The 70,679-nt window shown below is 42.5% G+C and overlaps 3 protein-coding genes across 3 annotated transcripts in view; 2 read left to right on the top strand and 1 right to left on the bottom strand.

Moving 5' to 3' along the window:
* The window catches only part of ZPR1 (ZPR1 zinc finger), a 16,810-nt gene extending 4,283 nt beyond the window's left edge, over positions 1 to 12,527 (top strand). The window contains exons 7-14 of the mRNA XM_043998501.1: positions 98 to 151; positions 333 to 399; positions 813 to 883; positions 1,396 to 1,485; positions 2,043 to 2,153; positions 10,541 to 10,627; positions 11,065 to 11,130; positions 11,886 to 12,527. Of these exons, the coding sequence (XP_043854436.1) occupies positions 98 to 151; positions 333 to 399; positions 813 to 883; positions 1,396 to 1,485; positions 2,043 to 2,153; positions 10,541 to 10,627; positions 11,065 to 11,130; positions 11,886 to 12,020 (681 nt within the window). The 3' untranslated portion in view covers positions 12,021 to 12,527. The remainder of the gene's footprint in view (positions 1 to 97; positions 152 to 332; positions 400 to 812; positions 884 to 1,395; positions 1,486 to 2,042; positions 2,154 to 10,540; positions 10,628 to 11,064; positions 11,131 to 11,885) is intronic.
* A 10,767-nt stretch (positions 12,528 to 23,294) lies between these two features.
* Positions 23,295 to 44,374, top strand: BUD13 (BUD13 homolog). The gene is made up of 10 exons (XM_043995556.1): positions 23,295 to 23,448; positions 25,768 to 25,858; positions 32,147 to 32,231; positions 33,052 to 33,732; positions 35,404 to 35,651; positions 40,365 to 40,467; positions 40,848 to 40,986; positions 41,243 to 41,427; positions 42,014 to 42,095; positions 43,971 to 44,374. The coding sequence occupies exons 1-10, from the start codon at positions 23,306 to 23,308 to the stop codon at positions 44,062 to 44,064; spliced, it is 1,851 nt and encodes a 616-aa protein (XP_043851491.1). The 5' UTR covers positions 23,295 to 23,305; the 3' UTR covers positions 44,065 to 44,374.
* A 1,693-nt stretch (positions 44,375 to 46,067) lies between these two features.
* On the bottom strand, positions 46,068 to 51,342 carry LOC122750879. The gene is made up of 7 exons (XM_043997750.1): positions 51,226 to 51,342; positions 49,332 to 49,481; positions 48,443 to 48,578; positions 47,249 to 47,393; positions 46,912 to 47,097; positions 46,362 to 46,504; positions 46,068 to 46,208 (listed from the first exon to the last, which is right to left on the bottom strand). The coding sequence occupies exons 2-7, from the start codon at positions 49,369 to 49,371 to the stop codon at positions 46,136 to 46,138; spliced, it is 723 nt and encodes a 240-aa protein (XP_043853685.1). The 5' UTR covers positions 49,372 to 49,481; positions 51,226 to 51,342; the 3' UTR covers positions 46,068 to 46,135.
* Between the last annotated feature and the right edge of the window lie 19,337 nt (positions 51,343 to 70,679).

The following is a 70,679-nucleotide window of genomic DNA, read 5'->3' as shown; positions in this document are numbered from 1 at the left end:
TATCCACTGTACCATCTAGCTGCCCTATCTTCCTTTTCTCTTAAGTGGATGAAATGTTAACTGCAGCTATTTGGTAATTGCATTTCTTTTGTTGCAGACTGAAGAGCCTGAAGAGAAGTCCACTGACCCTGTCGAAGACCTCAGGAATGAAGTGAGTCAAATTGAGCCCCATTGGGCAGGTGCATAGGAATGGGATTATGGGTAGACTGGACTGATCCTCCTTGGGTTTTCTCTGGCTCCCTTGGGATATAAGTGACAGGTCTTGTAAAGGAATGTCTTCTGAGCATCCCCTGCCTGAAGAGCTCACTTTTTGTCTTTACTCTGTATTCCAGGTGTTACAGTTTAACACAAACTGCCCTGAATGCAATGCTCCTGCCACCACCAACATGAAATTAGTGGGTATCTTTTGTGGAATGGTGAATTTGTCTGCCTGGAAGATGGAAGAAATCACTTAGAGGCCAAAAAAGATGTATTTCCAGAAAAGCACATGTTCTGGGCAAGGGGGCATGTCTTTATGGGTTAAATTGTAGATCCTGGTGTTTGCATTCAGAGAGGAAATCCTGTCATTGATTCTTCCTTTAAATGCCTGGATTTTTCCTGTGATTTTTTTCTTCTCTGACAATCTTTTGAGTCACTGTGGTTTTGAAACCTGACCTTACTTGAAATATGCTCTGGACAAATACAACTCCATGAATTAGCTTCTTTAAATAACTTGACCCAAGCACTTGACTATTGACTTTGTATTTATTGTTATCCCTTTGGAGTATGACCTTACTTTACAAAAGGCAGATTTCCTTAACCTCCCTTTCCAGAAATTCCCCACTTTAAAGAGGTTATCATCATGGCAACCAATTGTGAGAACTGCGGACACCGGACTAATGAGGTAGGCTCTGAATTGGATCCCCTGACCTTTGAAGGGAGAGATTGGATGACTTAATTTTCTGAAGGGACTACTATTATTTCTCTTTTCTAGGAGGAGGCTGGGTAGGGGGTGGTTCTTTAAGGGGACAGTTGCATACAAAGTTAGTACAAGACTGCTTGGTTATATCTGAAAGCCTGACCTCTTCTTTGGTTAATCCTGCCTGCTTGGGCAAAAGGTGATACCTTTTTCCAGGCATTGTTGAGGGTGGTCTACTCCTTAACCATTCCCTGGTTCTAGTTGGTACAGTGCACCCACTTCCACTTCTAATTTAAAATACCCTATTTCTACTATCAGCATCTGCTTGATCTCTCTCTGCTGTTCCTGTGAACCTTGAGTGGGCCAGATTGGATTTAGTTCATACCTTATCTCTAGCATAGGCTGGCTTCCTTTTGGGGTAATCTTTGATTCACAAGGACTACTCTCCTTTCTGGCTTGTGGGCCTCTTCTCTCTGTTGACTGAACTTTGTGTGTAGGTAAAGTCAGGAGGAGCAGTGGAACCCTTGGGCACCAGGATCACCCTTCATATCACGGATCCCTCAGACATGACCAGGGATATACTGAAGGTAGGCTTGATCATGACATTGACTATTCTTCTTCGTATCTGCTTGTTGGTGAAGCTGCTTTCTTCTCTTTTTCCTTGGGAGTAGGTTTGAAAAGTCAGGAATATTTTCCTTTCTGCAGAGTTGTGTGAAGAACCTTTTTACCTGATTTTGAAGGGGAAGGAGCTTTCCTTAAGCATACTATCTGTGGGGTTACAGGTAGAGAAGGAATTTTAGGGCCCTAATGAGATCGTTGTCAACAAGCTCACTCATTTAACTTTAAGCATGTCATTTGTAGGGCTTCTCATTTCTGCCCTCCCTTAGCAAGATGCCTGTTGATGTAGATACCGTGTGATTATGTATGGTTGCGTCTGTCTCTCCCTAGTCAAATAGATTGAATTTATTTAGGTCTGTAGCCTTCTCTGTGGATTGGAAGAAATTGAGATACTTGAGATTGACCTCAGACTGTCACTGTTAGGCTATTTGCCAGCAGCTGCAGGATGTTTTTATGGTCAACTCAGAAATATTCAGCTTTTCTATTCCTGATCTTGATTTAAGGTTCTGTTTCTTTTCTCCTATAGTCTGAGACATGCAGTGTAGAAATCCCAGAACTGGAGTTCGAGTTGGGCATGGGTGCCCTAGGGGGCAAGTTTACCACCTTAGAGGGACTGCTGAAAGACATCTGTGATTTGGTAAGTCCAATGGGCTATGGAGCCCAGCACTTGTGCTGGATTAGAGATTTCAAGACTACTTTCCCCTATTCAGAAATTCTTTTGCCCGGAACATAATTTGTGATGAAGCCTATAGATTTTTAAAAACACATACATACATACATACCTTTTCTCAATGGTTTTTGTCCTAATATAGTCTTAATACAGTCATTCTACACATGTGTGCGCGCGCACGCGCACACACACACACACACACTCTCTCTCTCTCTTCCCCTTTTCTTGATTACTTTCATTTTAATATCACAGTTATTCTTCTCTCTTACCCAAACAGAACCTTCCCTAGGGACAGAGAAAAACAATAAAGTTAAAATAGCTGATAAAGAAACTTTGTATGAAAATATAAACAATATTCTGTCCCAGTAGTTTCTCCCATGGATCTGCTATGTGAGCTTCCTTGCACAAGTTGATTCTCTCTTCTCTTAGAGCTTTGTTGGTTTTTCATTATTCTTTCGTTTTCATTGCTATTTGTCTCCACTGTATATATTGTTTTCAGTTCTCCTTTTTTGCTCTAAATTAATTTTTCATTTGTTAGTGCAAGAAAACATTTTATTATGTCAGAAGTTTTTCTTGGCATCTTTTTAAAACTTCCACCTTTTAAATTTTATTTTTCTAAATTATATGTAAAGTTTTATTTAAACATTAATTTTTTTTAAAATTTAAGTTCCAAATTCTCTCTTCCTCCTTCCCCTCCTACTCACATTGAGAAGGCAAGCAATTTGATATAGAGTATACATGTGAAGTCATGCAAAATATATGTCCATGTTGCAAAGAAAAACAGAACCCCTCCACCCCCAAACCCAAGAAAAATAAAGTTTAAAAAGTATTCTTTGATCTACATTCAGACTGTTAGGTCTTTCTCTGGAGGTAGATAGCATTTTTCATTGTAAGTCTTTTTGAATTATCTTGGATCATTATATTAGTGAGAATAGCTAAGTCATTCACAGTTGATCATCAAACGATATTCCTGTGTACAGTGTTCTCCTGGTTCTGCTCATTTCATTTTGCATCAGTTCATATAAGTCTTCTCAGGTTTTTCTGAAAGCATCCTGCTCACTCCTTATAATACAGTAAAATTCCATCATATATATATATATATATATATATATATATATATATATATATATATGCATATATATGATTGTGATGAAATAATGGGATTTAGCAGATACTCAAAGACCCACCTGGAGATTAATCTATACTGATTGAATCAAGTGAGAGTGATTGACTGCTGATTAAGCCTACTTCAAGTTAATTGGATTGTAATCACACCTGGCTATCCCTTAAGAAGGTATTGTTCTCAGAAACTAGACTGTGAACTCAACTTGAGAACACCTTCAAAGACAATGGATTTGGATGACGCCAACCAATCACCTTGAAGCACTGTGTAAGGACCGCCTCTGTTCCAGATCTATAAAAAAGCTTCCACAAACAGCTTGCTAAGGGAGTTCCTGATTAAAGCATGGAGGAGGACTTCAGGAAGAACCCAACCAGGCTGGAACTCTAGACTAGACTGGAGCTGAAGCGACCACAATTTAGATTTTAAACATCACAATATATATATCACATCTTGTTCAGCCATTCACCAATTAATGGACAGCCCCTCAATTTCCAATTAGTTGTCACTAGAAAAAGAGCTGCTATAAATATTTTTGTACATGAGGCTCTTTTTCCCTTTTTAATGATCTCTTTGGGATGTAGACCTAGTACTGGTATTGGTGAGACAAAGGATAGGCACAGTTTGATAGCCCTTTGGGTATAGTTTCAAATTGTTCTAAAAATTGTTGGATCAGTTCACAACTCCACCAACAGTGCTTTAGTGTCCCATTTTTCCCACATCCCCTCCAACATTTGTCATTTTGTTTTTCTGTCATGTTAGCCAATCTGATAGGTGTGTGATGGTAATCAATAGTGATTTAGAGCATTTTTTATATGACCATAGATGGCTTTGATTTCTTCAACTGAAAACTGCCTATTCATATGCTTTGACCATTTATTCCTTGGGGAATAACTTATGTTCTTATAAATTTGACTTAGCTCCCTATATATTTGAGAAACGAGGCCTTTATCAGGGATACTTGCTGTAAAATATTTTCCCCCTCAGTTCCCTGTTTTCCTTTTAATCTTGGCTGCATTTGTTTTGTTTGTGCAAAACCTTTTTAGTTAAATGTAATCAAGATTATCCATTTTATTTATTAATTTATGCTTTTTAGTGAGGCAATTGGGGTTAAGTGACTTGCCCAGGGTCACACAGCTAGTAAGTGTTAAGTGTCTGAGGCCGGATTTGAACTCAGGTACTCCTGACTCCAGGGCCGGTGCTCTATCCACTGTGCCACCTAGCTGCCCCTTAAGATTATCCATTTTACATCCTGTAATGCTCTCTATTTTTGTTTGGTCCTAAATTCTTCCCTTCTTCATAGATCTGACATGTAAAATATTCCATGCTTCCCTAATTTGCTTATGTCACCTTTTATGTCAGTCAGGTACCCATTTTGATCTTATCTTGGTATACAGTGTAAGTTGTTGGTCTCTACCTAATTTTTGCCATATTATTTTGCAGTTTTTCCCAGTAATTTTTGTCAAAAATGATTTCTTGTTCCAAAATCTTGAATCATTTGCTACTGTATGTTGTGTACTTAATCTATTTCACTGATCCACCACTGTTTCTTAGCCAGTACCAGATTGTTTTGGTGATTATCACTTTGTGATACAGTTTGAAATCAGCCACAGCTAGGCCACCTTTCTTCACATTTTTTCATTGATTCCCTTGATATTCTTAACCTTTTGCTCTTCCATATGCATTTAGTTATTTTTTTCCTAGCTCTACAAAATAATTTTTTGATAGTTTGATTTGTATAACACTGGATAAGTAAATTAATTTGGGAAGAATTGTTATTTTTATTATATTCAAATAGGCCTAGATTTGTTTTGGCAGGTAGACTCCCAGTTATTTTAAAAGAAATTTCTCTTTCTATCTCTTTTACTTATTTATATTTTTGGTAGGGGAATGAGGGTTGAATGACTTGCCCAGGGTCACACAGCTAGTAAGTCTTTCTATCTCTTTTAGCTGGACTTTTTGGTAATACATACAGAAATGCTGATGATTTCTGTGGGTCTATTTTATATCCTGCAACTTTTCTGAAGTTGTTAATTATTTCAACTAATTTTTGATGATTCTCTAGGATTCTCTAAGTATTTCATCATACTTCTTCAAAGAGTGATATTTTTGTTTTTTCATTGCTTATTCTAATTCCTTCAATTTCTTTTTCTACTCTTAATGCGATAGCTAGCATTTCTAGTACAACAGGGAAATTCCATTTAAAATAACTATAGATAATATAAAATACTTGGGAGACTACTTGCCAAGATAAACCCAGGAACTACATGGACACAATTACGAAACGCTTTCCACACAAATAATAAAGACAGACCTAAATAACTGGAAGAATATTAGTTGCTCATGGGTAGGCCAGGCCACTATAATAAAAATAATAATTCTTCCTAAATTAATTTACTTATTCAGTGCAATACAAATCACAGTCAGGGGAGTCATATCATCTTCCCATATAGGAATGTAAACAGTTTAATCTTATTGAATCTCTTGATTTCTTTTTCATATTTACCTTTCTGTGTTTCTTTTGAGTGTTATATGTGAAAGTCATATTTTCTATTCAGCTCTGGTCTTTTTATGCTTGAAAGTACTCTATTTAGAGGGAAGCTAGGTGGCACAGCGGATAAAGCACCAGCCCTGGATTCAGGAGGACCTGAGTTCTAATTTGGCCTCAGACACTTGACACTAGCTGTGTGACCCTGGGCAAGTCACATAACCCTCAATACCCCCACCAAAAAAAAAAAGTACTCTATTTAATTAAATGTTAATTTTTTTCCCCATGAAGGATTATGTCCAGTTTTGCTAGATAGGTGATTCTGGTTTGTTGTTCCACCTCCTTTGCCTTCTGGAATATCATATTATAAGCCCTCTGATCCTTGTGAGTGGAAGCTCCTAAATCTTATGTTGTCCTTAGTGTGGCTCCACGGTATTTGAATTGTTTCCTTTTGGCTGCTTACAATATTTTCTCCTTTACCTGGGAGCTCTGGAATTTGGATATAATATATTCCTGGGAGTTTTCATTTTGCGATTTCTTTCAGAAGATGATTGGTGGATTCTTTCAGTTTCTCTTTTACCCTCTGGTAGTTGCATAGTAGGGTAGTTTTCCTTGATAATTTCTTGAAATGTGATGTTTAGGCTCTTACTTTGATCATGACTTTTCAAGTAGTCTGATAATTTTTAAATTACCTGTCCTTGATCTTCCTTGATCTTGTTTTTCCAATGAGATAATTCACATTTTCTTTATTTTTCCATTCCTCCCCCCCCCTTAGGGCAATGAGGGTTAAGTGACTTGTCCAGGGTCACACAGCTAGTAAGTGTCAAGTGTCTGAGGCCAGATATGATCTCAGGTCCTCCTGAATCCAGGGCTAGTACTTTATCCACTACACCACCTAGCTGCCCCTTTTTTCCATTCTTTTGACTTTTGTTTCAGTGTTTCTTGATGTCTCATGAAGTCATTAGTATATAGTTGCCCAGTTCTAGTTCTTAAGGAATTATTTCTTCATTGAGCTTTTGTACCTCCAGCCCAAATCTAGCTTCAGACACAAGACACTCATCCACTGCACGACCCCAGGCATGTCACCCAATTCCAGCTACTACACACACACACACACACACACAAAACAGATAAAGAAAAAGTAAAAAAAAGTAAATATTTTACACATATCATCCCTTCATCATCAATTCCCACCTGTGCCCTCTATCTAAATTGATTTCTATCATCTACCCTAATACTGAGAAAGTTTTTATGAGTTAGACCTATCATCTTCCCGTGTAGGAATGTAAACAGTTTAACCTTTTAACATCCCTCTTAATTTCTTTTCCCTCTTTACCTTTACCTTTTTATGCTTCTCTAGGTCTTGTATTTGAAAGTCAAATTTTCTATTCAGTTCAGGTCTTTTCATCACTAATACTTGAAAGTTCTCTTTTTCATTAAAGTCCCATATTTTCCCCTGAACGATTATACTCGGTTTTGCTCAGTAGGTGATTCTTGGTTGTAATCCCAATTCCTTTGCCCTCTTGAATATCATATTCCATGCCCTCCGGTCCTTTAATGTAGAAGCTGCTAGATCTTGTGCTTTCCTGACTGTGGCTCCACAGTACTTGAATTGTTTCTTTTTGGCAGTTTGCAATATTTTCTTCTTGACCTGGGAGCTCTGGAATTTGGCTATAATATTCCTGGGAGTTTTCATTTTGGAATCTCTTTGAGGAGGTGATTGGTGGATTCTTTCAATTTCTATTTTACCTTTTGCTTCTGGAATATCAGGGCAATTTTCTCTGACAATTTCCTGGAAGATGATGGCTAAGCTCTTTCCTTGATCATGTTTTTCAGGTAGTCTAATAATTTTCAAATGATCTCTCCTGGATCTGTTTTCCAGGTCAGCTGTTTTTCCAAAGAGATATTTCACATTGCCCAATTTATTCATTTGGATTTGTTTTATTGTGTCCTGATTTCTCATAAAGTCATTAGCTTCTATTTGCTCGATCCTAATTTTTAAGCAATCATTTTCTTCAGAGAGCTTTTGTACCTCCTTTTCCATTTGGCCAATTTGGCTTTTCAAGCTGTTGACTTTTTTTCATGACCCTCTTGCATCACTCTCATTTCTCTTTCCGTTTTTTTCTCTACTTCTCTTACTTTATCTTCAGAGTCCTTTTTGAGCACTTCTATGACCTGAGACCAATTCATATTTTTCTTGTAAGCTTTGGATGTAGGAGCACTGATGTTGCTATCCTCTTCTGAGGGTGCACCTCGATCTTCTTTGTCACTAAAGAAACTTTCTGTGGTCCTCACCTTTCTCTGTCTGCTCATTTTGCCTGTCTTTTTCTTGACTTTTAACTCCTTAAAGTGGGCCACTGTTTCTAGGCTGCACTGTCCCAAGCTTCAGGGGGTCCCAGTTGGTTTGATTTAAGGATGGGTAGGTTCTTCAATCACTTGGCAGTGGGGGTTAAGTGACTTACCTGGGGTCACACAGCTGGTAAATGTCAAGTGTCTGAGGCCGGATTTGAACTCAGGTCCTCCTGAATCCAGGGCTGGTGCTTTATCCACTGCACCAGCTAGCTGCCCCCCATCCAGTATTTTTTGTGCCTCTTTTATCACACTTTTGATTCTTTCCATAATTTTCTTGTATCCTTTTCATTTCTGAATTTTTCCTCTACTTATTTAATTTTTAAAATTGTGTGCTATTCCAGGAATTCTTGTTGGACTCGTGACCAGTTTGCATTATTTCTTTGTGGCTTTTCTTATAGATGTTTTGACATCTTTGTCTTATCCTGCGCTTGTGTCTTGATCTTCCCAGTCACATTATTAGTTTTGTGGTCAGGTTCTTTTGTTTTTGTTTTTTTGTTTTAGCTCCTTTTCTAGCCTATTTGACAATTTAAAATTTTATGTTAAAGTTGAGCTCTGTTCCCAGGGTGGTGGGAGTACTATCCCAAGCTTCAGGTTTTTCTGGCTGCTGCTTTGAGAGCTACTTCTGGCTTTAAACATGGTGTGACCTGAGGAGAGGTGCGGTCACTGCTCTCCTGATTTTGTTCCTCTGTAGCCAAATGTGCAAGCACTTCTCTTGTCCCTGAAACTGTGACTAGTTCCCCTACTCTCCTGTAGCTGCAAGGGCTAGTGCTTCTTTCTGCCTTGGAACTGAGAGCAGTGCCCCAGCTCCATTGTGAGTGACCACAAGCACTCTTCTCTTCCCTGGAACTATGATCAGGGCCCCTGTTTCCCCATGGCTGCAAGAGCTAGTGTGCTAGTGCTCCTTTTTGTTCTGAACTATGACCCAAATTATGTTTGGGCATTGGAACTGGATCCTAAACCCAGAGCCAGCAAAGGGTTCCTTGTAATCTCTTCTGACCAGTTGTCCAGTCCTCTTACTGTCTGTGGGCTAAGAACTCTCAAAACTGTTGCTGCCACTGATTCAACTGCCTCCAAGGCCTGCTGTTGACATACTTTGATGGGTCTGTGCTGGGCCCAGGTCCAGCCATCATCCTGATGAGAGACTTTTCCTGCTGACTTCTTAATTTATCTTGGGTTGGGATTTTTTTTCTTCCCAACCTTTTGTTGGCATTGCTGCTCCAGAATGCAATTTAAGTCATTATTTTAAAGTTGTTTAGAGGGTAATTTGGGAGAGTTCAGGTGAGTTCCTGCTTCTACTCTGTCATCTTGGTTCCACCCATTATATCAGTTTTTGATGGTTTTCTTTCAGTCATTTGCCAACTGATGGGAACCCACTTTCTTTCTAGTTCTTTGCTATACAAAGAATGCTGGGTATGTATGAGTATATTGGTATATGTTAGACCTTTACTTCTGTCTCTGACTTCCTTGACAATGATTGGGATAATTTTGAGTCAGAGTCCAAAAGGGTCAGACCATTTCAGTGCCCTCTCCTAATAGTATATCAGAGTGCCTGTTTTTCTAAAGTCCCTCCAGCATTGAATGTTCCCATCTTTTCATCATCTTTGCCTATTTGAATGTAGTAAAGTTAAAATCTCAGAGTTTTAAAAATTTATGTTTCTTGTACTATTAGTTACTTGCAGCACATTTTTATTTATTGTTTGTGTGTTTTCCTTTTAAAACTGTTCATATCTTTTGACTACTCATCTGTTGGGGAATGGTCTTTGGTGTAATCTATTAGTATCCTATGTATTTTGGATATCAGACTTTTAGCAGTGGTATTTAATGAAAATAATTTTCTCATTCTACCATTGCTCTTTGAATTTGTCTTTACTGATTATATTCATACAAAATATACAGTTTTGTGTAGTTGAAATTATTATTTATGTCTTTGTTCTCCTTTGCCTCTGGTTTGGAAAGAATTCTTCTCTCTCCTCTCCCCCCCCCCCCCAATAGTAGTCTAGAACTAACAGAGACAATGAAGCAATGAAGCTGTTGAGTCCATCTCCTTATTTTATAAATAACTAAACTGAGGCAAAAAGAAGTTAAGTGACTCGCCCGCGGTCACACAGCTATTAAATGTTTCAGGTGGACTATGAACCTAGCCCTCCCTGATTTGAAGCCCATTGTCACATTTTTTCACTCCATTCTGCCTCCTCTCCCAAATTTTAATAATACTGTCTTTTATATTCAAATTCTACAGACTTATTAGGTGAACTCCCCTTTTTATCTAGTAAAAAAAAAAAGTTATAGGATGGTTAGAGAATTAGCCAAACTTCCTGAGCCCTCCTCTTAGCTATAACCACGAGATTTCCCATAGAATTTGGAAGCCTAACCTTCAAGTTTGTGCTGTTGCAGGTGTCCAGGAACCCCTTTACACTGGGCGACAGCTCCAACCCGGACCGTACAGAAAAGTTGAAGGAGTTTAGCCAGAAGCTGGACCAGGTAAGAGACTGTAATAAGACCAATGCCCTTCTGACCATGGGAAGACTTCCTCATGCCCCATGTCCTTTTCATATCTTTCTGGATGAGGAATGTCAAGAGCTACACACTGGCTTAGCTCAGCAACAACAACACCATCATCCTTATTCATTATAGCAGTGATAGTGGATGTAGTTGTCCCCACTTCCAGGAGCTAAAAGGTTAAAAATTAATGGTTATGGGGCAGCTAGGTGGCGCAGTGGATAGAGCACTGGCCCTGGATTCAGGAGGACCCCGAGTTCAAATCCAGCCTTAGACACTTAACACTTACTAGCTGTGTGACCCTGGGCAAGTCACTTAACCCCAGTTGCCTCACCAAAAAACAAACACCAAAACAAAAATTAATGCTTGAATTTCTTTTTTTGTTGCCTCTCTTTTAACCCTTTGCCTGCTGCTGTTAGATTATAGAGGGCAAAATGAATGCTCACTTCATTCTGGATGATCCAGCAGGAAACAGCTACTTGCAGGTATGTTTTACCTGAGTGTGGGGTTAGGCTCTTTCTTTTCAGTATGTGTCAAGAATGTGCCATTTCTTTTTCAAGAAATAAAAGGGCATTCTTCTAGGTTAATAGTGCAATGAAGGTTTGATTGTACTCTTAGAATTAGCTCTCAACATGAATCAGATTCACCTGGGCCATGTTGGAGGAAGGCACAAAGATTTATTTGTATGGCATTCTTTCCCCTTCTGTTTGGATTATGGAGGAAAGCCTTGTCCAATTATTGGCAGCCTTTCACAGATGGCTTGCTACATCTTACTTAGTCACTCTTCACAGGGTATGTGAGGGTTGGGAAGAGTGTGGCTTCTGCCATTCAGGGATCTGAGGAAAAGGAATAATTTAAGATTACCAATCCCTTTTTGCACAGTCTAAACTTGATCATCTCATCCCTTCATAAGTGAACAAGAAAGGAAGTTTTGCCAGTAATGAGGAGGGAAGATCTCATGAAGGGAGTTGGGAGGTTGCCATAAGTCAAGCCTTCCCTACTTTCTGATTTTACAGGGCAGTTTGGGCTGGCTGCCGCCCCCCCCCCCCCCATAATGCCATTCATTCTTCTTTTCACTGATAATCTGGTTAGCCTCAAGCTAGGAAATGGAGTCCTTGCATAGCAACCCTTGAGTTCCTGGGAATTTAGGGATAGTCACTGCTTGAGCTTTGAGGGAGAGGGAAAAGGGTCTGGGTTAGAGGAAGTATACAGTCACTGACTTTCTCTCTTTCTCTATCAGAATGTGTATGCCCCGGAGGATGACCCAGAGATGAAGGTAGAGCACTATAAACGCACATTTGACCAGAATGAGGAGCTGGGGCTCAATGACATGAAGACAGAAGGCTATGAGACTGGACTGGCTCCACAGCGGTAGCAGTGGGCAAAGGGGCAGGTCAGGCAACAGAGCTGCCCAGGGCCCCGTGGTTATTTGTTACTATTGTAATAAGTCAGAGGGACAGAGACTAGAGAACAGGGGCATTCTCTTGAATGGGGAGACCTTGTCTGAGTCCATGAAGCTGTGCACACTTTCAAAACAATTCATGATGCAAATGTACATCTGTTGTGTTACTGACCTTATTTTGGAGGTTTTTTATTGGTTTGTGAAGAAACTTGGAATTGAACTCTGGAGCAAGTTACTACTACTTTTTTTCTTGCTAAAGTCTTTCCTTCCGTATTTCTCCTTTCTATAAGGAAGGGGCTCTGAGGAGCTGCTTCCTGATAGGCTTGGAGAAATGGAGGAGTTGGGGCACAACCAGGAGTTGGCATTCTATAGATATTAATTCTAGCTCTCAAAAACAAGAGGAGCCATGTTCTAGGGCACTGGAGTCCTGGGATTGGGCAGAAAAAAAAGGTTGTCAATAAAATTACTGCTTTCAAACAACTGTGGTTTGGGTTTTCACTCTGTTCTTGTCATTTTATGTTAAGTGTATGTTTGGCCAGGCTCAGAGTTGGAGTAATTATCTCTAATTCTATAGTATCTTGGTTAATCTGCTCTGCATATAATCTAGCCACTTGCCTAGGGAGAGGAACAATGTAATAGTAACAACTCAAGTTTATAAAGTGCCTTAGGGGCAGCTAGGTGGCTCACAGGCCCTGGATTCAGGAAGACCTGAAATCAAATCTAGCCTCAGACACTTAACACTTACTAGCTGGGTGACCCTGGGCAAGTCACTTAACCCTCACTGCCCTGTTCTCACCCTCCCCCCCCCCCAAAAAAAAAGCCTTATAGTTTATAAAGTATTTTTTTGTAGGCAACTGGGGTTAAGTGACTTGCCCAGGGTCACACAGCTAGTAATATAAAGTATTTTAAACACATTTATGGAGCCTTTGTTTTTTGTCTATGTTTGGGACAAAATTACCTCATTTTACCCAAATAATTTGAGGAGACCAACAAGTCAAGCAGAGGCAGATTTATTACATTCTCATGAGAATGGGCGACCCCATGCAAGGGATGAGGAGCACACTAATGGGCTCATGAGTTGGGTTTTTATGGAAGTTTTGAAGGCGGAATCCCCTTGTGCCCAGGGTGAGCTCACAATCTAACATCCAATCCTTTCTCACCCAGGATGCGTGTTCAGCTCATGATCAGGTTATGGATGCATGCTCAGCTATGTCTGAGAGCTGGGGGACAAGGGGAAGGGGGAAGAGTGAAACCACTCAAGGAGGGGCAAGGGGGAAGAGGGGAGCGATGATACCAGGAGCTGGGGCTTAGGAATGTAAAAAGGGGGAGGTAGTATCAGGGTGGGGTCTGTACTAGCAGGAGACAGCTTTCCTGCCTAGTCATAGAACAAGGTGGGGAGGTGTATTGTAGCAACAGCATAACTAACTCATAACAAGGACTAGGGGTTTGGAATGGGGGGGGGGGCAGGGGTTGTATCAGGTTACATCAGGTTCAGTAAGGCAAGATACATGATTTCTGTTATTAGCAACAGAATAATCTAACAATAACAGGGACTCGGGGCTGGGTACTTTCTAGACCCCATCCTCAGAATCTGGACTGACTCAAGTCCACCTATCCCACTCAGTCTAGTACCAAATAGTGTGGTCGTAATGGAGGTTAAAATCAGGAGAAAGCATGTTTCCATTCTGTAGGCAGATAAAGGCAAAACAAGTGACTGTAAACCATGATGCTAAATAAAGATTCTTTGTTATTTCATTGGAAGAAAAATATTGTGGTTTGTCTATAATTACAAGTGTAATAGATCTAGCAAGGATACTGGGAAGGTTTTGAGTAGGTAGTGGGAAACCCCAAGGGAAGGAGGGTAAAGAGCATTGATAATCCTCTTTCCCAAACCATCTCAAGTACACAAATATGGGGGGGGGGGGGGCGGGGGAGGGCATTGCAGCTAGGTGGTGCAGTGGATGAAGCACTGGCCCTGGATTCAGGAGGTCCTGAGTTCAAATGTGGCCTCAGACACTTGACACTAGCTGTGTGACCTTGGGCAAGTCACTTAACCCTCATTGCCCCACCAAAAAGCCCACAAATATGGGGGGGGGGGCATAATCATCTTACCTGCAAAAATTTGTTACCTTCACCTTATAATATTAAAACCTGATTTCACCCGCTAATGGTATATTACCTCAGCTGAGTTCTTGATGCTGTTCAATCCTACCCATCATGACTCCTTGCAAAATGACTGCTCTAAATGTTTTCTCTCACAACTGCACCTTCATTTCCCATATTTATAGATTGTAAGGACCTAAACTTCTAGCTATAATGTCTAAAATCTGAGAGTTAGAATAATGCCCCCTGCTGGGAGGAACATTTTGTGAGCTCTGGCCTGAGGACATAGCCATGTCGCCTTGGCATCAGGAAGTGGTGTTTGCTGGTGGGTACTGTCGATCAAAGCTATCAGCCAATTAGCTTGGAGCTGTGTGTGTGTGTGTGTGTGTGTGTGTGTGTGTGTGTGTGTGTGTGTACGGCCCTGTTTCCTGTTTCATGAGAGGCTTCTGGGAGGAGGAAGGGGAGAGCGAGCACTCTTTCGCCCAGGACCTCGGTTTGAGTGGAGCTGAGATGCTGGCTCCCTGAGACAGATGAAGGCATCTTGGCCACTTTCTCCTCTCCAAATTCTTATGCTCCTTAATAAATACTTAAAAGTCTAAACTCTTGCTAAAGCTTATGATTTATGGCGGCCACTCATAAGATTTATAGACAGTCTAGCTAGAATTTTAGCTCTATACAGATTTAAATTAGAAAATGTATAGCACCAATCTTTGGGCATTAAGTTTTTATTAAAGTATATTAGGGGTTAGTAAGGAGAAACACATAGATAACATATGAGATTTGCCTGCTTTCCCCATCCTGCCTGTCTCTGCCACCAAGCCCCTGTCTGGCCACAAAAAGGCTTCCCTCCTCCCCAAAGCCTCCTGTGAAACAGGAAACAGGGCCGTCCACACACAGAGCTCCAAGCTAATTGGTAGGTAGCACTGATTGACAGGGCCCACAGGGTAGCAAATGTCACTTCCAGACGCTAAAGTCACATGATTTCTTTTCAAGCCAGAGCTCACAATGTCCCTCCCAGCAGGGGGTGTCATTCCAATTCTCACAAGATGACCTAGCTTTTCCTACTTCCCAGACAAAATAATGGTTATCCAAAGGTAGATCTCTCCCCTCCTCCTGCATTCCTCAAAGCTCATCATCTTTGCCTACTCATTTCCCTTCTAGTCTTGAAGTATTGCTACCCATTAAATCTAATCCCTGTTTTGGCCTTTTGTTCCATTTCCTCATGCCTCTTTTTATTTAATTTAATTAATTAATTTTTTTGTAGGGCAATGAGAGTTAAGTGACTTGCCCTGGGTCACACAGCTAGTAAGTGTCAAGTGTCTGAGGCTGAATTTGAACTCAGGTCCTCCAGAATCCAGGGCCAGTGCTTTATCTACTGCGCCAACCTAGCTTTCCCCTCCCTCATGCCTCTTGTAGAACCTATTTCCAACTCAATTCACCAAGCATTTATTAAGCACTTCTGTGTGAGGCACACTACTAAGGACTGACTCCCTCCACCCTTTCCCAGTGCATTTTGAGTCTTTATTGTACTTGTCACAATGTTACAGACTCATGGATATGTATTGGAAGAGACCTTGGAGGGGACCAGCGAAACCATGTTGTAATTAGCAAGATTTATCTATAATAATGACAAGTCTTTGCTTGAAGATGTCAGTAAAGTGGAACCTGCTGCCTTTTTTTTTTCATTGTTTTTGTTAAATATTATTGGCATTATACTAATCTCCTTACAGAATAACTCAGCCTTCACTCCAGGATGTAGTCCTCTGGAAAATAGGGAAAAGTGCCTCATGTGAAAAAAGCTACAATGCAGAAATGGATGGATATTAGGGAGAGGAGCTTAACTACATTTTTCCATGTCAAAGAAACCATAATAATCAACAGTATGGGCCTAAGAATACCATGACCTGGAAAGGAGGACTTTCCAGACCAAAGGTAAAATCACTAGAACATACCTGTAGACTTTACCTTTTAACTTTAAAAACGTGGAGCAGGAAAAAAAAAACAAAACAGGAAGAATTTTAGCACCTGCAAGTGGTCTCCATTAATCCATTGCACACATCCATCTACTATGCAAATCGGCCTTTTGAAAATTTATACAACCAAAGGGATCTGGATATTAGCACCTTACCCCAGGAAAAGAATAATACTTGGGGCTTTTAATTCTTACATAATTCTTGCTTCTAGTATACTGCCTCTAGCAGCACTTTGGAACTCTGTTGCTAGCCCTCTGCAATTCAGAACAGGCTTCTGCCCTCATCCTGCAAACCTCCATCACAGGACTTAAATTCATAATCCAAGAATTTTTTTTGACACTGATTTATACATTTCTAATTAGTATAAGAGTCTTTCCTAAGAAGCACTACAGAACAAAAGATCTAATTGATTAAAAGTAATAAGCATTAACAGGCACATAACAAATCTCAATCTAGTTAAACTAGCTGTGAGCTTTCAATGAACTATGGGTAACCAATCATCCCTCAAAGCTGCAACCTGCACAAAGAGGAGTAAAAGAATACAAGATGGTTTTAAAAACACGGTAACCCATTATACCTAAGTTAAACTGTAAACATTTTTTCTCCATTAGACACAAGTAGGATATGAAACCCATAACAGAATAATTTCCATAAATGAACATTGCTGATGAGGTATGTGGCCTGACTGCCTTGTTTTATCTTTTTCTTCCAAGGTTCCTTGAACCTCTCAGTCTATGAACCTATCCTTCTCGAGACCAAATCGTCCCAGTTCTTCTGGTTCTTCATATGGCATGATCTTGAAGCCCTTCACCATTCTAGCTGGCCTTTTTTCTGGACTCACTGGCTAATCATTGTTCTTCACCAGGGTGGAATAGAGTGGGATGCTCACTTCCCTAGTCCTAAATGGTATGCTCTTAATGTACCCTAAGCTTTAGCTTTATTGATTGCCTTATAATGTTGATTCATATTGAACTTGTAGTCCTCCAGATTTTTTCAATTAAACTTCTGAGTCTAAGTAGTAGAATTAGCCATGGAGATTGTCTAGCTGAATCCACTCATTTTACAGACTGGTGCTCCCAAACAAAAAGCCTTATCTTGACCCTTTTCACCCATTGAGTTACTCTCCTATCTCCCTTTGACTGCTCGAATTTTAAAAATAGGTTCTAATACCTAATGCGTCTAATTCTTCACCATCTACTTGTTTCAGTGCTTGGCAATTTGTCTTCTTGAACCACTATTCTACCGAATAGTTTCTACTGCAGCTTTTTTCTCCTAAAGGTCATCAACAAACTCCTAATCAACAAATTCCATGACATTTTTTCATTTCCATGGTTCATCTCTATGCAGATGCTTCCCAGATTTATATATCCAGCTTTAGTCTCTTCCCCAGAGTTTCAGTCCTTGATGACCAATGGCCAGTTAGACATTTCAAACTGGATGTTCCAGTTTAACATCTCTAAAACTGAACTCGTCTTTCTCATTAAACCCTCAGACTTGACAATACTGTCAAAGAAATCCCCATTCTTCCAGTGTTTTGGGTTTGAAATATTGACATTATCTCGAACTCCCTCCTTTTATCTCACATATCCAGTCAGATGCCAAATCCTGCCATTTCTATGTTCACCTCTTTTGCATCTGACCCTTTCTCTCCAGTCCCCCAGCTACCACATAACTTCAGGCCTTCATCACTTTGCTGTTAGGTAAGTATAATAGCCTCCATACTAGTCTTCCTGTTTTAAGTGTCTCCTCACTCCAGTCCTCCCCGCATGCTGCAACCAAAAGCATTTTCCTTAAATGCAGATCTGACGGGGCAGCTAGGTGGCGCAGTGGATAGAGCACCGGCCCTGGAGTCAGGAGGACCTGAGTTCAAATTTGGCCTCAGACACTTAACACTTACTAGCTGTGTGACCCTGGGCAAGTCACTTAACCTCAATTGCCTCACACACACACAAAAAAAGTAGATCTGACCATCACTCCCCTTCTCAAGCAACTCCAGTATCTTCCTGTTGCCTCAAGGAGAAAAACATAAACAACTCTGTCTAGCTTTTAAAGTCCTTAACTTCCTGGCCCTAACCTGTCTTTCCAGCTTCATTAGACATTTCTCTCCCTTCTGCACTTTGTGAAAAACCAAACTGGTCTCTCTATGCTTTATACTGACACTCCCAACTCCCTTTTGCATACCTTCGTCCTGGCCATCCCCCGTGCATGGTCTCTCTTCCTTTAAGATGCTATTCGGGGGGGCAGCTAGGTGCCACAGTGGATAGAGCATGGCCCTGGAGTCAGGAATACTTGAGTTCAAATCCAGCCTCAGACACTTAACACTTACTAGCTGTGTGGCCCTGGGCAAGTCACTTAACCCCAATAGCCTCACAAAAAGAGAAAAGAAAAAGATGCTATTCGTGCACCATCTTCAGATGAAGTCTTTCCTGATTGCCCTAACTGCTAGTACCCTCCTTCCTACATTCAACTGTTTTGTATAGATGTGTACTTACTAACTTTATATTTATGCTGTATGGAGTTTTATATGGATTTGTCTCCCCCATTAGAATATAAGTTCATTGTACTTTGTACTTGAATATACATGCTGATTGATTAATTCCCTACTCTCCTTGACCTGTTTGCCACTTTTTATACTGTTGATCACTCACTTCTATTGTATGCTCTATTCTAGGTTTGAGAGCCTACATCTCTAAGATGTTCTTGGGTCCTTTTTCTGCTGGGGAGCTGGGTGGTGTAGTGGCTAGTGTTGGAACTGAGTTCAGATCCTACTCAAACAATTTGTTAGCTGTGTAACATTTAACACTGCTTTGTTGGCTGTGTCCCTTAATCTCTCTCAGCCTCCATTTTCTCTCATCTGTCAAATGATGACAATAATAGCAGAGTTGTAAGGATAAAATAATATTTGTAAAGAGTTTTATAAACCCTAAAGTGCTATATAAATGCTACTTATGATGATGAGCCCCTTCTCCCCTTATTATGGGTGTTCCTCAAGGGTTTATTCTTGCCTCTCTTTTCATCTTTCTCCCCATTTTTTCCATTGGCAATTTCATTCACTTCCAGACTTTAACCATGTTATAGTCATAAATGCAGCTGATTTTTAAAAATTCATTTTGAAAATTATGAACTTAAACACCAAATAAAATGGGCATTTCTATACACATAGTAGAAATAGAAAAGAGGGTGGTAAATGAAACTGGATCTCTATTATGTGTAACTTTTAAAATAAACTGAATATGTAACTTTTTTGGGGGGTGAGGCAATTGGGGTTAAGTGACTTGCCCAGGGTCACACAGTGTGAGTTTTAAAATCTAAATTGTGTGGTTGCCTTAAATTAGAAGCTTTAGCACCAGTCTTTGGACATTAAACATTTATTAAAGCATACCAGATATTCACATGGAGTTCAGAAAGTTAAGAAAAGGCCTATCTAGCCTAGAGTTCCAGCCTGGTTGGTTCTTTCTCAAGTCCTCTGCCACGAGCCTGCTTTAATCACAAACACCCCCAAACTGAGTGTGGAAACTTTTTTATAGGTCCAGAGCATAGGAGGTCCTTACACACTGCTTCAAGCTGATTGGCTAGTGTCATCCAAATCCATTGGTTCACTGGACTTGAAGGTGGTCTCAAGTTAAGTTCAAAGTTTTTAGCTTCTGAGAACAATACCTTCTTAAGGACTAGCCAGATGTGCTTACAATCTAGTTAACTTTAAGTAGACTTGATTCGCTGTCAATCACTCTCACTTAATTCAATCAGTTTAGATTAATCTCCAGGTGGGCCTTTGAGTATCTGCTAAATCCCATTATTTTATCACAACAGCTAGTAAGTGTCAAATGTTTGAGGCCAGATTTGAACTCAGGTCCTCCTGAATCCAGGGCCGATGCTCTATCCACTGTGCCACCTAGCTGCCCCGATCCCCCCATATGTAACTTTCAAAGCTATCTTATCTGTGATTTTTTTTTTAGGTTTCCCTACTGTTCTCTTCTGTGCATTTAAAAATTCTAGTGATTTTCTTTTCTTTTGTGGTGAGCTACCTTGTTCCTGGCTCCTCCTCTGCCCTTCCTCAAATTGAAAAAATAAAAGCAAAGCTCCTGTAACAAATTTGTATTGTCAATTAAAACAAGTTCCCATATTAATCATGTCTAAAAAGGCATGTCGAGGCAGCTAGATGGCGCAGTGGTTAAAGCACTGGCCCTGGATTCAGGAGTACCTGAGTTCAAAGCCGGCCTCAGACACTTGACACTTACTAGCTGTGTGACCCTGGGCAAGTCACTTAACCCCCATTGCCCCGCAAAAAAAAAAAAAAAAAAAAGGCATGTGTTTTTCTGCAACTTGTTCATTATTTCTGTCAGGAAATGGGTAGCATTTAAAAAAAAAATTGCGGGGCAATGAGGGTTAAGTGACTTGCCCAGGGTCACAGAGCTAGTGTCATGCGTCGGAGGCAGGATTTGAACTCAGGTCCTCTCGAATACAGGGCCAGTGCTTTATTCACTATGCCACCTAGCTGCCCCCCCAGGGTAACATATTTTATCATTAGTCCAGAATTGTGGGTGATCATTGGACTAAACAGCATTTACAATTTTTTTATTTAAATTTTTTTCCAAATACATATAAAGATATTTTTTTGAGTTCTGAATTTTTCTTCCACCCTTCCTTCCCTCCCCGCTCCCGAAGCCAGCAAACAATCTGATAAAAGTTATATATTACAATCATGTTAAACACACTTCCACATTAGTCATGTTCTAAGAGAACAACAGGAACAAAAGAAAAAAACACAAGAAAGAATAAACAACAACAAAAAAGCAACAACAAAAGTGAAAATAGCATGCTTCAACCTGTATTCAGACTCCATAGTTCTTTTTCTGAATGTGGAGAACAATTTCCCTATAAGTCTTTTAGCATTGTCTTGGATCGTTATATTGTTGAGAAGAGTTAAGTCTATCACAGTTGATCATCATGTAATGTTGTTGATACTGTGTACAATGTTCTCTTGGTTCTGTTCATTTCACTCAGCATCAATTCATGTAAGTCTTTCCAGGTTTTTCTGAAATCTGCTCTTTTTTTTTTTACTCCAGCTGAAGCATAATATATTCTCTGCTCCAGCCTTTTACCTTTCCTCTGTGTGTATCTCTCTGCTTCAAATATGTTTCTTTTAAACAACATATTGTAGGTTTCTGGTTTTTAATCCACTCTGCTATCTGATTCCATTTTATGGGAGAGTTCATCCCATTCACAGTCACAGGTATGATTATTAACTGTGTATTTCCCAGCATCCTATTTTTCCCCTTGTTTGTACTTTTCTCTTTCCTTTCCTCCTGTCCCATCTCACCAGTATTTTGTTTCTGGTTACCACCTCCCTCAGTCTACCCTCTCTTTTATCAGCCTCTCCTCCCTTTTTGCCCTTTCCCCTTTCAGCTCCTAGTTTGCTCTCCCTTTTATCAGCCCCACTTCCTTTTTTCCCTTTCTCCTTTCACTTCCTAGTTTTACCCTCCCTTCTGTCAGCACCCCAGCCTTTTCTAAATTCTAAATTCTATACCCAACTGATCTGTGCTGTGGCTAAGAGCCCTTTGCTAGCTTGCCTAGACACCTTTTGCACTGAGCTGCCTTCCCCTCTTTTACCCAGGTGAGACAGACCTTTCTTGAAGATCTAGGTTATCTTAAGTCAGAAGATTGTTTCATTCTGCCTTTTTGCAGCCCCAGAATATGACGAGAGGCTTAATTTAACATAGTTTCTGAGGGAAATTTGGGAGAGCTCAGGCAGCTTCCTGGTTTCACTCCTCCATCCTGGCTCTGCCTCTGGAACTCATTAAACAGCATTCTTAAGTCTTTCAAAGTTGCTTTTCTTCATAATATTATGTACCTTGTTCTCAAGGTTCTGCTCACTTTACTCTGCATCAGTTCATAAAGTCTCAGGTTTCTCTGAAACCATTCCTTTCTTCATTTCTTATGGCACAATATTCCATTCTCTTTCTATATCATGATTCATTCAGCCATTCCTCAACTGATGGGCACCCCCCCACCCCCCCTTCTACAGCTTTGCCACAACCAAAATTGCTGCTGTAAATATTCTTGTACATAATGGTCCTTTCCCTTTTCCTTTGAGCTCTTTGGAGTATAGGCCTAGTAGTGGTAATGCTGGGTCAAAGGGTATGTTTAGTTTGGTGGCTTTTTTGGGTGCACAGTTCCAAATTCCAGAAAGGTTCTAGACCAATTCACAGCTCCACCAATGGTACATTTAGTGCGCTGGCTTTCCCACAACCCTTCCAACAATTGCCATTGGTACATTTCCATTGAAATAATTTAATTCTTAGTGATTTAGAGGATTTTAAAAAATGGTTGTTGATAGCTTAGACTTCTGTTCATATACTCTATTTGTCCATTGTGGAACAGCTCTTATTTATCCAAATCTGAATCAATTCTGTATATATCTTCTATCAGACATCAAGACTCATCCCCTACTGGTACCTCAGACAATATCTAAAACATTACTTTTGAAATTTTCTCCTTCGTTCACCGTGAAAAATGCTATCCACCTCCAGAGAGGGAGAACTTATGAACTCTGAATGCAGATTGAAGCATACTTGTTTTTTTCATTTTATTGGTTTTTTTTGGCAATTGTTTTGTGAAACTTCAAGTGTAAAATGGGTAGCATATTGCTTCCCTTCTCAATGGCTGGAAAAAGGTACAGAATTTGGAACTCAAAAAAATGAGGGGGGAAAATAAATTTGTTTCGTCTACCTTTGCCGTGTTTGTTTAAGGCATTACTATTTAGCGATTCTCATAGAGGTTTGCATGGCAGAGGCTTCCTTCTCCCTCCAGTCTCAATCAGTGGCCCAGTCCCGCCGATTTAATTTCCCCTATATCTCTCCAGTCAGTTCTCTCACTTCTCTTCCCATTGCCTCCACCCATCACTGGGATCTCTATTCCTCCCCGTCCTCTTCATCAAACACCACTTCAGGTCTTTGCTGGGGTCTTTTGGCACAAGTCAACTTCCCTAGGATAATGACATGCACGGACTGGGCCCCGCCCAAAGCCGGGAACCAATCAGGTCCTCCGCTCGAGTTCTCTCAGCTGCCCCGGAATCGTGGCTTCACCCCCTGAAAAGCGCCTTGGCACGTTTTTGCGTTACAGGAAATTTGTCCCCCACGCCGTGCCGTAGGCTGGTTCCGGTTCTCTTCTTCCTTCGCTGCCATGGCGGCTGCCCCGCCGCTCTCCAAGGCTGAATATCTGAAGCGTTATTTGTCTGGGGCCGAGGCAGCCGTAGATGCGGGATCCGAGGCTAGTCGTAAGCGCCGCAAGAAGCGGCCGAAGCCGACCGGAGCTGGAGGCAAAGGGTGAGCCAAGGGTGTGTGTGTGTGTAATGGTGGTTGTTATGTGGTGTGTGTGTGGTGTATGTGTGTGTTTATGTGGAATGGTGTGTGTGTGCGCGCGCGCGCGTGTGTGTGTGTGTGTGCGGAGCGCCTCAGCCCCAGGCCTGGCTCGTCCTGCCCCTGCCCGGGTACTGGCCAGTCTAGTCCAGTTCTCTCTCCCTCCCTCTTTATTCCAACCCGAGGCTCCGGCCGGCGTCTGGGTCCTGTCTGCTCCTTCCCAGCCACTTGGTTGTGTTCTCTCCCCGCCTGTCCCGGCTCGGGGACGCTTCCATCTCCTAGGCGGCACTTACTAAGCACCCACAGTGCGCCGGACACCGGGCAAAGTGCTGGGGATACAGAGAATAAGACCAAAGGCAGCATGCCTTACAACAGAATGAGGGGAGACGTTGTGCCGGCAGCTTTGCACAGGCCGGATAATGCAGGATAAATTGGGAGCAGTCTCAGAGGGGAGGCCCTGGAAGCGGGAAAGTCTGGAGAAAGCTGCTTGGAACTTTAACTGAGAGCTGAAGGAAGCAGGAGAGTCCGACGCAGAGCCCAGGAGGTGGAGATGAGGAGGGAGGGGGCGACCAGAGAAAATACCAGGACCCCGGGGAGAGGAAGTGTTCTGTTAAAGCAGCAGACAGGAGGGGGGTGGCACTGGATGGTAGAGCCTGTGGGGTGGAGTAAGGAGTAAATAGGAAAGGGAAAAAGGGTCTGGGTTATGAAAGGCTTTGAAAAGCCCTAGGATTTCATATTTCATCCTGGAGTTGGTATGGAATGTATGCAGTTGGGGCGGGAGGCGGCGCGTATGAGGACATGCTCAGACACTGTGCTAAGGACTGGGGATACAAATAATAAGGATGATCCCTGTCCCATCTAATGTGGAAAGACCATACACAAAAAGGAGATGAAAAGGTGGGAGTATTCCCAATCACAAGCAAGATCACTTTGACAGCGGAATGGCGGCACACCCGCCAGGAGGCCCAGGATCGAATTTAGCCCCTGCGTGAAGAGAGGAGGGTCTGCTCCAGGGTGGCAGCAGTGTGTATGTATGTGTGTGTGTGTGTGGGGGGGGTATAGTTCAGGAGAGATTATGAAAGTAGAAAGGGCAGCTAGGTGGCACAGTAGATGGAGTGCCAGGTCTGAAGTCGAGAAGACTGATCTTCTTGAGTTCAGATCTGGCATCAGACACTGAGTGACCCTGGGCACATCACTTAACCATCTTTGCCTCCAGTTTCCTCATCTGCAAAATGACCTGGAGAAGGAAATGGCAAACCATTCTAATATCTCTGCCAAGAAAACCTCATATAGGGTCACAAAAAGTCAGACTCGACTGAAACATGAAACAACTATAATGGAACAACAGGATTTGGTAAAAGATTGGTTCTGGAGGCAGTGAGAAAGAGTGAGGAGTTGACACCTACATTTTGAGCCTGGGTGACTGGGAGGGTGGTGGTGTGACCTCTGTAGAAATGGGGAAGTTAGACAAGTTTCTTCACCACTTATCCTAGACTGTAGCCTTGTTCCTGCCCTTACTGCTGTCTCCCTTTCCCATCACGCTTGTGTTCTCTCCCAATCACTCCAGGCTGTGACTGTTTCTGTTTTATTTCCTCCATTTGACTATTTTCCTCAGTAGCTTAGGTTGTGGGCTTGTGTGGATGGCCCTCTTCCCCACCTTGTCACCTCCCTATTCTGTGTCTCTTTTTACTTCTCTCTGTGTCCTTTTTCTTCCTGACACCCAGTCAGACCAACCTGGTCCATGCTTATTTCCTCTCTCTTGACTTATGTTCCTCTCTCTTAGTCATTGAATTTAGTTCCCTGTCTCCTCCTTGGTTTCCTCTCACTTCTCTGAGCCCTGGCTACATCCCTTATCTTTCATTCCCTCCCTGAGCCTGAGGATTGTATTGGGAGTCTCCAAACTAAGGTTTCAAACAAAACACTTCAGAGCAGAAGTTAAAGGGTGGGAGCCGGGAGAAGGGTCAAGGGAGCCAGTGAAAAATGGGCAGTGGGATTTGACCTGGAGGTAGGATTTTAGATTGTGGGCTTCAAGGTGGGGGACAGCCCACTGGTTATAGCTGGGGATTTCTGTTCTGTTCCCAGTCTCTTTCAAAGTAATAGTTAACTTTTCCTAAATTCTTTAATCTTAGAGATGTTTGTTGGCTTCGTAGGGAAGGGGCAACTAAATTGGGCTGCTCTGTCTCCTCATGCCTCTAATTTGTATCTAAGCAGCTATTTGGGTCTCTTAAAGTTGTTGGTAATCATCTTGAAAATAGTTTTTTTTTTTCTGACTACTTTTTTCTCTAGGATGAGGATCGTGGATGATGATGTGAGCTGGGCAAATATTTCTATTAAGACAGAAAAAGAAGAAGAGGAAGATGAGGGAGATTTGCCTGTGGTAAGTTTGGGAGTAATTAGGGCTTAGGAACTTGTGTTAACCTCAAGCAGATTCCTTTCATTTGGTTGTAAGATCATAGAATTTAGAGCTAGAAGGGACTTTGAAGATTATCTAGTCTGACCTCTTTTTATAGATAAGCTAACATAGGTTCAGAGAAATTGATTGACTTCCCCAAGGTCAGGCTTTAAGTGGAGCCCTACTTTCAATGCTGCATGTGAATGGAAGAAGCTGGGGGCAGAGAAGGAATAGTGGTTTGTTTAAACTATTACAACATAGTAATTAATTGTGGTGTACTAATTTAATTGTTTATAGAGTATCCTCTTCTAATGAGGAAGCAAATACAGAGAAGAAGTGGCTTTCCCAGTATGTGTTTTTGCCCAACCAAAACTATATTTACTATTAGGCTGAGGCATGTTGGTAACTCTCCACTGAAATATATAAGAAAACATGTGTAACTGAACTCTAAAGAAAATTTTGCTCTCACCTTACTACTTAATAGCTTGGTGCATTGCATTGCATTTCATTATTCATTCATTCATCCCTCCATCCATCCCTCCATCCCTCCGTCCATCCATCATTTATTAAATGCCTGCTATGTGCCAGATACCAGGCTAGGTCTTGGGGATACAAAGACATGAAAGAAACAGTCTCTGCCTCTAAGGAGCTTAAGTATTATTATTGGGGGAGAGGAGAGCACGTTTGGGGGTAATAAGCAACATGAACACAGATAAGTAGCTACAAACTAGACACACATCCCAGCGGGAATAACATTAACAATTGAGAGGATCAGCATAAGCCTCTTCTAGAAGGTGACACTTGAGCTAAAGCTTAAAGGAAGCTAGGGATTTGACCAGGTGCCGAGGGACTAAGTATGTTTCATGTGGGAGGGACAGCTTGTGCAGAGCCATGAGGATAGGAGTTGTAATGCTATGTATGAGGATAGTAAGTCAGTGTGGCTAGGACATAGGGTGAATGAAAGAGATGATGAAGGGCTTTCAGTGCCAAACAGGAGACTTTGTATTTTGTCTTAGAAGCAATAAGGAGCCACTAGAGTTTCTTGAACAGAGGAGAAAGATGGTTAGATCTTTTTAGGAATTTCCTGTTAGTGGATCCACTAGCCCACACTGTTCCTTGCTCAGAGCAGGTATTTAGCAGATGTCTGTTGCATTGAATTGAAGCATCTAGGTCTGGGATTTGAATAATAGCTTGGAGTTTAGTATTTCACAGCGTATATCTTACAGGTAGAAGAAACTAAGGAGGCCACCCAATCCAGTTTATACCTAAACCAAAGTGGCCATCTGGCCTCTTCCTTTTTGAAAAGTTTTATGAATTTTTATCCCCATGTATATGTAAAAACAATTTTAAACATTTGTTTTTTAAAATTTGGAATTCCAAATTCTCTCCTCTTCCCCCTCCCTGAGATGGCAAGCAATTTGATATAAGTTAGACATATGCAGTCGTATAAAACATTTTTCCATATTAGTTATGTTGTGAAAGGAAATATAAAAAAACAACAAAAAACCCATGAAAAAAATAAAGTGAAACATAGCATGCTTCAATATGCATTCAGACTCCATCAGTTCTTTCTCTGGAGGTAGATGGCATTTTTTGTTATGAATCCTTTAGAATTGTCTTGAATCATTTTATTGAGACTAGCTGAGTCATTCACAGTTAATCATTTTATAGTATTGTTGTTACTATGTATAATGGTCTCCTGGTTCTGTGTCAATTCATGTAAGTCTTTCTAGCTTTTGCTGAAACCATTCTGCTCATTATTTCTTATAGCACAATAGTATTCCATCACAATCATATATCATAACTTGTTCAGCCATTCCCCAAGTGTTTTTGTTGTTGTTGTTGTGAGGTAATACATTTTATTTGCATAGTTCATTTGGCAAAGAAAACTAATAGGTTGAAACACTCATTTCTTAGAAAAAGAGTAGCTACAAAATAGATTTATAGTTTTATATATTAAGTTTTCATATCTTAATAAATTAAGTTGCTAAGAGTGACCTTATAAAACATATTTTATATATATATATATATATATATATATATATATATATATATATATATATATATATATATATATATATATATATATATATAATTTTTTTTTTTTAGTGAGGCAATTGGGGTTAAGTGACTTGCCCAGGGTCACACAACTAGTAAGTGTTAAGTGTCTGAGGCCGTATTTGAACTCAGGTACTCCTGACTCCAGGGCCGGTGCTCTATCCACTGCGCCATCTAGCTGCCCCAAAACATATTTTATATTGAAAAAAGAGCTTAAAGTACTCTTGTCATTTATTATAAAAATTAATTTCTTTTAATTCTTCCATGCTCACAGTTTTAACCTCAGTTTCCATTCTTTGCCACCACAAAAAGAGCTTGCTATAAATATCTTTGTACAAATAGGTCCTGCCCCCCCCCCCCTTTTTGAATCTCGTTGGGATATAGACCTATTAGTGGTATTGCTGGGTCAAAGGGTATGCACACATTTATAGCCCTTTGGGCATAGTTCCAAATTGTTCTCCAGAATGGTTGGATCAGTTCACAACTCCACCAACAGTGCATTAGTATCCTAGTTTTCCCACATCCCCTCAACATTTATTATTTTCCTTTTCTGTCATATTAGTTAATCTGATAGGTGTGAGGTAGTACCTCAAAGTTGTTTTAATTTGCATTTCTCTAATCAATAGTGATTTAGAATATTTTTTTTCCATATGATTATAGATAGGTTTGATTTCTTCATTTGAAAACTGCCTTTGACCATTTATCAATTGGGGAATGACTTGTATTACAAATTTGATTCATTTCTCTCTCTATTTGAGAAATGAGTCCTCTATCAGAGATACTTGCTGTAAAAAATTGTTTCCTAGCTTTCTGCTTTTCTTCTAATCTTGGCTGCACAGTTTTGTTTGTGCAAAAATTCCTAATTTAATATAATCAAAATTATCCATTTTATATCCTGTACTGCTCTCTCTCTCTCTCTCTCTCTCTCTTATTTGGGCCTAAATTCTTTCTTTATATATAGACCTGACAGGTAAACTATTCCTTGCTCTCCTAATGTGCTATATCATAAGATATCACCCATTATGTCTAAATCATGTACCCATTTTGATCTTATCTTGGTATGCAGTGTAAGATATTGGTCTGTACCTAGTTTCTTCCATATTGTTTTCCAGTTTCTCTAGCAGTTTTTGTCAAATAGTAAGTTCTTGTCTCAAAAGCTCAGGTCTTTGGGTTTATCAAGCATTAGATTCTATTCCACTGATTCACCACTCTATTTCTTGGCCCGTACCAGATCGTTTTGATGATTACTGCTTTATAATATGGTTTGAGATCTGGTATAGGTAGGCCACCTTCCTTTACATTTATTTTCTTGATATTCTTGCCCTTTTGTTTTTCTAGATAAATTTTATCATGATTTTTTCTAGCCTATAAAATAATTTTTGGTAGTTTGATTGGTATGGCACTGAATAAGTAAATTAATTTAGGCGGAATTGTCATTTTTATTATGTTGGTTTGACCTATTCATGAACAGTTAATATTTTTTCAGTTGTTTAGATCTGACTTTATTTGTGTGAAAAGTGTTTTGTAATTGTGTTCATATAGTTCCTGGGTTTGTCTTGGCAGGTAGACTCCCAAGTATTTCATACCATCTACAGCTATTTTAAGTGGTATATTTCTTTCAATATCTTGCTGCTAGACTTTGTTGGTATGGAGGCCCATATTCAGATCTTGGCTCCCTTAAACTCAGTAGCTGTATGACCACAGTCAAGTTACTGACCTAAGACTCAGTTTCCCATCAGTAAAATAGCTAAAAATACTTGTCCTATCTCTTTACAAGGTTGGCAGTTTAAACAAATGAATTGTTGTTAGTAGTATTACTGCATTCCTTCCCACTGCCCTGGACTTGGGACCGCTGGACCCCTTCTATTTTTTGTCTGTTCAGAAATACTAATACTATTTTTTACTAGGTCCTTGGTCTTCTATTTAAAATATCTCCCTGTCTACGGACTTTTTCCCTTCTTCTTACAAACTTGCTCAGGAATCTGCTATTCTTAAAAAACAAAAACAAAAAACCAGGGGAAAAAACACCTTTTCTGGACAGTGCTACCTGGTAAAGCTAACATCCCTTGTTCTTCCTTATAACACCAGACTTTCAGCTCTGATTTCCTCACTGACACTAATCTCTTTCAGCATCTGTCCTAACTGCCACACTGAAGCAACTCTGTGCACTTGCACTGTTAACTTCCTAGTTTGTAGATCGAGAAGCTTTTTCTCATTCCTTATATTCCTCACCCTTACTGTAGCTTTTTTTGGGGTGGGGCAGTGAGGGTTAAGTGACTTGCCCAGGGTCACACCACTAGTAAGTGTCAAGTGTCTGAGGCCGGATTTGAAGTCAGGTCCTCCTGAGTCCAGGGTCGGTGCTCTATCCACTGCACCACATAGCTGCCCTGTAGCTTTTGATACTAATTGATGGTGCCTTTCCTTCGTGAAACAGTTTCCCTCCTCAGCTTTCCTGACACTTAACTTGGCTGGTACTCCTCCTAACTCCACTTTCTAACTACTCTTTCTCTGTCTCAATTCCATTCCATTCAGCAGGCATTTTCTGAATGCCAACTATGCACAAAGCTCTCACTAGGAGAGGGCATCTGGAAACATGCCGAGTCATTTAACCAGAGTGAAATAATGTGTGTGTAGCTAAGTAATGCAAAATAATTTCTGATGGGATGGAGAGAACAGTAGTACCACCTGGGGAAAGCCCTCACAGAGGAGATGGCACCTAAACTCCTCTTTTCATCTCCACAATAGAGTTGGTATTTCCCCATGGTTGAGTCTCTGGGCCTTTGTTTCTGTATTCTCTTCCTTAACAATCTCATTTGTTCCTATTGTTTTAACTAACTAAATCACTTCTAGTTGTATCTCTCTAGTCACAGAATCAGAAGATTTCAGAATTTGAAGGAGTCTAAGTTGTATGTTTTTTTCTAGAATGTCAGATCTGCATTTCTGATTGCCTGCTGAATATCCTTCCACCTCTTTTCCCTCAGATATTTTAGGGGCACCTCAGACTTACATATTAAAATACATCATCTGCTCTTTCCACAGGCTTCTTCATCTTTCCAACCAACCTTCATATTTCAGTTCTTGGTCCTACCACATTGATGGTCACTCAGGTTCAAAACTCTGAAATCATTTTTGATTCTTCCTTCGATTAAACTTTCCTATGTATAAGTTTCCAAGTCTTGTTGATTTTACAATTTTGGTCTCATCTTCACTTGTCTTTCAATTCCTCCTGCCACTGGCCTACGTCACTTTTCCCTGGACTATTGTAATGGACCTCTTACCAGAAAATTAGAAGAAAAAAGAAATTGTGGTAGACATTCAGAGGATCTTGGCCTAGGAATAAAGTAGACTTGAATACCTGGAAGGCAGTATCCCAGACCAAGTACACTCAGAAAAATTTATCTCTTAGCTGTAGTCTGTTTATAAAGTGTGCCTTTGTTGTTTAGTTGTGGCTTAGTCTTCGTGACCCCATTTGGGGTTTTCGTTTCAGAGATACTGGAGTGGTTTGTCATTTCCTTCTCCAGCTCATTTTACAGTTGAGGAAACTGAGGCAAACAGGGTGCAGTAACTTGCCCAGGGTTACACAGCCAGTAAGTGTCTGAGGCCAGATTTGAACTCAGGAAGATGAGTCTTCCTGACTCCAGGCTCTGGTGCTCTATCCACTGTGCCATCTAGCTGCCTTTATAGCTGCCACTTGCATATAATTTGTACCTCCAGAAATCTTCATTTCCTGTAATAAAGCAGGTTTTATTTCCCCTTAAGAAGATTGGTTTACAAATGAATTGTAATGGTGACTCCTTACAACCATGAAGATATATGCTGGGCAGGGTATGGGCTGTTTTCCTATACTTTAGCCAGTAGTGACAGTCAAGAGAGCCTTCATCCTGGTTGGTAAAGGAAAGACCAAAATATGTTCATCTTTTAGCTCAGAAATAGATGATGTGGAACTTGACAGGTTGTTAAAAAAGACTTGTGATGGAACAAATTGCCTTTTTTTTTTTTTGGTACTTCATTAGGCAATAGAGGGTCTCTAATTAAACTAGAGCAGTGACAAGTTGTTTATGGAACCAGAGGGAACACTAAATCCTGAGGAGGGAAGACTGTATGTTTCTTTCTCACTGCTATTCAGGGTGGAGATTTTCCTTGCTTTAATCTTTCCAAGTCATTTTTCTCTCTGCAGTGGGTTCCAGGCTACTCAAGCCTATGGTATTTTTCCAGGTGGCTGAATTTATTGATGAACGCCCAGAAGAAGTTAAGCAAATGGAGGCATTCCGCACTAGTAACAAATGGAAGATCTTAGGGGGTGAGTGCTAAGTCACAGGACAGACCCAAAAGTCTGGCCTGTGTGAGAGGCAGTCTCATTCTTCTGGCTGGGCAGTAGGTTAGAAGAAATGGTGAACAATTTATTTCCATTTGCCATTCTGGGAAGCCCAACAGTAACTGCTGCTAGGGCTTCTTTGAGATAATAGAGAGCAAAATTTGAGAAAGCACAGCTGCCCCTAGGTTCTGTTTGGTATCAGATGTTCTGAGTTCTCTGTTTGAGTGGAGTCTAAAATGAATTTATTCACTAGAGTACAGGGCCGTGCAATTTTTATAAATAGTGTATTAACTACGGCACAACTCACTTCATGGTAAAAAGAAGAGGAGTTGCTGAGCAGAGCCATTGAAACACTTTAGTTGTCCTGTACCCAGTCCATCCCACTTAGCTCATGCTCTGCCTTTGCAGATCTCACACTCCTTCCTCTACTAGGGCTTATTTTGACCGAAGAGAAGACATGCTGTGAGCTGAATAGTTAGAACCTTTTTCTCCTATGAAACTGTAGATTTGACATAGTCTTAATAGTCCATTTCTCTCCCTGACAGCTATGGGTTATCTGAACCAAACCTCAAAATGAGCTCCTGATTAAGTCCTCTTTGTATGCACGGAGATTTTCTTTATTATCCTGAAAATTTTCAGCTTATTTTTGCCATTCTGGGTGCTTGTTCATTATCCTTGAGCAACATAATTATATTGATCCTTCAGATTTTCTGGGCAGTTTTGAGATAACTACTTCTGAGGAGATCTAGCTAGTGTTTTGGAGGCCAGGAATCTGTGTAGTGCTGACTTTATGCTTTGTGTTTAGAACAAAAGCAAGACCTGTCCCCACCCAGGAGGGCCTATCACAATTCCCCAGACTCCTCACCTGCAAAGAAGGCCCGTCACGACTCCCCAGACTCCTCGCCACCCAGGAGGACCCGTCACGACTCCCCAGACTCCTTGCCACCCAGGAGGACCCGTCACGACTCCCCAGACTCCTTGCCTCCCAGGAGGACCCGTCACGACTCCCCAGACTCCTCGCCACCCAGGAGGACCCGTCACGACTCCCCAGACTCCTCGCCACCCAGGAGGACCCGTCACGACTCCCCAGACTCCTCGCCACCCAGGAGGACCCGTCACGACTCCCCAGACTCCTCGCCACCCAGGAGGACCCGTCACGACTCCCCAGACTCCTCGCCTCCCAGGAGGACCCGTCACGACTCCCCAGACTCCTCGCCTCCCAGGAGGACCCGTCACGACTCCCCAGACTCCTCGCCACCCAGGAGGACCCGTCATGACTCTCCAGACTTATCACCACCCAGAAGGGTCCATCCTAACCTCCCAGATTTAGCCGCTGAGGTTTGTCATTCACTGTCTAATAAAGCACCTGCTAAGTCCTCTCTCAGTCTGAAGGAGAAGAGCAGTAGACATGGGGATGAATCTTTTCAGCATAAAAATCAATTAGCTTCCTCTCCTGAGCCAGGGAAACATCTGCATGACTCCAGAGGTGAGTGCTTCCTGTTTCAAACTTTCTCCTGGCCTTTCTGTTTTCTTGGTCAGTGAACAACTTTCATTAAGCTAGTTCTTGGGCTAGGTGCTCAAGGAGTTCACATTTTCATGGGGGAGACAGCACACAACCAAATTCATTATCCACAGCATATATGCAACCAAGTGAAAGGTGATCTTAAAGGGGAGGGGCTAGTGTGGGGCTGGGAGGGGAGCATAGCAAAGGAGAAGGTACATGGTGGGGAGGTGGAGAATTGTGTTGGGAAGCAGCAAGAAGGCCTGCATTGTTGGATAGTAGAGTACATTGAGGGGAGTAAAGTGTAAGAACACTGGAAAGGTAAGAAGGGAGTCAGTTTGGCAAAGGCTTTAAAAGACACAGAGAATATTTCATATTAGATTCTGGAGGTAATAGGGAAACGCTGTAGTTCATTGAGTAGGTGGGGCTGTGTGTGACGTGGTCAGGTCTGTGCTTTAAGGAAGATAACTCTGGCAACTGAGTGGAAGATTGACTGGAATGGAGAGAAACTTGAGGTGGTGAGACTAACCAGAAGCCTGCTGAGGTAGTTCAAGTGGGTGGTAATGAGGGTCTACACCAGGGTGGTGCCAGTGTTGGGAGAGAAGGGGGCATGAAATGTCGTGGAGATGGAAATGACAAGACTTGACAGCAGATTGGATGTATGGGGTTAGTGTGAGTGAATCATCTTCCAAAGATGACACTGAGGTTGCCTGCTTGGGGGACTGGGAGGATGTGGTCTGGACAGCAATAGGGAGGTTGGCAAATGGTATGTTAGCGGGGTGGTGGGTGGTGGGTGGTGGTAAAGATAAAGACACATTGAATTTGAGATGTCAAATAGGCAGTTGTTGATGTGAGACTAGAGGTCAGGAGACCTTCAGGAAAAGAGTCAACCTTCTAAAAGGTGAGTATTGCAGGGTTCAGGTTGTCTCCTCTCTTACTTGAAGAGTAGATACTGTAGATTACTTACCTACCTACTTAAAAATATATATCCAGTGGAGAAAGCCCTTGGAGGGACAGTCTTCAGAGTCCATAATCTTTAGTAGTGAGATTTGAATACCTGGGAACTAAAGAATATTAGTCCCCAGAATAAAAACCCTGGGAAATTGATTGTACATTCTGTGTTCTTTAGAGTGGCATTTGCAGCAAAGGAGTGAGGTTGAATGCTGTGCAGTGATACTGTTCGCTCTTTGCCCCTGTGCCTAGACACTGGTTTCACCTCTGACTTAAAGTGCTTTGAATGCTTTTGGTTCCTTAGTTCTGGGAACCTCAAAGCCACTTTTCAGGAATCCATCACATTCACAACACCCTAGGGAAGTAGGTTGTTCTCTCCATTCTACTGATGGGAAAAAGTCTGACTTGACTAGGGGGACCTTGGCATCTCTAACACAGCCATCATAGATTTAGAAATATATGTCACAGTCATGACTCCCAGTCTTCCAGGTATCTTGGAAAGACACGCCTCTTTTTTCCCTTCATGTTTTGTGTGGTTTGGGCATTCACATCAGTTACAATTTTTCCACAGATGATGAAGTGTCATTGAGTAGAGCTTGTTCCTAGAGAACAAGTTTTAACTGATCTGGAAGCACAATCCAGATGAAGAAAAATTTATTCTTGAATTATTCTCAAGGGATTAAAGTATTCTCTCTTAATTTCTAGACTCTTCTCCTAGCCATAGGAAATTCCAGACAAACCCTTCAGCCAAGAAACACCAGAGGCATGATGTAGATTCTCCTCTTCCTGGGAAGAGCAAGCAGCAGGCCTCTGATTCAGACCTGTCTCCTCCACGGAACAAGAAGAAACGAGACTCTGATTCAGACCTCTCCCCACCAAGAAGGAGGCAGAAAACCAAGTCTTCTGATTCAGACCTCTCCCCACCCCGAAGGAGTCAGCCTCCTGGAGCAAAGGTGGGTGTTCCAGGAGTCCAGTCATCCCCCTGTCCATGCAGAGTGCCTCATCTAGGCCACTTAGGTTCCAGCTTAAAAAAATGGAGCCAGTAGAGAAAGCCCTTGAAGGTGTAGTAACTGAAGTGAGATTGTTAACTCCTTTAAGGCAAGGCCCTTTAGTTCTCCTCATGTCTCCCTCAGCAGCTAGCACTATCTATTTCACATTGTAGATGTGCTCCATAAATGTTTGTTTATTTACTCTCTGAATGGATGAAGAATTCTTAGACAGGAAGTGTATCTTAAGAGGCCATTCTAGTAAGTCTTGCTTTATATGGCAAGGCTCATCTTAATCCAGCCTAGAAAGATGAGCTTGCATATATCCAGTTTTCCCAAGTATCCTCTGCATGTATAGCTTCTTAAATCTGTCTTCCTAATTTTAGGAAGCCCGAAAAGCTAGTTTATTTTTTCTTCTCATGAACCGGGTACTGTAGTTAGCTGCGGACTTATAGAATTTAGTTTCCAGAGCCTGAAGACTGGTACCTAGCATATTAAGCGACTTTGGAAAACCTAGCCTCTGTTAATTCCAGGAATTGAGGAGCTCTTCAGCTTAGATGGGGTGTTGGTGTGCTAAAGAGCCAGACAGAACCTGGGTAGTCATGGTAAAATAGGATTATATTAAAGGAGTTTTATTCCAAAGAATTCAGTGGCATTCAGCAAGCACTTATTAAATGCATATTATGTGCTGAGCATATACATGCCCACTTCTTTGCTAGGTGCTGGGGATAGAAAATGGAAACTGCCCCTGCTTTCAAGGTATTTGCGGGTGCCGGGGGGAGGGGGGGGGAGATAAGGTGCACACAGTTCAATGCCCTTATACTAAGGTACATTAAAGTCCATGTAAATGCTTCTTCAGGTATCCTACAACCATTTATTTCTTCAACCTCCTTAGGTTCCATGACTTACTTCATTATTCCCCCTGAACCAATACCCCAAAATATTCTACTTCCCTAATTAGAAACAATGGCAGTCTTCCCCTCTGACCATCACCTCCTATCATTTCACCTTTCTATATGCAACTGTCCTCTTACACCTGTTTTTAAACCTTCACTAGGCCCAGCCATTCCTTCAAGTTCTTATCTTATGTCTCTTTTCCCTTTTTTAGCCAAACTTTTTTTTTTATGAGATATTTTATTTTTTCCATTACATGTAAAGATAGTTCTCAACTTTTGTTTATACATGCTTTACAATTTCAGATTTTTCTCCCTCCCTCCCCCCTCCCCTAGACAGCAGGTAATCTGATATAGGTTATATCTATATATCTCTATACATATATACATATATATATATATACACATATATATATATCTATATCTCTATATATATATATATACACATATATATCTATATATCTCTATACATATATATATATATATATATATATACACAAAATAACATTAATCCTATTTCTGCATTAATCCTGTTACAAGAGAAAGAATCAGAGCAGTTTAGCCAAACTCTTTGAAAATCTATCTATCCCCAGTTGCCTGCATTTCTCCCCTCACTCATTTCTCAACCCTTTGCAGTCTGGCTTCCAATGTAATCACCCAGTGAAACTGCTCTTTCCTAAGTTACCAATGATTTCTTCTTCTTTTTTTTTTTTTGTGGGGCAATGGGGGTTAAGTGACTTGCCCCCCAGGGTCACACACATCAATGATTTCTTAATGACCATATCTGATAGTTTTTTTCTCAGTCCACATCCTTCATGAATCTATCTGCTGTATTTGATTCTGTTGACCACCTTTTCCTCCTGGATATTCTTGTCTTTCTGGTTTTTCATGACACTGAACTCTCCTAGTTTGTCTCCTGTCAGCCCATTCCTTCTAAGTATCCTTTGCCATCTTGTCATCCTGTTCAAGGTTCTTTCTTAGGTCCTCTTCTCTTGTCCTTGGTAACTTCATTAGCTCCCATGGGTTCAACTATCATCTCTATGAAGATAACTACCAGATCTATATATCCAGCCCCAGTCTCTTCCCTGAGTTTCAGTTCCACATAACCAAGCACCTACTGGCTATTTCAAACTGGATATCCTAGAGACATCTTAAACTCAACATGTCTAAAATGAAATTTATTAACTTCCTATATCCTTACCTCTTCCAAATTTTCCCATTCTGCCAATAACACCACAATCTTTCCAGTATCCAAGGTTCATCTTTAACTCACTTCCTCACTTTTCTTCACCTTACATATGCAGTCGGTTACTAAATCTTGTTGTTTCCACCTTCACATATATTGCATTCACCCTCTTCTCTTTACTCATGCAACTAGTTTAAGGCCTCATCACCTCTCTCCTACTTTACTGCAATAGCCTTCTAATTGACCTCCCTGCCTCAAGTTTCTCCTCACTCAATTGTAATGTTGCCAAATTTATGTTTCTTAGGTACAGATCTGACCATTAAACTCCCCCAGTTCTGAGGTAGCTAGGCAGGGCAGTGGATAGAAGGCTGGGTACTGGAGTCAGGAAGATCTGAGTTCAAATCTACCTTCAGACATTTACTAAGTGATTCTGGGCAGGTCATTCCTTAGCTTCCTCAACTGTAAAATGGAGATAATAATAGCACCTGCCTCTCAGGGTGGTTGTTAGGCTCAAGTGAGATAATATTTGTAGTGCTTAGGACAATGCCTGGCACACGGTAGGAACTTAATAAATGCTTGCTTCCTTAATTATGTCCAATGGCTTCCTCTTACCTCTAAGACAAAATTTAAAATTCCCTTTTACCTTTTAAAGCCCATCATAACCTGGCCCCAGCCCGTTTCCAACCTCCTTGGATAGCACTCCTCCTTCCACGATGTGTTCCAGGCAAACTGGCTTTCTCTCTGTTGCCCACTGATGAGATTCCAGCTCCCTGTTCCATGCCTTTGCACTGTGTCCCACATGCTTGGAATATACTCCTTCCTTGCTTCTGCCTCAGAGTATCCCTCTCTTCCTTTAAGATGCAGCTGAAGTACCATCTTCTGTGTGAATCTTCCATGATTCCCCAAGTCCTAGTACCTTCCTTCCCAAACTACCTTGCTTTCAAGGTAGTTTTATATAGTTCTATTTATTAATTTTACATTTAAGTTATGGTTAACTTTTTTTTTTAGCAATAAATATAGTAGCTAACATTTATTTAGTACTTTAAGGTTTTCAATGTGCTTTACGTGTATTAACTCATTCAGTTCTCACAACAATCCTTGCGGATAAGTACTATTATTATTCCCATTAAACACATGAAACAAGTAACTTGCCCAAAAAAGATCACATAGAAGTATATGAGGCAGGATTACAATTCAGGTTTTCCTGACTCCTCTGTCCACTAGGCTACCTAGTTGCTTATTGCAATTGAAATCATATACCTTTTTTTTTTCTTTTACTCTCTCTTTCTCTCTCTCTCCTCTGTCTCTTTCCCTCATATATCTATATTCATACACACATGTATAACACACAGCATGGTTACTTTTATATATACTTCTTGCCTCCAGTAGAATGTAAATTCATCGCAAGTAGGGGTGGTTTCATTCTTTGCATTCATACCCCTGGCTCCTAGCACAGTACCTAACATGTAATAGGGACTTAATAAATGCTTGTTGCTTGATGGATGAGTAAGTGCTAAGTATATACAAAGTAATTTTGGGATGGGGAGAGCTGGGTAAGTGCTAATTATCATCAAAATTCATTTAAAAAGAGTAAAATATGCCAGATTTAAACATGACCCAGGGGTGGATCCTATTTCTTTAGGAGAACTTTATTGTCTTTTAGGAGCAGATCTGGCTCCGTTCTTTATTTTGATGAATTTTTAGATTTTTTTCCCCCCTGAATTTAACAGATACACAGTAGAATGGAAAAGAGGATTGTCCATAAGACTGCAGGTCCCTATTATGTGCAGCTTGCTTTTCTTTTTAAGTCTATGATAAGATCAGCCTGGAGCTTTTGGAGCTCTCCTCTGGCCCTGTACTTTAGGTGGCTACACGGATCAAGAAACTAAAAACCACCTAGTTGAGTGAATGAACCAAAGCATTTCTTTTGATTGAATCACTGAAATTTCGTCTCTCTATTCCATGCTAATTCTTGAAGTAGTCAACGTTGTGCTAATTTAGTCTGCTGCTAAAAGGTATCAGCAGTCACCTTCCATTTGATTTTTGGGTGAGTTTACCATCTTGAAATAATGACTGATAAAAGGTTTGAAACGATCATATCATCTGTGATTGTGTTATCTGCAGTTCAGAGAACCATGACTGTTGGGGTTTATTGTTGCAGGTGGAGTATTATAGCAATGTCAACTCTTTTAGTTCATGGTGCAGGTTTTTGCCCACCTTCATAAAAGTGAACTTAAGTCCCTTCTCCAGATAATAAGTTGAGTACTTGGTAAAAGAGAACTGCTGCTGCTTAGTATTACCTTTAGTAAACTAGTAGCTTGGTTTAAGATTCTACCTCCTTATAAAATTGGCACAATCATTACTTCTCCACAAAATCTCCCCTTTTGGGTTTTGTTTTCATCTACTTTTCTTACTTTGTTCATCCTGTGATCTATATCGAGGGTATAAAAGGTAACATCTCTTTCCCAGAGCATTTGTTCCCTAGTCATTATGGATAATCTAGGTAAAATACAACTATTAGTGTTTGAGTCCCTCTGGTATGTACCTGTTGGGGAGGTATGCTGTCTCATTCATTTGTGGTACCCCCTTTCAATTGCACAGGCCACGCAGATGTTTTCTGGGGCCAAAACTGGGTTGGTGTCTGATGTAAGGAGAGAGCAGCAGGAGCTCAGGAGGCAGGACCAAGACACCAAACATTTGGAAGGTAAAAACTTGGAGATCAGTAGGCTAATCCAAGCTCACGAGGCTTCGTCACCTTTTGGTCTATTAACTAATGTAGGATTTAAGCTCTGGTTTTTAATACATTATTGGAACCATCCATTGGGTCCAAGTGATTTTTCTCCTTCTTTCCACCATATCATTTCTTAGGTCTGTAGCTCACAAAAAGGTGTAGTTTGGGTGGTACTCTGTGGTCCAGCTATAAAGTTATTCCCTCTCTAGCTGCAGGCCCTGAGCTGTTACTTTTCCCTTTTAAACTTAGGACATGTTTCCTCTCTTCACATTTCTGCAAGAAGTTGTGATTTGGATACTTGTTTTGATTAAAAAGGGGGAAAAAGTGAAGTTGTTCTTTGCATCTTTTTCTAGCTGAATTCCAAAATGCTGAAACCATTTTTCGTGATAAATCTGGCCGCAAGAGGGATCTGAAGCTGGAACGATTAGAGCAACGGCGAAAAGAGGAGGAAGAGTCGGAGAAAAATGAGCAGTATGCTCAGTGGGGAAAGGGGTAAGAGAACCCCTGCAGGGATTTCAGCCTTGGCTTACACTGTAGAGATTGGGTAGAGCTGATTTTACTCCTCTGCCTACAAGTGCATCAGTAGCAGCTCTATCTCCTGTCTTCATGGTTGTTGGCAACAAGATAGCACTTTGAATTTCATTGGTTGTTAGAGGAAATGCTCCAAGTGGAGTAGGGCATTTCCATCCTCATTTAGGATCAGGAATGGTAGACAGTCTACCAGAGATTCTTGCTTCTCTTTATTCAGCCTTGCCCAGAGCCGGCAGCAGCAACAGAATGTGGAGGATGCAATCAAGGAGATGCAAAAGCCATTGGCCCGCTACATCAATGACGAGGACCTGGATCAGATGCTCCGAGAGCAGGAGAGAGAGGGTGACCCCATGGCTAACTTCATTAAGAAGAATAAGGCCAAGGAGAATAAGGATAAAAAAGGTGAGGCTTCCTAGGGCTTGGAGGGGAGAGAGCAGAGAACAGATAATGTGATAAGAATAATTTCAGAATGGTGGGAGCTAAGACTGTCAGTGGTATGTCTTCATTCTTAAAGGTCAGCTATAGACCTAACTGTTGATTGGACTGATGATGGTTTTGCACATATAGAGGTGACATGACTTAAAGTTATCTCCTTTGACCTGTTTGGTCTCTAGCCTAGGAGGTCTTGATCGTATGGGTTCCATTAGACACAGATTCCTGCACAGAAATGTTTTCTTTGTAGGAAAGACTGCATGGTATCACGGAAGGGGCCCTGGGGGAGTCAGATCTGAGTTTGAATTTTAGCCCTAGAACTCAGTAACTGTGTGACCCTGGGCATGTCCTTGCTGAGCTTCAGTTTTATGAAACTTGCACTCACTTATCTCACAGAGCTGAGGAAGATAGTTTGTTAAACCTTAAAGTATTTTAAGATGTTGCTTTTTTTTTCACTAACGGTAACAGCTCTGGGGGTCACAGTGAATTTGGGACTGAGTTCTCATTCATATTCTCTCTCTCTCTCTCTCTCTCTCTCTCCCTCTCTCTCCTTTAGAAAAGCCTCGCTACAATGGCCCTGCACCTCCCCTCAACAGATTCAATATTTGGCCTGGATATCGCTGGGATGGCGTGGACAGGTAAACCTATGTGTTAATTATTCAGTGTCCATTTAGGTTGTCTGTTTTTCCTGCTACTTAGCACAAGTTGGCCTTAGCTTAACTGGCTTCATCCTTTTTGGGAGATTCTGTAGCATAGTGGATAGACTAGCTTTGAAGCCTGAAAGACTTAGATTCACTTCAGGTACATGCTTGCTGTGTGACTGAGCAAGTCACTTAAATGAACCTTTCAAGGCTATGGACAACTCTCAAGACTATAAGTTGCAGAGAAGATGCCAACCTGCATTGGTAGAGGGAGTTTCCTTATCTGAAAGCTTTCTACGTTGGTAAAATCACAGGTCCTGTCCCTATTTTTCATCTTTTAGTAAACCCTGTCTCATATTCTGTTCCAGCTACACATTTATATCTCAATTGCTTAGCACATAGTTTTTCCCAAAAATTCTCTCTCTTCTTTCTATCTCAGTCTCTGTCTCCCTCTCCCCTTCTTCCTGTCCCCACTTCCTTCCCCTTTCTTTTCCTTCCTTCCTTCCCTTCCTTCTCTACCTTCCTTCCTTCCTTCCTTCTTTCCTTCCTTCCTTCCTTCTTAACTCCCTCTCTTCTTCCCTCTCCCTTCAACAATGCCTGTTTTGTACCTCCAGCTTTCAAAATTACCATCCCCTAGTTTTAGAATACACCCTTCTTCTAAACACTCTTGTTCTGTGGTGAAACATGAAGAGAACTACATATCTAATGCTCGTCTGTAATACTATTTGGCCACTTTTCCGACTGATAGCCAGAGATTTTTGAGGAGCCTCTTTTTTTAGTCATAGCCACCCTGTTCTTTTAATTCTTGTTATTACTTCTCAGTAGTGAGTAACATTTTGCCTAGCCACTAATTTAAAGGTTAAGCAATGATTTTACTCCAAGTATGAGAAGAGGAATTTAAATTTAAATTTTTTTTTTTTGGTGAGACAATTGGGGTTAAGTCACTTGTCCAGGGTCACACAGCTAGTAAGTATCAAGCGTCTGAGGCCGGATTTGAACTCAGGTCTTCCTGACTTCAGGGCCAGTGTGCCACCTAGCTGCCCTAAGAGAAGAGGAATTTTAAAGTAGAAACTCTAGAGAGACATAAAGATATACAAATTACAGATATACAGTTCAGTTTCAGAGTTTGTTCTTCCCCTGCCTTTAGCCATCCTGGTTTCTTAGCTCCTTCTGCTTCTAGGAGAGTGAAAGTTATTTCTCTTTGCTCCACAAGACACTAAGAAAGAAAGACCCTTTCTGGGTGATTCCATAGGCACATCCCTTGAGTTATTTAGGCCCCCTTACAACCTGAGCTAGTTCTTTTCCCTTTAGCTTTCAAGCTCAGAAATCTCCCTGAATTAGCCCTTCATTAGTGTCCAGCTTATTTCAACTTTCCCAGTAGATTCCCTTCCGTTCCTAGTTTTCACTTGTTCCTAGATCTCTTATACTTACCTTTCTCTGGTTATTCGTACTTCTTTCTCTCTGTCACACATTCTGTTTCCTGTTGATTTCAGGCCCATGACTTAGACATTACAAAATCCCTTCATTACCGTAGATTATACATGTGACACAGGAAAAGAGGGTGCACTGGGTGTGCTGATTGTAATGGAGAGATGTGGTCATTATAAGCTCACCTCCCTATAGCTCTCTTGTACCATCCTTATTTTGGTAACTTCAGTTTTCCCACATGACATGTCCATTGGTTTCTCTCCAACTGTTAAATCATTTATTTTTAAAACGCATGCTTATGGGTTGCATGTGTCTCTTCTGTATTTTCCCTTACATTATTAGGTTCTTTGGGGGTCAGGATCTGTCTTTTCTGGGTTTCCCCCAAGAACGGCCTGCACAGCTAATGCATACTGTTGATTGCTCTGGTATCTCTTCTACTTTCAGGTCCAATGGCTTTGAGGAGAAGCGTTTTTCCAGACTTGCCGGCAAGAAGGCTGTTGAGGAACTTGCCTATAAATGGAGTGTTGAGGATATGTAGCTCTTGTAACTAAGCAATGGCTGTAGGTTCTGCTGGTGGGCAAAGGACAGATGAAACAGTGAGGCAGGCCAAGGGCTAACAGTTTACACAGACCAGCCATTCATGGTTGCCACCAATGACCCTGGGAGAGAGCTTAGGTCTTGATATCTGGCTGGGGTGGTACCATGACCCAGGGAAATGTCCATATTCTTCGGCCATTGACACAACTGCTTCTACTGTCTTTTAAGTGACACATTTCACCACTGAAGGTCATTTAAGTGCCCCAGAGTTCATTCTTGATTCGGCTTTTTTTTTTCTAACAAATATACATCTATTTTTGTAACCATTTTCTTTCTGTGTTCTGTTTTCTTGAGGATTCTAAAACAATAGGTTCTTCCTCCTAGTGGGTCTTGTGGGGAGGAACGTGTTTCATGTATCTAGAAAATTGGCAAGGGCTTTCCCAGGGATCGAGAAGCGTGGATCAGACTGGATGGTTTTGGTGCATGGTTGACTTCTCATACTCCTGGAGGATGACTGGCCATTGCTCAAGCCATTTGGAGCAGAACTCAGCTTTGAATCAGTTTCTGCATTTGTGAGAACAAGGGACTCTTATTTTTCACTTGAAACATAATTAGATGGAGTCACTGCCAAAGCTGGGCTCATCCTCCCCATCCTCTTCTTAGCTCTGGCCAAGAATGGTCAAAGAGAAGCCTAGGCCCAGAACTGATAGCTAAGAGGGGGAAACTGGGTGATTCCTGCTTGGGAAGCATTCTGGAAAAAGGGTCTGAATTATCCAGAGCATAATGTTTCTCAAGCCTTAGAATTCTTGTCTTTAGGGTGTTTATGAAAACACAGAGATAACCCTTTTGGGAAAAGTTTGGTTGTTTTTTAAGCTATTCTGTGTGCCTCTCCCTTTCCTTGAGTAGCAGGTGGCAGTAGGTCTAGTCACTGCCATATTCTCATTTCCTCCTCACAGCTGAGTTTGTTTGATCAGGAATCTCTGGTTTCAGATTTACCTTTTTTTTTTTAAAGGACTCTCCATTATTTACCTTGCCAGGAAGTACGTAACTATGACTTCCCTGGCCTATGTCAAAACATACCATTAATTTGGATGAAGAGAAGAGATATCAGTTCTTTTTGCAGGAACTGGCCTGGTGGGGAAACAGATATACTGCTCTATTCCTGTTGATTCATGTGCTTAGTTGATAATATTTTAAATGTATAAGTTTCTTTGTTTCTCTTCCCATAAGTGTTTGGGGACACCACAGACTTGGAATGATGCTTCTAAGGTTAGCCTGCTAATAACTGGCTGTGGGATTTCATGACTTGGAACCAGAATGCACCATTATTTCCCTTGTAGGACTGGGAGAGGCATGGGCTGAGGTTTTTCAAAAGAGTAGGAATGTGTATCTTCCAAAAGATGTTCTCCTACTTCTATCTCTAATTTAATTAGTTCCTATTAGGTACTCGTAAAGTTACCTAATGACCCAGAATCTGGTGGTAGATCACCCAAGACAGCTTATATCCAAGGAGAGATGAAGAGATTCCATTTACATGTTGTAAAAGGTCATGGGAAGGGGGCAGCTAGGTGGCGCAGTGGATAGAGCACCGGCCCTGGAGTCAGGAGTACCTGAGTTCAAATCCGGCCTCAGATACTTACTAGTTGTGTGACCTTGGGCAAGTCACTTAACCCCAATTGCCTCACTAAAAAAAAAAGAAATTATAAAAAAAAAAGGTCATGGGAAGGGCAGACCATTTTATCAGTCAGATCAAGAGTCACAGTAGCTACAGAAAACTTTTTATTAAGGGGAAAAAAAGTTAGTCAGTTTTAGAACCTCTCATTCTTTGTTCTTTAACTCTTTCATACAGCTACTTAAGACCAGTTGAACAGTAGGATGGAACGTGTTCCAGACACAATACAGCTGATGACTTCTTGTGTCCTTGGTCAGTGCCACTTGAGGTGAATTAGTTTGGGGCTTATTTATTTTTCCCAGGAGAAGGTTGTATTCAAAGCTCTAGGGTGGCTAAAGTCCTTATTTTCTGGGTATGGAACTGTGGCAGAGGACTGCATCCTGAGCCACACATAGTTTGCTCAGGTGAGCTGAGTTGTAGGCTCTGTGTTTGTTGATTCTGTGTCCTGGTTTTGCATCAGAAGAGTTTTGGGCCTGCAAGAATAGTCAGAGAGAGAAAAAAAAGAGAATAGAGAAGCCAAAATTCTGGGTTTTGGAATTGACCCAGGGCTTCCCCAGGACCACTGGCTTTCTCTGGGACACAGCAGGCCCTTTGGTATCTATAGGACTGACTCCCTTGCTTTTTACCTGTATGCTTCCCTGTACACAGTGGTGAAGTCATGATTTCCCTCAATCCTGATGCCACTGCTTTTGGGCTTGAATAACTTCACCTTTTTGGCAATTGTAGGCATAAAGGTACTCTTGGTGGTGGTTTGGCTTTCAAATGGAAGCTAGAAATCCAAGTTATTGGGAAGAGAAAAAAGAGGATATTCAGTTGGAGTGGGAGAAGGTGAAATCTCCAACAACCAGGAAGGACCATCAACTACTCAGAGGTTATGAGAAATTATTCTACTGCAGGGAAAGGAGAATGATGGTGAAAATAGGCTATCTTGCCCCCTTTCCCCCATTCAGCATCTCCCCATCATCAGTAGGGCCTCTACCATCAGTGGATTTTGGGTTTTTTTATTTTTCTAATAGAAAAGGAAAATTCCGTGTGGCAAGGTTAAGTGATATCCTCATGATAATATAGCCAATGAGGGACAGAGCCTAGTCTCCTGTATCCCAGACCAGGTATCAGAGTGTGAACTGAGGACAGTGTCCAGAGGGTCAGTCCTTTCTCTCCTATCTACCCTCTTACCATAGGCTTAAGGTAGGTCCTATCATGGATATCTCCATGGCGGACCCGGGGTTGGGTTCCCCAGTTCTGGAAAAATTGCTTGTTGGTGGTGACGTCTTGAAACTTTACTTCAGGACCTCTGAATGTGCTGGTGGGCTGCTTGCCTGCGGCTTCTTTTATTGTTTTGAAGGGTGGTGGGTAGGAGACCTAGAAAGCCAACAGAGTGGCAGAAAATCAGTGTTCAGGATTTCCAGGAATTAGCAGGTTGAGGTAAACTTGGGCAACAGATTTTTCTACTCCACTGGTGTTCTAAGAGCCTGTGCTGGTGGCCATTTTGCTTAGGGTGTAACCTGATTACCTTGGTCACTGTGGAGTCATCAAACTTGGCATTGCTGTTCCGGACCATATTGGTAAGCTCATCCTGCAGGTGCACAGGTTTTGGCTGCTGATAGTTGCTTGGATCCCAGCCATCATAGGCTTCCTTGTGGACAGTACGAAAGTCTCTGCCATGCACGGAGAAAAAATAGAAATACAGGTGGAGTGAACAGTACCTGGGAACTTCCCAGGTGCACCAGATCTGAGGGCGTGCCATTTCCTTTGCCCATGATTTTCAAAAGTTTGCCTAAGCTCTTACAGTCCTTAGAAGATGTTTCAGATTTGTTTGTCTCATACCATGTTTGCTTATCCTAAATTCAGCAAAGTAGGGGCAATGCAAAGAAAGGAGGAGATGGGGAGGATCCCTAGAGACCCCAGCTAGGCAGCTAGGGGTTCCTGGCTGTAGCTTGGAAAAGGAAACCTGAGGAAATAGGTCACTTGGTGGGGGGTGGGGAGGGGTGGCTAGTTTTCCTTCCCATCAGGTATGAAGAGTCATTTCAGGGTGGAGACCATTTCCTTACCTGTATACTTGAAGAAGTGCTGCAACTTCTGGGTACTCTGGGAGGAATAGACAAGTGACTCGGGGTCCAAATGGGCCTCTGAGTTTTCATCCATGAGTGGGAGGCACATGGAGAGCCAGCCTGAGCCCCAGGGGGAGTCAGTTGTCAATGGGAAGAGAGGTGGGGCAAAATATGGGGCAAGAATGCCGTGTCCTCCAAGAGGTAGGAAACTGGGAAGAGGCAGGGCAACTTTCTGACAGTTGTGTAGGGAAGGCTGACCGCTCGCTCCCTGCCTTCTGGCCCAGGTTTTTGTACTGATTTCTTTCATGTAAGTGTGTGCACACTGCCCTTAATTTGGAGAGCATCTAGAATGTTTCTTCTTTGAACATGCTTGAGTGAGAGGCCTCCAAAATAGTGGCAAATAAGGGAACTCAGGATGCTAAGAAGGCCATTAACCTGCCCTGCCTGCCTCTAGTTTTGGAACTAAGAATATATATTTTTTGCTAATTTCCTGCCAAAGAGCAGTGCTCTTTTCTTTTCCTAACCCTAAAGCTGCCCTTCAGGTCATAAGTTAGCCACCTGAGATGCTGGTATTGGGACTGGTGCCTTATGAAGGAGGCAGGGCAGTTTGAATGTGGAGAAGACCGTAGGGCAGAGTTTAGAAGTTGCTCAGGTACCTAGTGAGACAGCCTGTGTAACTCTGATATTCCAGTGGTGCAACTTTTCTTCTTTGAATATGAACTGGAAAAGCTTGCTGTCCAGAGGGTGGGGGAGGTAAGAGTACCTGGTTGGTGGTGAGCATGTTGTGGTTACCTGAGGGCAAAAAGAGCAAGCACAGGGATGACATCACGAGATTGGGGGAAGACGCCTTCTGGGGCCTCTCTTTCTGTGCCTCAGGTACCCTCTCCGATAATGGGTGTGTAAGTCTAGGCAGGCCACAACTGCCTCCTAATCATGTCTCTAGGCCATTCCGTCAGGCATTAAGCAGAACATTGTACTAGGTGCTCCAGATGCAAAGAGAAGAAGAAAAATAATTCATGCTCTTAAGGAGCTCTTTTGCAAACCAGACCTGAAGAGGCCCAGTTTAGAATTTGAGGCCTTCCATTTCTCAGTGTTTTTCTGAGTAGTTTTAAGTGACTGAAAATAATACATATAACATAGGAAAGGAAACAGGATGGGGGTGTTTGGTTATAGTTGAGGCACTCTTAGGGGGCCTAGCTGACCTTGGAAACCAATGTTTAGTTAATATTCTTTCTCTAGTTCTTTGGGCTCATCTTTTTTTTTTTTTTTTTTTTTTTGGTGAGACAATTGGGGTTAAGTGACTTGCCCAGGGTCACACAGCTAGTTTTTAAGTGTTAAGTGTCTGAGGTCGGATTTGAACTCAGGTACTCTTGAATCCAGGGCCGATACTTTATCCACTGCACCATCTAGCTGCCCCTTTTGGGCCCATCTTTATTTTAGTTGGAGAGTAGTTGCTTTGGGGTATTTATGAACTGAGGGTTGGGTACAGGGAGTCTTCTCTCCTTTTTTATCTTAACTACCGTTTCCTCTAGGGACAAGTCTTACCTGGCTGGATAGGTCTCTTCACATAGCTGGTCCTAGGCATAATTTTCTGAGGCTTGAAACAGTCTTGGTGGCTTCTGTTGATGTGGTAATAATACTCAGGCTCAAATTGTTGGCCAAAGCAGAAGCCTGAGGAGGCAGGGGCCAGGCACTCTGTCGTGAGGAAGGATTACAGGTGATGCTGCAGAGGGTGAGGCCGCCTTCTGCAAAATTAACTCTTACTGTCTGTGGGGTAGCCTGCTCTGAGGAACATGATGAAAGCCCCTTTCCCAGTTATTTTTTCCTTAGGTTTAAAAGAAATAATAAGTCTTATTGATGCCCTTTGTTTTTACATCATAATAACTTGTGGATAGATCTCCTTCCCATAACTCCTCCCTTGAAGCAAAAACAGTTAAGCAAAACCAACTGACATATTGACCACTTCTGCAGTGCAGGCAGCATTCCGAAGCTCGCTGGTTAGTATGACAACTGTGGAATAAGGGAAATCAGTGTGGATGGCTCCCCAGAGTGGAGCAGGATTCCCTCAAAGCTGAAGTGGAGGTAGGAGCACAGTGTCATCTGATCACGTCTGCTCCACCCATCACTCCTCTGCCAGGCTCAGATGTTGCTTCTCCCTGCTCTTCTGGCCTTCTCTTGGACTATGTCTAGGCCTGCATGTTTGAAGTGGGCTACAAAAGCAGAAGGGGTGCTGTCCCACCTTTCTTAAAGGGAATATCTAGGGTAAGGATGCCCTAGCCCACCCCGAGGATACAGAAACACTGATATTTTTCTAGGCTGAGTAAAGCTACCTGCCCTCCCCCCCCCCCCAAATCCTCAGGGAACGAAGTACTTTCTTACATTTAAGGATTTAAGGAAATGGGAAGGCAGGTTTTCTCTATCCCCTACAAGCTCAAACAACTTCTTGTGTGAAAAGAGCAGTGTTGATTGGGGAATGGCTTACTTTGAGGGGAGTCTACAAGGAGTGCCTCATTTGGAGACAGGAAGGACTATATGTGAGGAGACCCCCACCTCAATTCTGGTCAAAGTTACAGTAGTCCTTGGGTTTCCTTTATGGGCAAAGGAAGATAGCAATGACTGGGAGATCCAAGGTATGAAGTTGTATGGAGGTGCAAGGCTAGCTTAAGTGTATGTGATACTGTGGAACTTTTCAGTACCAAACTCCTACAGTGGGGGTTGGAAATCCCACTACTCACTCTTTTGGAATCTGGCAAGCTGGGCTGCCAGGGAGCTGAGGTTTTTGATAAGTTAGGTGCTGGAACTTATGGGGAGGGGTTTGATGTAAGGTATTTCATATTTGTAGACAAGCTGCCTGTTTCCCTTACAGAGAGAGAAGGGATATTAATTAGACACTTTGCCTAGGACTGACCTGGGTGGGCTGAGATAGGCCTTCTTAATCCTCTCCTTAGAGAATAGTACCTCTGTGGTATGATGTGGTGTTACTAAGATCATATATGTAGAGCAGGAAGAGATCTTAGAAATCTTCTCATTCTATTCCCCCCCAACTCCCCCATTTTGATGAGGAAACTAATACCCTTGTCCTCTGAATTGAAACCTGTTGCTTTTTGTACTGCGCCACTTCTGTTTCCAGGCCCATTGGAACCTGTCCTGCAACAATTGGGTATTAGCAGAATCTCAGAGTTAGGTGTGACCTTAGAGGTCATGTAGTTTAACCTATATCTGGATAGGAGTCCCTTCTGCAAGAACCCTCGCAAGTAGTCACCCAGCATGCTATAGACCTGCCTGTCCTAAAGTAGAACAGCATCTTCGCTCAGCAGATAAGTCAATTTTACTTCCAGGATACACCAGGGAGAAGAAGATGGAAAAAACAAGGATGTGGGACAAGGGCAAGAGTGAACAGAAGAAGTTGGGGTAGAAAGAATGGATCAGGGGCACTCACCTGCAGTCAGAAAGCACAGAGGCAGCTGAAAGAGGGTGGTTGTGGCCGGCTAACTTCCTAGGTTACGTGGATAAAGTTTTTCTTTACAGCCTTATTTCCTAGCTCTGTTGCCGGCACTTGTACACTGGAACTGTGGTTTGGTGTGTTAGGGTTGCCATGGTCCTCCACATTTGAATGTGAAAGCTATCCTATGAGCCAAAGGATGATGAACAAAGAGGCACGACTGCTGTGATTTTTACTAAGAGGAAGGAATTTCTTAGTTCTCCCAAGAGTCCTGATGGCATTGCCAGTCAGTTCTTGTCTTGGCCATAGGATTTAGAATTGAACGGGAGCTCAGAGATCTTGTCCAGTCCTTTTGTTTTATAAATGAAGAAACAGGCTAAGGGAGGGGAAGTGATTTGTACAAGGTCACACAGTAGCAGAGCTGGGTTTAAAACTAGACCCTTTGACCTTAAAGCTAATGTTCTTTTCGTTATATATATCTGGGATCTGGGACTCCTGGGGTGGAGAAGGAGGGAGGAATAGTACAATCACTGATCTACAGAAGCTTAGATCACAGATGTTTGTTCTTTTTCTTATAGAATTTTAGATCTAGACAGATCATTAGGGAGCATTTAGCACAAACCTCTTATTCAGATGAGGAAAATGAGACTTAGACATTAAGACTTGCCCTGGGTCATAGAGCCAAATAGTGGCAGACCCCAAATCTAATTCCTAAGCCAGTGTTCTTCCCACTAAATGTATGTTGAATTGTATCATGCTGTTTCATAGTGTAGTGGAAAGAACATTGGCCTTAGAGTTATAAAATATGGGTTCAAGTCACCCAGGTAAGGGTTTTGGGGGTCACTGTGGCAGGTAAGGGGAGTGTAGGGATAGTTGGAAGTGAAAGATTCCCTCCAGAGAGGAAGCAGGCAAAAAACCTTTCATCTCAACTTTTTAGAAGCTATGAGACAGACTCTGGGCAGGTCACAGGAGCATCTGTTTCCTATATTCATAAAATGAGGATAATAGTGCCTAAACTGTTTGCCTCACAGAGTGGTTGTAAGGCATCCCCCCCCCCACACACACACACACATAAAAGGAATGCATTTGTTCATGTCATATCTGGAGCTTTGGGGCCAGAGTAGATTCTCTGGTCTCTCAATCCTCTCTGTCTTCCTCACTCCACTTTAATAATGAAAGTACCATGAATAAAATAAATCCATTCCTCCTCTGAGGAAAATGGAATAGGAGAGGAAATCTGTTCCAGTGCTTTCAAATGCTCCTCCTGCATGCCTAGGACTCAGCATCCCTGGACAAGAGACAGCTCCTCCCTTAGTGGCCTGAGATCTCTGTGGCCTAGAGGGCTTTGCTTTCCATTTCTGGGTGAGATGCAGCAGACGGCCAGCAGAGGCCACTCTGACACCACCCATTTTTGCTGAGGGACTGAGGGATGGCTAAGGAAGTAGTCCAGGCATTCTTTTGTGCTCAGAAAGGGGCTGGTGGGCCAGTGTGGAGAGAGCATAGAAAACTGGGTGTGACAAAGAGGATCTGTTCCCAAAGGTGGCTGGTTCATCTTTTTCTGATTTTCCTTGCCCCTGGTACTAGTTCTTGTTTGTTCAGGGTCTGGGCACTTCCTGTGTCCCCCAAGTGAGGGGAGAAGATTGTGTCCACTCTCTGGTCTCTGTCTCTCTATTTCATTCCACTATTAGCTAACTAGGCACATTGCCTAAGACTCCAGGAGTAATTTTCTGGATAACCTCTTGGGCTTTACTCATGGATAGCTGAATAAAAGGATGGGAAGATAAGAGAAGGGCTACTTTTCCACACTGCCCTGATATTCCCACTCCCTGCTCCCCAGAGGCTTCAAATGGGTAAATGGTTTGGGGCACCAGCTGTGTCTCCTTTTGGTTGTGGGGTTTGTTGGAAATGAGCAACATGGCACCTAATGAAAAAGTGCGCCAAAGGGCTATCCTGGAGACATCACTGGAATGATGACAAAGGGGACCCTGAGGAGGGGTCTGGTAATCCATGAATGAAGGTGGGGGTACAAACAGCCATAGGAAATAGGCTCCTGAGAGGCCTGACATTTATATAATGTTTTATTGTTTATAAATGCTCTCCTCCTGGGAGGCAGGAAGTGTAAGAATTATCTTCATTGTACTTAAGATTCATAGGATCCATAGCTAAAAGGGATCATTTTATAGATGAGTAAACTGAAGCCCACCAAAGGTTAACTAACTTGTCCAGGGTCATGCACTTTGGTGGTGGAGCCAATATTTGAACCTAAGTCTTCTCTGCCTCTCAAAGTAGCTTCCTTGGTAGCCAGCTTGCCAGATTCCAAAAGAGTGAGTGGCGGGATTCCCAACCCCATTTATAGGATTGTTTGGTACTGAAAAGTTCCACAGTATCATATACACATAAGCCTAGCCCTGCACCCTCATACAACTTCATACCTTGGTCCTCCTAGTTATTGCTATCTTCCTTTGTTCGTGAAGGAAACTGAAGGACTATTGTAACTTCTATCAGAACTGAGGTGGGGTCCCTTCATGTACAGTCCTACCTGTCTCCAAATGAGGCACTCCTTGTAGACTACCCTCAAAGTAAGCCATTCCCCCAATCAATGCTGTTTTTTTTCACATAAGAAACTATCTGAGCTTTGAGCTGATAGAGAAAACCTGCTTTTCCAGTCCCTTAAATGCAAGGAAATACCTTATTCCCTGAGGAGTTAGGTGGGTAGGAGGACAGGAGAAGGGACTTTTCCATTTCTGATCATTCCCACCTCCCCCAACTGACAGTGTGTGCTCCCCACTTCAGTTCTATACTGGTGACCTCTGCCAGTTGAGGACTGAAACTGCAAAGTGGCAGATGGTACTTCTCAGGAAAAGGCCCTAATGTAGGTAGAATCCTGGCCAGGTTGCCTCGATGTCACCACTGTGGATGAGTAAACTTTTCCCTTTGTGGCATTGGGAAGGCTATTGGCATACCTGGGTCTGGGGAAGACCTGGAACACTGGAAGTTATCCCTTTGCTGAGTTATGGATGACTGCAACAGTTAGCTGGGATCATTGTTTTCATCCAGTTCCCTTCCTTCTGCTTGTACCTTAGTCTAAAGGGTAGTTGGTGATGATGTCTTTGCCTAGTCTTGGATTTCTGCGCTTAGGGATAATGGAAGACAGGATAGGCAAGCTGTGCTGGTAGAGACCTGGCCCTATGTGTAGAGTTTGGGAACAGCAAGTGCTGTCCTGTGTCATTAAGTTGGATGGGCAAGGGAAAGTGGGGAGGAAGCTTCCACTCCTGAGAATTGTTAGAAAACTCAGAGGTCATCTGCTTCCACCTCTGGTTGAAGCACAGATACCTTCTATACCATCCCAGGAAATTTTGAGCTGGAACTGAATTTTTAGGTTGGGGGTCAGGAGGTGGATGTCAATCAGCCAATAAACATTTAAACACTATGTGTCAGGCACTGTGTTAAGTGCTGGGAATACAGTGGCAAAAACAGGGACCTTGCCTTCTAATGGAGACAACATGCAAATAACGGCAAACGAGATGTATCGTGTAATGGAATGATCCGCTCAAAGGAATGGCACTGACAGTGGGGTTGGGTGAGGAGCAGAGACTGGGAAAGGCCGCCTGCAGACAGTAAGATTTGAGCTGAATCTTGCAGGAAGCCAAGAGGTGGAGGTGGGGAGGAAGAGCTTTGTAGGCACGGGCAACAGCCCGGAGAAGGGAGATGGAGTGTTATGGTGAAGAACGACAAACAGGCCTGGGTTGTTGAGTGCTAGACTAATGGAGAGGAGTAGAGTATAAGGTAGGAAAGGTTGTGAAAAGCTTTAGATGCTACATAGCTTTTGTATTTGACCCTAGAGGGGAATCGCCACTGGAGTTTGTTCACTGGAGCAGTGAAGGGGATGTTAGGAGTGACATGGTCACACTTTTTTTGCTTTAGGAGCATCACTTTTAGCAGCTGAGTGGGAGGAAGATAGGAGTGGGGAGAGACTTGAGGCAGGGGACCAACCAGGAGGTATAGATGTGAGTTTATGAAAGCCTATACCAGGTTAATGATTGTGGAGAAAAGGAGATGAAAACAAGGGCTATTGTGAAGGTAGAAATGGTAAGCCTTGACAATGGATTGGATATGTGGGCTGAATGTGAGGGAGCCGTCAGGGTTAACACCAGATTGGCAAGCCTGGGTGACTAGGAGGATGATGGGGGCCTAGACAATAATAGGAAGGTTGGCAAGAGGTTGGTGCTTGGCAAGAAAGATAACGAGTTCTGATTTTGACATGTTAGAGTCTGAGATGCTTACAGGGCATTTACTTTGAGCAAGACTGAAGGACAAGAAAGTAAAATTGGATATGTAGTTGCAGCAGTCATCAGCATCGAATTAATCATTGAAGCTAATGGGAACTGATGAAATGACCAGTTTACTAGGAGAAGGGAAGAGGACCCAAGACAGTCCTAGGGGACATCCTTGGTTAGCGGGCATGAATTAGATGAAGTTCAACAAAGACGACTGAGAAAGTGATCATACAGGTAAGGAGGAAAACCAGGAGACATCAGGCACTGTTTTGAAAAACTAAAGAGGAAAAGGGTGCTCAACAGAGTCAGAGGCTGCAGAGAGGTCAGGAGGGATCCAGATTGAGAAAAGGCAATTGGATTCAGTAATTTAGAGGTCACTGGTGACTTGGGAGAGCAGATTCAGTTGAATGATGAGATCAGAAGCCAGAGTGCAGATGGTTTAGAATTGAGCAAGAGAAATTGGAGGTACCTAATGTAGCTGAGAAGGGGAAGAGAGGATGGTAGCTAGTTGGGATGGTCAGATCAAATAAAGGTTTTCTAAGTATGGGAGGGTGGGGGTGGGGGGGGAAGACATATGGATCTGTTTATAAGGCAGTAGATAGGAATCCATTGAAGATGAGAACAGTAGTGGGGATAAAGGCGGGATCAATCTGCTGGAGAAGATGGGATCAAGGATGTATGTCAAAGGATTTGCCTTGGCAAGAAGGGCCACATCTTGTGATAAGGAGGGCAAAGAAAGATAAAGCTGGGAAAGATGACCGAGTTACATGAGATGCAGAGGGGTAGAACAGGGAGCTCTTGGCAAATGACCTGAAAGTGAATCATGAAGCAAGTTCTTCAGTTGAGAGGGTGGGAGTAGAGGTGCTGGGAAGAGCCTTGAATAATGATTTTTGGGGGGGGCGGGACGATGAGGGTTAAGTGACTTGCCCAGGGTCACAGCTAGTAAGTGACAAGTGTCTGAGGCTGGATTTGAACTCAGGTCCTCCTGAATCCTGGGCTGGTGCTTTATCCACTATGACACCTAGCTGCCCCTTGAATAATGATGTTAAAAGATTTTGAACAGCCGCTGTGGTGAGTTGGATAGCAAATTGATTAGGGAGGCATGAAAGGGTTGCCTTGTTACAGTGAGGACCCATTTAAGATCATGGAACAAATTTGTAATGGACAGAGGCTACCTGATTTTGTGATTTTTTTCCAGTTCTGTTTGGCAGTGTGTTACGAGGATCAAAGGAAGTGAATGGTGGAAGTAAACCAAGACTGAGTTTTGGCAAAGTATGCTCAGCAATAGGCTAAGGGAGCAAGTGATGAGAGTGTAGAAAATAGTGTAGAATTGAACTGCTTTGGGGCGGCTAGGTGGTGCAGTGGATAGAGCACCAGTCCTGGATTCAGGAGGACCTGAGTTCAAATCCTACCTCAGACACTTAACACTTACTAGCTGTGTGACTCTGGGCAAGTCACTTAACTCCAATTGCCTCACCAAAAAACCCCCAAAACCCCAAAAAACCAAACAGCAAAAAAAAAAAAAAAACAACTGCTTTAGCAGGTTGAGTATAATGAAAATAAGGGAGGGAAGTATAAGCTCTGTAGTTTGTTGGCCTTTGAAATAACAGCGGTGTAGGGATTGGAGGGCATGTTGAGGGCAAAGAACAGAATTAGGGATCATAAGGCATAGGGGAAATTGGAGAGGTAAAAGATTATGATCAGATAGAGGAATTTCTGAGTATGTAATCATAGAACATTTTGGGTGATGGCTAGAATAGGGATTATTACCATTTCTTTGTGTAGCTGAGATAGCATGGAGGAACATGTGGTCATGGGAACTGATTAGAAAGAGGAATTGGTAAGTTAAGGTATTAGCGGGATCATCAGTATGTATGTTAAGATTTCCAGTTTGAGCTGGATACTGAATTTGTTGAGGAAGGAAAGAGAATGTCCTGGGGGTTCATAGATAATGGCCATGAGGGTGTGGATTGGGTGATCAGTTTGAATAGTGTAGACCCCCAAAGAAGGGAGGTTGCTTGACTGAGAGGTGCTTGAGAGGGAGTCTGGAAATGGCAGTAGGGAACAAGGAGCAATCACATTCCTTCACCATAGCCAGTGAGTCAGGAGATGGGGGAAAGTGCACCTCACTGAAAAGGGTGGGCAGGGATAGTGTATCATGCGGAAGGAGCCAGGCATCAGTGAACGCCAGAAGATAAAAGGAGTGAAGGATATACATAGCAAGAGAGTGTACCTGAAAGTTTGCAGAGTACTTCACGTGTATCATTTCATTTAATCATCCTAACAACCCTGTGAGGTAGGTGTTATTATTCTCAATTTATGGATGAGAAAATAAGCTGAGAAGTCAGTGGACTTGCCTAGGGCCACATAGTAAGTGAAGCAAGATTTGAACTCAGGACTTTCTGATTCTAAGTTCAGTACTCTAGCCACTGTCCTTCTAGCTTCCAGTAAAAGGTTTGCTATGGCGGCAGCTAGGTGCCACAGTGGATAAAGCACCAGCCCTGGATTCAGGAGGACCTGAGTTCAAATATGACCTCAGACATTTGACACTTACTAGCTGTGTGACCCTGGGCAAGTCACTTAACCCCAGTTGCCTTACCCAAAAAACCAACCAAACAAACAAAAGGTTTGCTATGCAAACACATATATTAATTATGAAACAAGCCTTTTAGAGAGCATAGTGAAAGGAAAGTTAGATCTGCAATGGAACACTGCGGGGTTAGAGAGGGTTGATAGGGATGTGGGAGTAAAGGAGCAGACAACTGGGAATGAATTTATGTATCAACAGCTTGTTGTTTTTGTTGAGTCATTTTAATTGCGTCCAACTCCCCATTACCCCATTTGGGGTTTTCTTGGCAGAGATACTGGAGTGATTTGCCCTTTCCTTCTCCAGATCATTTTACAGCTGAGGAAACTGAGGCAAACAGGGTTAAGTGACTTGCCCAGGGTCACACAGCTAGTAAATGTCTGAGTCCAATTTGAACTCAGGCCCTCCTGATTCCAGGGCTGGTGCTCTATCCACTGTGCCACCTAGTTGTCCATATTAACAGCTGGAGGTTGAGAATCACTAAAATGGAGAGGGTGGGAGTATGTTAACCATTGAGGAATGTGGGCAGAATATACCTACTTTAAAGCTCTCTGAGATGCATCCCCAGTAGTGCCAGTAATACTACTGCTTGGTTGGTGGCCATGGTTAGTCCTACCACTCACCCTAATATTTCCATTGTGGGCCCATCCAAGCTGGGCTAAGTATCTGAGTGAGGGGGAAGGACGGGGCTTGTACCTTCCATGGGATTAGATGGGATGAGCTAGGATGGCACATTCCAGAGGGAAACAAGCAAAACCCAAGCAGAGCCCTTGATTTCTAGGAGATGTGGGAATCACACAAGTTAATGGAACCTTGTAAGGAGGACTCAGTTTACCAACCTATAGCCTGTATAACCCTCCCACCAGCCAGCCTGTGCAAAGAAAAGTCAAAATGACCTTTCTCGCTGCCCAGGGATCATGATCATCCTCGTCACCCCTTCCTTGCCCAAAGCCAAGCTAACTGTTAAATGTCACAATGCTGGGGTTGTGGATTTTCGTTCCCCCTTTGTCTTCCTAACGCTATCCTTCCACCTGCCTCTTGGGGGCAGAGGCTGTTCCCTCTCTGCCCAATCCCTAGGAGCTGGAGGTGGTTGCTCCTGGCATTTCAGCCTCCTAGTACAGCTGGCAGGAGGCCAGCACAGGCTGGGTCCAGTGACTGCCAACCACCTTCCCACCCTCTTTCCTCCAGCTGCCAAATGTGACTTTGATTAGCCTGCAGAGGGGGAAGAAAGCAGGAAAATAGAATATTAAAATCTTAATTCAATTTAAAACACTGTCATTCACAGGCATGCCAAACAGTGAGATGACTAATTATTATGCAAATGAGGCAGATAGAAAAGTGATTAATAATTGCACAAATTAAAAATTATTGTAAACATCCTGTGACGAGCGATAAGTCCGATGGAGAGGCACAGGCGGCAGGCCGGGGAGGCCGGAGCAGAGCTGGCTCTTGCATCCTTATTTCCTCATTAGGGGGATTTAATTAGTGACTGATGAGCAAGAGCTCTGCTGCTGAGATGGAGGAGTGAGTGTCCAGGGGTGGCGCTGTCGGTTTGGATCCTTGATCATTCTCTTTCCTTTTTCCCTCCCAGTTTCAAGCCTGAAGTCTGACTGTGTCAGCCGGGTTTAGGGCTAGAATGAGTCTTAGGCTTGTTTCCCACCTGTCTCTACCGTCTCCTCTGTTGCCAGGTCTGTGCCAGGGAATTGGACGGTCTTAGGCAGTGGGTATGAGTGATTGTAGACACCAAGCCAGGAATGAGCCCAGATGGGGCAGGAACCAGGTTGAAAGAAGGCTGGATTGGGGCAGCTAGGTGGCGCAGTGGATAAAGCACCGGGCCTGGAGTCAGGAATACCTGAGTTCAAATCCAGCCTCAGACACTTGACACTTACTAACTGTGTGACCCTGGGCAAATCACTTAACCCCCATTGCCCCACAAAAAAAAAAAAAAGAAAGAAGGTTGGATGACCAGAGTGTCTGGGGCTCGGGGACTACTGGGGAACTACCCCACTACTCAGCACTGTCATCCTAATCAACAGACGTTTCTTGATGCCCTACCCTATGCCAAGCCCAGGAAAAGAGAGGCAGTGTAAGTAGCAGGTTTTGCCCCTCTCTGACCTTTTCCCCTCTTAGGGAAGAAAAAGGACACACAAAAGTGAAGGGGGAATATCTTTGTATCGTCCTGACTAAAATTAGGTCTTGAATTTTGGGTCACTTCCACCCATTAGAGGCCATGTGAAAAAAGCTGAAGATCAACCCTGGTGGGTAATATCCCAGGATTTTGGTGGTTTGCATGAACATTTGAGGCCAGAAGAGTTGCTCTTCAGACCTGACCTCCCTTGACTCCACTCTGTAGTCTCTGGTAGCTGTGGATCAGCATCAACTATTGATAGGAGAGCCATACAGGCCAGCCAGTGACCAGGCACACCGAGAGGGCAAGAACAGAGGTCGATGCCAGCAGCCTGGCTGGGGTGGAACAGAGATAGATGCAGCCAGTGAGCAAGCGTTGCAAAACTAAAAGAAGACAAGATGGCGTCAGCAGGGAACAAGGCTGCTTCTGGTCCTGTCACCGTTTCTATGATGGTTTCCTTCTGTGCCAGAACAGCCAGGCTGTTGACGAGTCAGTGGAGGTTTGAGGTGTGGGTTGAATAGAGCAGTCAGCACTGGGGGAAAGGCACCAGGGGAGAAACCCAAATTGCCAGTGACGGCCTTTGAGGAGGAGCCAGAGACCAGCCTGGTTGCCCCAGATCATAACTTTCCATAACTCATTAGATGTTGACCGTCCCAGAGACTGCGTAGAACAGTGTTAGCTAAATGTTTGCTTCCGGCGGGAGCAGCAAAGAGGGAATTGCTGAGCAACTTGAACTATGTCTGGGACCTGCTGGGTTTGGAGCATGCCTGGAGATTGGCATTCTAAATGTGGAAAGAGTCACAATATTTTGCTTTTATTATCTTTGATTCTGTGGTAATGGAGAAAGACTACAAATAGTTAAATTTATCCGGCCAACTCCATTTTGCTGTGCTCATGTGATTAGGATCCTTTGAAATACATCCCTGACTGGGGAGAGTGGAGTTCTCCCAGAGGGCCAAAGCTCAAGCCAAGAGTTTAATTAGACATATCCGTACCCTTAGACTGAGGAGTTGAGTCACTGTGACTCACGATTGGGTGCAGAGCCTGGAGGAAAGAGGTAGCAGCTCTCTGGGAATCACAAAGAGCTTGGCATTTTCTTTGAGAAGCCTTTGGTGTCGGATAGAATGAATTACTGCCAAGTGCCTAGTTCTTCCTCTTGAGCAGGATCAGACTAATGGTCACAGTACCCACTAATGGGCATCTATTTTAAATGCTAAATGAACGGGGTCCAAACAACAAGTGCTACAGAGACTGAGAAACTCTGAGCGTGGTCACTGAGAGCTTGGGCAGTCAAGGAAGCTTCTCTGACAAGGTAGGGACTTAATCCGGACAAGACAGTCATAGGACTTAGAGATAGGACCTTAGAGGTCATCTAGGCCCAAAGTCTCATTTAACAGAGTAGGTTTGATTTTAAAGAATAATGAACAGGCTCAGCCCAGACACTTCTTACCTTCACTCGGTTAGATCTTTGATTCCCCTTCTAATTGCAGGTTGAACTACCATTTTTTTTTTTTTTTTGGCGGGGCAATGAGGGTTAAGTGACTTGCCCAGGGTCACACAGCTAGTAAGTGTCAAGTGTCTGAGGCCGGATTTGAACCCGGGTACTCCTGAATCCAAGGCCGGTGCTTTATCCACTGCACCACCTAGCTGCCCCTGAACTACCATTTTTTAAAACTCTGCTTCTGGTCCCAGTATAAGGATATTTTCTTATCTGGACCCAAGATCTACCTTTTGTCTTCACTAGGAGGTGCTCTCTCCCTGACTGACCTCTAGGAATCATAAGCCCTAGAACTGGGTCATCTAGTCCTACCCCCATCATTTTACTGATGCCAAAAGGTGGAGCACTCTCTTCATTACATCAAAAGGAATTTTTTCCTTCCTTCCTTTTCATTCCTAGAATTCTAAGAAAAAGCTCTGAAGAATGAAGCTCATTCAACTCTACCTAATCACCCAGTCTGTTCTATTCACAGGAAGGGGAGAGATTTTCCCCTCCATGTTCCCTGAAGGTGAAACAGGCTTCTCCTGAAGTCAGGTACACTACTGGGCCACTTAGGGTTCAGGTCCAGTGTTTGCCGCTCTGCCCCACCTGTACAGAGAGCACTGAGAAAATAAAGGCAGAGGAGTCGAGATGACTGGGCAAAGTGTGGCTTTAACCTAGGGCTAAGTCTTGGAGGTGCCTGTATCTTGCAGCCCTAAGTCGATCCTATAACAAGTTTATAGTCAGAGTAGTTGAGTGTAAATCTCAGCTTTGCTATCTCTTGGACATAACCCAGGGAGAAAGAGGTAGCAGCTCTCTCAGCCTCAATTTCCCTGTCTATTATGTAACCTCTCACCTCTGGGCATTTTCTCCGGCAGTCCCTCATTCCCAGAGTGCCCTACTTCGTCATTTCTGCCTGCTTGCCTTACTAGGTTCCTTTAAGTCCCAACTAAAATCCCATCTTCTACCGCAAGCCTTTTCCAGCCCTTAATTCTAGTGCCTTCTGTCTCATCTATATCCTAATGACACTGTATATAGCTTGTCTGTACTTAGTTGTTTGCTTGTTATCTCATTGTGAACTCCTTGAGGGCAGGGACTATCTCTGGGCCCTTTTTTTATCTTCAATAATTAGCACATTACCTGGCAAATAGTGAGTGCTTAATAAATGTTTGATGACTAAGATATATGGCCTATAACATAAAGACTGGGTAGTTTGTGAGTAACATTTATAGCTAGGTCTGTAATGCTCACCACACCTCTCCAAGGGAAATTGGAGTCCCACCTTTATGGGATAAGCCATGGTTGTGTGATCACTCCCCCCCCTCTAAGCTTGGAATTATTTCCATCTAAGTACATATCAGACAGAAGTCTGGGGGCATGATTCTTTTTGGGATCCAGGATCAAAGCCCCTTTCCCTAGTTGCACAGGAGGATGACAGTTAATCTTTATTTAACTTCCCCCTGCCACCATAGCCTTTTACCCAAAAGGCAATTGAACACAGTGAACTATGTTTATCAGAGCAAGCAAATAGGGCATTCACTGGGGAAGCCACACAGGATGAATTTAGGCGATAGAAGATGCCAAATTAGGGGCCTCTGCAACCTAGGAATGAGACACAAATAGCTCAGCCTTGGATGGGGGGGAGTAGGGATTGGGTTCTGTGCCCAGTCCAGCTGCACTCCTTCCCCACTCCTGTTTAGTCAGTCATGGCAGAAGACTGCTTCTAAGTTCCAGATTAATTCTATGTGCCGGACTCACATGGTGGCTTCCTGACCCAATGTGAAGGCACAGGCCTTAGTTCTAGGTTCAGATGTTCCCCGTAGACTCACTTAAAAGTTTTAGCCTAGTCCTAGAGCCTGAACTTAGCCCTGACCATCTACTCCCATATTTCAGAAGTGTGTCCTTGGTTCCAGATTCAAAGGCTGGGTTTGGGAGCTGGTCTGCACTGTTCTCCCCACCCCCTAGCTCTGGCTCCCGCAGCAGGCACCAGCACTACAGAGCCTGCTCTCTCCATGCCACCCAGAGTCAGCTGCCCATCTGCTCTTCTCCCACTGGCTGTCTTCCCTGGCACAGGGAACTGCTTGCCTCTTACTCGATGCTCACAAGGTGACTTTGAGCATTGCAAACTCAGCTGGTGTGGTGGGACTAGAGCCTGAGGTGAGGGGGGAGGGGATAGCTACCATGACTCCCCTTCCCCGACCAGGCCCCTTTGCCCATCTGCTGCTTCAGTCTTCAGGGAAGGAGAAGGGGGAAGTGAAGGGAGGGGGAAAGAAGAGGCGGACAGAAGACTGGAAGAGTGGAGAATAAAATCCATGCAAAGAAGATATAAGAATACCATTGAATGTCCCTCCTGCTCTTGTAGTTGGGGAGAAGTTTTCCTCTTTGGGAGGGAAACCCAGCAGAAAGATCTCTAAGCAACGAAATCATCCATCCACACGGCCCACTTCTCTCCCTCTGTCCCCCTTCCCCCCATTCTCTCTTCCCTCTGCCCTCCCCCCATTCAGCTCTCTACTCCTTTTCTCTTGTTCTGATTGTTGTGTAATTTACAAGCCCTATGACAGGACAGATAACTTTAGCTTCCTGTATCTCAGTTTCCTCATTTGTAAAATGAGGCTAGTTGTGTCTACACAGTCAACCTCATAGAATTGTTGTGAAGAGTGCTTTGTAAACTTTAAAGCACTATGTAAATGGAAACTACTTTTATTGCCAATAAAAATAAGGCCTTTCCAGGGTCACTGTTTTGGCCTGGGGAAAGTAGGAAGTAGGATAAGGAGAGGAGGTACATTAGGAGAGGCACAGACTAGATGAATTAGGAGTAGGGAGTTGGGGGAAGGCTGTATTTGACTCTAGAAACCATATACATTATAGGTGGGTGGAGTGACAAATTCACCTAGTGCCCCCATACTAGCCTCCATCAAGGAGGCTTTTTAATGCCTTTTCTTTTTATATCATGTTCATTTCTGAATATACCCTTCCCCTTTCCTTCCCCCCAAAATTCTTCTCTTTGAGAAACAACAATGCAGTCTCATAGGCTGAATGTGGCCTATAACACTCCAGAGTGTGGCCTGAACCAGATTAAAATGTAGTTCCTTTTTGTTTTAATCTGTTGATGTATTAAATATTTTTTTTTTTAGTGAGGCAATTAGGATTAAGTGATTTGCCCAAGGTCGCACACCTAGTAAGTGTTAAGTGTCTGAGGCCGGATTTGAACTCAGGTACTCCTGACTCCAGGGCCGGTGCTCTATCCACTGCGCCACCTAGCTGCCCCGATGTATTAATTTTTAAAAAGGGTGTGTGTGTGGTTTTCCAAGTCACTATATGACCCACAAGGATTCTCGTGTACAGTTCAGTGACCTCGTTTCTGTTTGAACTTGATACCACTGGTCACAACACTTCAACAAAAGAGGTGTGTTTTCTTATCCTTTTTTTAGGACCAAGCTTGGTTATTATAATTACACAATGTTTAATTTGGTTTTTAAATAGTTTTATACATTTGCATTGCTGCATTCAATATGTATGTTGTTTTTCTTGGTTCTGCTTACTTGGATCTGTATTAGTTCATATAACTCTTTGCATGTTTCTCTGAATCCCTTATAGTCATTGTTTCTTTTTTTTTCTTTTCTTTTTTTTTTGGCGGGGCAATGGGGGTTAAATGACTTGCCCAGGGTCACACAGCTAGTAAGTGTCAAGTGTCTGAGGCCGGATTTGAACTCAGGTACTCCTGAATCCAGGGCCGGTGCTTTATCTACTGTGCCACCTAGCCGCCCCCGTCATTGTTTCTTACAGTGAAATTGCATTCCATTCCATTCGTGGCCCATGGTTTATTGATCCAATGATGCCTAGTACTCTGGGTATCTATCATGCTTCTAGTTCTTTGCTACCATAGAGATTCTGATATGATAATTTGGGCATATATATACGTACAGGTATATGTTACCTTTCTGTCTTTGATCTCTTTGAGATATATGCCCAACAGTGGAATCTTTGTGTCAAAGAATATGTATATCTTAGTACCTTTAAATATACTGGCATTTAAATAGTATGTTAAGATTTGCAAAACACGTTACATATATTATAATTTTCACAACAACCCTGTGAAATAGGTGTTGTTATCTTCATTTTTCTGATGAGGAAATCAAGGCTGAGAAAATAAATGACTTTTCTAGGATTATACAGCTAGTGTCTGAGGCAAGGTTAGAATTTAGGTCTCCCTGCAGGGCTAACACTATGTACTATACATTACCTAGGGTTAGGGGTGTGTGTGTGTGTGTGTGTGTGTGTGTGTGTGAAACTCTAAATGGTTTTCCGGTGTGGTTGAACCAATTCACATCTCTGTCACTCCTGCTGTGGAGTGTCTAGCTTCCATGTAGTTGGGATTCTCTAAACTGGGAGACCAAGGGGACTGCCAGATCTGTGGGGTGAGAATATAAGTATTATGTTCTCCCAGCTAGATGGCTCAGTGCATAGAGCACTGGGCCTGGAGTCAAGAAGACTCAGCTTCCTGAGTTCAAATCTGGCCTCAGACATTTACTAGATGTGTTACCCTGGTCATGTCATTTTACCCTGTTTGCCTCAGTTTCCTCATCTGCGAAATTAGCTGGAGAAGGAAATGGCAAACCTCTCCAGTATCATTGCCAAGAAAACCCCAAATGGGGTCACAAAGAGTTGGAAATGACTGAAACAACTGAAAAGCAACAATTCTACCACCACCACCCACTGAGTTTGTATCCCCACAGTCTAGCACACTTGCATATAGTAAAAGCTTAATAAATATTTATAAAATATGCTTAATATAAATAAATGACTACAAATATTTCTAAAATATTTCTAAAAATTCTTAACAAATTCTTACATGATTGGATTAGATTGGATACAGGGTGAAAGTTACTTGGGCAAGCAATTCAGCTCTTTGGTTCTTTGTTTCTTATATGTAAAATGAGGAGGTTGGACTAAAGAAGCTCTAAGGTCCCTTCTAAATCTGTGATCTAGTTAGGTTCATGCCCTATTGGATTTGCCTGTGAGTTCAGGGCCAACCCCAGGCAAATTTTTTTTTTTTTTGGTGGGGCAACGGGGGTTAAGTGACTTGCCCAGGGTCACACAGCTAGTAAGTGTCAAGTGTCTGAGGCTGGATTTGAACTCAAGTACTCCTGAATCCAGGGCTGGTGCTTTATCCACTGTGCCACCTAACTGCCCCCTCCCAGGCAAAATTATTAAGGAGACAAGATCTGTCTTTGGCCCTCCTCCATTCTCTTTGCATACATTTTTCACTCCCCTTTTTTCTTATCTCAGGCCTCCCAACTCCTAGACTTGCCCTATATGACCTGGTACCTTTGTGCTCTGCCTTTTTTTCCCTTACTCCAGAAGCCTATAGTTGCTACTTCCACTCAACACCTGTCTCTCCAAATACCTTCCCCCACCCTCCCTTCAATCCCCATAGGCTGCGGGCCTCTGCCATTTAGTCTGAGAAACTCATCTAGGCTCTGCCTTTCCAGCTATCTCCTCCCCAGCCTCTCACCTCCCATACCAAAGAGCATATTCAGAAGGAACTTGAGCCCTGGCACCTCAGCTCTCCTAATTGGTGACTGTCTTTCCCAGACTAGTGTTTCAGGAAAGGCCTGGGAAGGCTGCACCACACTCCCTTCTCTTCAGTCACCTCCTCCATCACCTCTTCCTCAACCTCCTTCATTTCCTTCTTCCATCCCCTACTTCATGGAACCGTGAATCATGATCAAATCAACTTAGCCTTGATTCTTATGTAAAGCCTTTCCTGATCCCCTTTAATGCTAGTACCTTCCCTCTGTTAATTCTCCAGTTTATTCTGTCTATATTTTGTTTGTACATAGTTGTTTTCCTATTGTCTCCCCATTAGACTGTGAACTCCCTGAGAGTTGTGGTGGTGATGGGGTTGTCTTTTCATTTTCTTTGTATCCTCAAAGCTTAATACTGTCTGGCACATAATAGGTACTTATTGCCTTACTGGATGGGGTGTGTCAATCTGTTCCCCATTCACAGTTACTCTGACTTTCTGGACCAAAATACCCCTCTTTGGTCTCCATTCTGTTAAGTGTCTTGTCTTCTCCAGTATAAGATACAGCACCTTGAGGACAGAAGCTATCTTTTGATTTGTACCTCTGGAATTTAGCATGGTTCTTGGCACATAGTAAATGCTATGATCAAGCAAGAGCATAAGTGAAGTGCTTTGTAAACCTTAAGATGTTATATAAATGGTAGTTCATATTATTATTATTAATAAATGCTTTTTCATTCATTTATGTGCTAATTGGAGAGGATGAGGGGTTACATTGTTTCCAGTTAATTCTGATTTTAGTGGAAGCTTTTTTCTTATTATTACCTATACTTTGGTCATCTAAGTCATTGGTGACTCTGCTGCTGATAATTTCAAACCATAGGAGGACTTGAGGGAAATATTTTTGGAGAGTTAGGGCTGTTTGGTGCTTTCCAAATCACTGTGCACAGGAAGTGCAGTCCATGCTCTGAATACCAGATTCCTATTAATGCTGCTCAAGATTCTCCATTTTCTGTCTGGGGACTTGGATGGAACCTTCCTCTTGCCACAAGTACTCAAAGCACTGACCATCTTGTTTCTAGGGAGAATTTTGCCATGATCTTTGAAGAGTCTACAGTGATGGCTTTCCTGCTCTGGTCAAGCAAGTGCTATCTAGACACAAAGGCCAAGTTGGTCTGCCTCCTAGAAGTGGAGGGGAAGAGGCCCATAGAACTCCTTTGCACTCTCTAGAATATCAAGGAAAATGAAGCACTTCAACTCCCATTCCTGTGCCCTGTACCTGGAGTGAGTTTCCTTTTCAACTTCGTGTATTAGAATCTCTGGCTAAGATTCAGCCCAAATGCCACCTTCTGCAGGAAGCCTTTCCTGGTTCCCACAGTTCCTTCCCCTCTTCCATCTACACTGTATATGTATATTATGTACACCTGTCTGTATACATGTTGTCTCCCCCATTAGAAGGTAAGCTCTTTGAGTTCAGGATCTGTTTGTTTTTTCTTTGGATCCCCATTGTAAGCACATTGTAAACAATTTGTAAATGATTGAGTGAAAAAATGCCAAACAAAAGACCCAGACGAGTTTGCTTCAGGGTGGGAAAAAAAAAGTAGAAACGTGACGGGAAAAGGCAGTAGGCAATTCTGATCTTTGTCAGTTGGTAAGAGAGTAGAAGAATGGTGCAGAAGAAGGACTGCTAAACCCTTGAAGTTAAGTCTAATAGGGGTGAAATGGCCTGTGGGGACCAGTCCTTGAGGAATGCAGAGATTTATCCCCTGCCAGATTCTAGATGTGGTGATGCAGGGGCTTGTGCTGTGATGCCAAAGAACTCTCTTTGGTTGCTGAGCTAGAAATGAGTGGGTGAAAAAAAGCTGTCCTGAGTAAAGTCAACAGCCCTGCCTTGTCCATCTGTGAGCACATGTCCTACCGAGGATGCAGACTCCGCCTGTGGTAATGGCTCACTCATCCTGCTGCTTAGGTGGTCTCCTGGTGATTGATGAACTGCCTGATGCAGTCAACCTTCCCTGCTGTTAGCCACACCTGAGAGGACACCTTGTGTCTTTACAGTGGCAGCTGTGGGACCACAGGCCCCTGGAGACCAGCTTGCCAGAACTTGTGCTTGTGGTTTGTGACCAGGTGGGCGACAGAGAATTCATTCTTCCCTCCTGACCCTCAGGACAGCTCAGAGTTGACCTCCTGCTTCTAAGCAGGAAGGAAGAGGAATGAGAGGGGGCAGATTGTTCCTTGTAGACGTCCACTCAGTTCTGGCTCAGCAACCAGTTAGAAAGGTCTTTGTCATCACACGGGGCAGACCCCTGAATCACCATAGCTGGAGGCATGCAAGCACTGTCTGCATCTACTTCAAAGGCTGGCCACCATTCGGTGGGGATAGGAGGCTCTTCTGAAAGAGGAGAGAGGAGAGAGCTGGGTCCTCTAAGGAGGGAGCAGCAGCGGGGATCATGATGGACATGCCAATGTGAGAGATCATCTAGTGGGTCATAGAAACAGGAGTTTAGTTGTGGTGCTGGGTGACCTGCTGTTGGGGGATATTGAGGTAGCTAAAATCTCTGGACTTGATTGCAATAGTAAAGTTATCTTGAGAACATGTATCCAATTCTTCCCAAGACTTGTCAGACCTGTCTATTACTTGCTTGTGCTCTGCTTGTGGTATGGGCACAAATGATATGGTCAGAAGGATTCCAAAAAGCTTGGCAAAATATTACAAAGTCTTGGGTGAAAAGTGAAGACCTGAGAGACATAGATAGTAGTTTAAAAAACAAAGCAAAAACTTCTGTCAATTGAAGGCAAAAGCTTCAGAGGAGGAAGAAAAAGCAGATTTGGAAAGTAAACAGCTGGTTAAGAATATGAGATCTGGGGCAGCGACCTTGGAATCAGGAGTTCCTGGGTTCAAATTTGGCCTCAGTTGTGTGACTCTGGGCAACTCATTTAACTCCATTGCCCTAAAAATAAATAAAAATAAAATATAATAAATAAATAAAGAATAAAAACAAATAGATAAATAAATGAGTGAATGAATAAATGAATGAATATATATACATACATACATACACGTATTTGTTGTCTGATCGCAAACCATTCCTTTACCGAGGTAGGGGGGAGGGGGTCACAGTTGTGGAACATTACATATGTTACCCAATTTTTTTTTAATTGATCAGTTTTTCTGATTTTTTTCTTTTCTTTCTTCTTTTCCTTTTATTTAAAAAATATTCTTTGTTAAATGAGATTGCTTTCTGAGAAAGAGGAGGCAGAGGAAGGAGGGATACAAGGCAACTTAAAATGTAGGTAATATAAAAACAAAAGATATTAATAAAATTTTATTTAAAAAAAGATGGCATCTGAGAATGAGATTTGAATTTCTGGTCCATTACTTGAAATACAGGAATTGTGAGCTCCTGCCCAGGGATGGAGTATATCTGACAAGGGCTGGTAAGAATATTCTTGCC

The sequence above is a fragment of the Dromiciops gliroides genome, chromosome 3 (assembly GCF_019393635.1).
Source record: "Dromiciops gliroides isolate mDroGli1 chromosome 3, mDroGli1.pri, whole genome shotgun sequence".
In the NCBI taxonomy this organism is placed as follows: Eukaryota; Metazoa; Chordata; class Mammalia; order Microbiotheria; family Microbiotheriidae; genus Dromiciops; species Dromiciops gliroides.
This window is presented reverse-complemented; position numbering and strand designations above follow the sequence as displayed.

Excerpts from the sequence above, each read along its gene's own strand:
- LOC122750879 (XM_043997750.1), bottom strand. The coding sequence starts at position 49,371 with ATGCCTAGGACCAGCTATGTGAAGAGACCTATCCAGCCAG. Across the intron at positions 46,505-46,911 it reads GGACCTACCTTAAGCCTATG|CTTCCATTTGAAAGCCAAAC; the intron begins GTAAGAGGGTAG and ends TTGGATTTCTAG. Across the intron at positions 46,209-46,361 it reads GTGTACAGGGAAGCATACAG|GCCCAAAACTCTTCTGATGC; the intron begins GTAAAAAGCAAG and ends CTATTCTTGCAG.
- BUD13 (XM_043995556.1), top strand. The coding sequence starts at position 23,306 with ATGGCGGCTGCCCCGCCGCTCTCCAAGGCTGAATATCTGAAGCGTTAT. Across the intron at positions 33,733-35,403 it reads ACATCTGCATGACTCCAGAG|ACTCTTCTCCTAGCCATAGG; the intron begins GTGAGTGCTTCC and ends CTTAATTTCTAG. Across the intron at positions 35,652-40,364 it reads GTCAGCCTCCTGGAGCAAAG|GCCACGCAGATGTTTTCTGG; the intron begins GTGGGTGTTCCA and ends TCAATTGCACAG.